General features: G+C 42.8%; 4 protein-coding genes across 5 annotated transcripts; 3 read left to right on the forward strand and 1 right to left on the reverse strand.

Moving 5' to 3' along the window:
- The first annotated feature begins 2,206 nt into the window (after positions 1-2,206).
- Positions 2,207-31,652, forward strand: LOC137915810 (zinc transporter ZIP11-like). Its single transcript, XM_068758931.1, has 7 exons — positions 2,207-2,362; positions 17,068-17,185; positions 27,228-27,395; positions 29,772-29,841; positions 31,132-31,230; positions 31,303-31,461; positions 31,545-31,652. Exons 1-7 carry the CDS (start codon positions 2,207-2,209, stop codon positions 31,621-31,623), a joined length of 849 nt encoding a protein of 282 aa, XP_068615032.1. The 3' UTR covers positions 31,624-31,652.
- Positions 31,653-32,906: 1,254 nt separating this feature from the next.
- LOC137915809 (ankyrin repeat and SOCS box protein 12-like) lies at positions 32,907-35,031 on the reverse strand. Of its 2 annotated transcripts, XM_068758929.1 has the most exons (3): positions 34,998-35,031; positions 33,785-34,555; positions 32,907-33,099 (listed from the first exon to the last, which is right to left on the reverse strand). In XM_068758929.1, exons 2-3 carry the CDS (start codon positions 34,545-34,547, stop codon positions 32,948-32,950), a joined length of 915 nt encoding a protein of 304 aa, XP_068615030.1. In that variant the 5' UTR covers positions 34,548-34,555; positions 34,998-35,031; the 3' UTR covers positions 32,907-32,947. The 2 variants fall into 2 exon arrangements, with proteins under 2 accessions (XP_068615030.1, XP_068615031.1); XM_068758930.1 differs by lacking the exon at positions 34,998-35,031 and having other exon boundaries at positions 33,785-34,562.
- A 1,754-nt stretch (positions 35,032-36,785) lies between these two features.
- LOC137915808 (polycystin-1-like) lies at positions 36,786-60,444 on the forward strand. The gene is made up of 41 exons (XM_068758928.1): positions 36,786-36,852; positions 37,782-37,962; positions 38,059-38,264; positions 38,955-39,073; positions 39,364-39,511; positions 39,595-39,860; positions 39,954-40,712; positions 41,023-41,154; positions 41,365-41,510; positions 41,652-41,788; positions 42,047-45,714; positions 46,279-46,419; positions 46,741-47,023; positions 47,169-47,271; positions 47,422-47,550; positions 47,985-48,135; positions 48,289-48,426; positions 48,538-48,682; positions 48,761-49,459; positions 49,908-50,061; positions 50,252-50,417; positions 50,559-50,754; positions 50,866-51,033; positions 51,618-51,758; positions 52,059-52,269; positions 52,453-52,576; positions 52,895-53,035; positions 53,106-53,511; positions 53,671-53,785; positions 53,863-54,056; positions 54,479-54,681; positions 55,400-55,597; positions 55,678-55,832; positions 56,418-56,618; positions 56,877-57,051; positions 57,153-57,369; positions 57,578-57,594; positions 57,895-58,021; positions 58,132-58,318; positions 58,982-59,093; positions 59,196-60,444. The coding sequence occupies exons 1-41, from the start codon at positions 36,786-36,788 to the stop codon at positions 60,078-60,080; spliced, it is 12,111 nt and encodes a 4,036-aa protein (XP_068615029.1). The 3' UTR covers positions 60,081-60,444.
- Positions 60,445-62,167: 1,723 nt separating this feature from the next.
- On the forward strand, positions 62,168-65,303 carry LOC137915813 (pepsin A-like). Its single transcript, XM_068758933.1, has 9 exons — positions 62,168-62,223; positions 62,404-62,554; positions 62,635-62,752; positions 63,340-63,458; positions 63,540-63,736; positions 63,860-63,976; positions 64,730-64,871; positions 64,971-65,069; positions 65,163-65,303. The coding sequence occupies exons 1-9, from the start codon at positions 62,168-62,170 to the stop codon at positions 65,301-65,303; spliced, it is 1,140 nt and encodes a 379-aa protein (XP_068615034.1).
- The last annotated feature ends 1,727 nt before the right edge of the window (positions 65,304-67,030 follow it).

Genomic DNA, 67,030 nt, shown 5'->3' on the forward strand with positions numbered 1-67,030 from the left:
GCTAATTGTTACTAAAACTTGAACAATCGGAAACAATCCTCTTCAATGTTGCCTTGAATTGGTGCCGTCGTCTCAGCCCTTAGCCCCGGGACCTATTCTTAATATTTGGAATTACGGGTGTATTATTTGATTTTCAAAAGAAAGATGGTTTTTCAAAAGGTTAGATCTTCAAATGACAAGGAACGAGTGACCAGAATGCATAACATGACATAACCCCAAGATCCACCGCAAGACAAACTTTAATAACAATAGTACAAAAGAAATCCTTTTGTGAGATGTATTAGACAACAAATTTAATGGAGAGATTCCAATCTGTTCCTCTCTAGAAGCGTCCAGATTAAAAGACATTTACATCCTTTAATAAAATGAGCTGAGTGCACGAGCTCCAACGTGATCAATAAGTCAGGGATCACACATTGCTTCATATTCAACAGGGAGCGCTAGGATGAATTTGCATTTTACAAGTGCCTCTGTAAAATCCAAGGCTACATTTTCATTTCTCCATTATTATTGGCTGTCACTTCATTTTATCCCACTTACGCTCACGTAAACGAAACGGCTGCCTACTCCTGCACGATGCTTGTCAACCGAATGCTTAAAATGCAATTGTTGTACCATCTCCAAAAAGACGCATCCTGTGTGCTCATTGGCCAGTTTGAAGAAGGCGATACAAAACAATGCTCCTCTATATACTGTCAACAGAGGAAGCTCTTCTACATCATCACCAATGTAATCATAACATTACCAACATTTTCTGGAAATGTCATCAAGATCCGTCTAACTTTTTGAGTTATCTTGCTAAAAGACAGACGGACAGACAAACCAACCAATTACACAACCCCCGCCTTGGTGGAGGTAATACATTAATTAGTCTGGCATGACTAACATTGGCTGTGATTGCGTATTCTCACTGAGAATACAGAGAATTTCTCAGTGACAGCTAATTCAGATTTATTTAGTAAATACGCTTCAGACTGTTCTCCATCGGAGCTGTCGGCTGCCTGTTGCTGCTTTCTGCCTGTTCCACTGCAGACTCAGCCAATCTCTGTGATTAAACTCTTTTTGATTTCAACCGTGTTCTTGTTCCTACTTTTTTTAAACTTGTATTACAGGTTTTTTCCTCGACTGTTGGTTTAGCCGACTTGATTCTGATTTGAATTTGCAGGGTTCCACAAGGAGATTCATGCATCTTAGAATGTGTTGTTCACATCATGTAAAACCGTGAAAGAAAATGCAGATTGTTTTTGATTACTAACGAGAACGCGAAATGAGTCCTCATTAGAGCCAGAGACTGGAGATGGTAAACAGGAAGGAATGATTTTGGAAAGTAATGAATAGATACATTTCTTCTCTGCCGTCTTGGTGGGAATTTGGTGCAACTTTTCAGCTCCTGGAGTTCTATTTTAGACCAAAGCATGTTGCAATCAATTTTCTATTGTTATAGACTGTCTTAATTGGTGAAGCTTGTTTTGAGCTGATGACAGCTCAGCCAAACGCATCCATTACTTTTGATTGGCAGGGCTTAAGGCATATTTGTCTTTTGAGCTTCCTGTGCTGCTGAAGCTTCGGCAGCACAGCTCTAACAGTAGCTGCAAAGACAGAAACACAATAGTAAATGGATATGCAGAGGGAGAGAATCAAATTTACTGATATGCCTGAGATTAAGTTGGTGAAATTTTCAGATTGTCAATTTAATTTTTTTTTAATTAATTGCCAAGCTTGAGGTATGCTCTGTCCTCATCTATTCCAAAACCACTTGAAATAGTTCCATGAAATTTGACGTGTTTTGATTTTTTGGGAACCCTAAAGGTTTACATTTCATGAACTTACTTCTGTTTGCTATTTTAACATCTTTAGGCAGGATGTATTGTCCAAGCACAACTATAGTTCATTTTCAGCTATTGTCAAACACATACAGTGCCAAAGAATTAGATCAGAAACACAATATATTAAAACATCTGACAATAACATGTTATGAGAGAAGCACTGGACTGGGACATACCATAAACACAGGAGTAATGACAAGATGCTGGGTGCTTATTAAGTGTCTTCCTGAAGTCCAGCTGTCCCTGACTGGACTGGACGAAATCATGAACTGCTGTAGGTGATTGTGCAGTGATCTAACTGTTAGAGCCGTTTTGTGACAAATGTCTTTGACTTGGTTTCCTCAGTGTCTTACCTTCTTCGCTATCTCCTCTCCCAGGTAATGTTGGCTGCTTCCTACTGGTCGTTGTTGGCACCAGCGATTGATATGGCGGAGGACTCTGGAAAGTATGGCTCATTTGCGTTCCTGCCGGTGGCTGTCGGATTCACGCTTGGCGCAGCATTTGTTTTCTTTGCTGACCTGGCAATGCCCCTGCTGGTAAGGACCTGAGGACGGCTAACGCAGTCCAGTTGCATACTGTTCTAAACTTGTCGACAATAGCGTGTTCCAGACTGTAAAATTACGGACATGACGTTTTAATCCAGATAATGTTACCGTCTTGTAGATGCAGACAACAGTTCCTATGTTGTTCAACCACCGAAGATCATAACAATAATTTAATGAATCAAAAATGACTCCTTACATGTGAAATCACATCGATATTGTTGCCGTCAAGCCGCTGTATTATTTCTCAAAGTGGAATCATCATTTAAAGTTGGTTATTGTTCCCTGTGCTTTTCTGATTGGGTTGAAATGACACAATCCATTCGAAGAAACTTCTGCAGAAATTACTGTCAATCAAAATATGGAGAAATCAGCACTTTGTGCACGTAGCAATTACTGAAGATAATCGGGAGAGCTGTCTGTGTAAAAAGTAGCATCTTGTGTTTGACTCTCGCATTGATGTAGAATGTATCCAGCGGGTCAACCAATCGCTGAAGGATTACCGGTACATTACATTATCAGCTTTAATCAAAGTCTTTGGCTTGAATTTAGAAGAAATAAGCTTCCATTTTTTATTTCTTTTAAATTCAGTTGGCTTTAATTTTCTCCGTCCCTACCCTCACCTGTGGTCACGAGCTTTGGGTAGTGACCGAAAGAACAAGGTCGCGGGTACAAGCGGCTGACATGAGCCTCCTCCATCGGGTGACGGTGGGAGACTCCGGAGGGAGTTCGAGACGCGCCGTCAGAGCCCGGAGAATCTCCGCTCCTCTTAGGCTGCTTCGTACTGGGTAACCGTTACCACAGTGGAACATTCATTCGCCAGGCACAGCAAAAAGTCAAGTTGTAATCTGTTTGCTGTGCTGCTCATTGTTACTGCTGTCCGTTTTGGCTAAAAGCCTCCCGAATCCTGCAGACAGTCAAACTAAACCCGATGATATACTGTATAGTGGTGCAATGCTCCCAGGCTGCCAGCACTTCCTTTGCCTCTCCTCATTATTTGTTGTTATGGCGATGGCTAATAGGAGGGTGAGAGAAGATAGCAACAGGGAAAAGGGTACTTCAGTGTGAGAGCAGACACCATGTTGTACCTTCACATATAACCCGAGTATGAGAGTTTTAAAAGCATTGGTGGAAATGGTGAAGAGGCCCCTTGTAAGTTCGTTTCTGTCTTTTCATATTCTTCTTGACTCCTACCTTCCATTTCACTCAGTTTTTCAGCTATCATGCAATAGCTTGGCACCTCATCAATTTTTCCCCTTCAACCAATGGAAAAATGAAAACCGGTAATGTAATCGCAGAACTCTGAGAAATCAGCGACTGATTTTTCCATCAGGCCTCCGAATGCTTACAGTAAAAATTTCAATCTTAACTTTGCCTGTCCCTCAATGCAAGACTCCCATTTGACACAAGTCTTCGTGATCAGTATATTTAGGGGGCAAAAACTTGCATCAGCGAAATATGCAATGCTAACTCTCACTCTACTGGAAATAATGCTGTTGGGTCTAACTTTCACTGTTGGCAGGAAAGCACTGCTAGACACTTAATTCAGTTGAGAGAAAACCTTGGAACACGACACAATTAGACATGCCAAAGGTCCTGCTTCAAAAGAAGACGAATGAGTAACAATCTAATTATTTCATGAGGAAAATGAATGTGAAACCTGGACGAACGACTTCCTTTGGATTCTTGAGGGCAACAGAAAGGTGTGAAAGCAAGATTTACACATCATCATATGGTGAAACAATTGGTTATATCTGTATTTCTAACAATCTGCTAACCTTTGTCCAGGATGAACTCTTTTCAGGTCTGATTGTGGTCTTAGCTGTTAAATGCTTCCCTGTGTTCATTGCTTGTGCTGTGCCATTTGGCACTGGGCAGGTAGTGCCGCATGACCTTTTCAAAGTGTTTTTTGCTGAAGAGAAAAACAATGGTTTAAATGTGGTGAGACTGAAAAAAAATAAACCAAAGCTTTGCCTCGCGCCGGGGAAAGTTAAAGAATAAGCTACAAACGCAGAGGAGTGGTGCAAGCCTTGTATGATTATAACGGGTCAATCAGTCAACAAATATAACTGTATAACCTGAAGTATTTTGGAGTCTGTGGCATAATGTTGGCAGAAATGTGAGTGAGGAGACGTAACAAGGTAGTAGAAGTGGCGGTGTTGGCATCGTGATGAAAAATGTGTCTCAAAGTAATACGACACATCAGGATGAAGCAAAATGGAACTGTGCTTTTAATGTACGTTTGATTTATATTACTTTACAGCACCACCAAGATATTACTTTGTCAAGTCCTTTTCCATTAAAAGCTTTTTTAGGGGGTCACCTCCAAAATACACATTAAAAAAACTGATGAACAAAGTGAATAATAATCATTTTAATTATTATCCAACTGTTGTATTTTATTATTAAGAACCTTGCATTTCTTCAGGAGCCATAACATGTTATGTATTAATGTGATGACATTCAGATTCTCTCTGTTGCCATTGGAACATTTCTTGATAACCTGTGTTCATTCCCAAACCCAGAAGCTCTTTGAGTACCCTCCTGCCCATGCTGACCTTGGTCCAACACTCCCTCTCTATCCATCTTACCCTTCCTCGATCGTTCTCCCCATTCAGTCCCAGTGTTTGTTGAGGAGCCACTAAAAGTGGCACCAGCAGCTGTCCAAACACTGATGGCTCCCTGCTGTGTTTATGCGAGAAAGACCTCTCTGGATTCACTTTTAACTGTGTGCCAGCTTTTGTCCCTGCCTGATGTCTCCCATAATGTCACCATGGCACCAAGAAAAGAAAGACAAAGGAGACAATGACAGAAACAAGGCAGGATATGTGGTGAGATGCAGAGAACCTCAGGCTAGAATAATCTGGGGAGAGAGATAAGCCGAGTGATGCTGTGGAGAATTCAAAAGAGAAAAATTACCACTCAAATATGATTGGGATGAGCGGTAAAGCTGTGTCTTATCTGAATTTTAAGCATATTCAACACCTTTTCACGTTCATGAGAACTGCTGAGAGCCTGTAAACATCAACCTACAATACATGAATAAATGCTTTTATTCTCACAAAGCAAATTAAAAAAGGCAAAGTGACATTACACACGTTTCTACAGATATAATGGAATTACTTTTTTGAAAGAAAGATGGAAGGACGAGCTATGTGTGCGTACACTGCCCAGCCACAAAAAGCCACCACTGTGGGTACACTTCAACTATGAGAGACAGAATCTAAGAATCTAAATAAATATTTGATGCAATAGAAAATATAAATTATTTCCAAATATTTGGAACAGTAATCTCTGCTTACGATTGCAGAGGTTGGCCATTTCCTGTAGTTCTTGACCAGGTTTGCACACGCTGTAGTTGGGGTTTTGGTCTGCTGTTGTTGGGCAATGCAGAGTTTCAGCTCTTTTATATTGGATTCAGATCTGAAGACAAGCTAGGCCACTCCAAGACCTTGAAATGCTTCTTACAGAATCACTCCTTAGTTGCCCTGGCTGTGGGTTTAAGGTCAAATTAGAATGTTTCCAAGATCTACTACAAAACATTGGAATGGAATGGTGGAACGTTGATTATATGCCCTTGCCTTTTTCAACTTTGGGGATTAAAAGTATTGCTGCATTGGCTAATAACAGTTCCTATTGCTGTTGGAACTCGGTCTACTTCTCTCCTGCCAATATCAAATAACTTCCAGGATATTTTACGGGCATTTATCCTTGATGGACCTGTGAAACCCTGACTCTTAAAAGCCTAAATATGTAAATGGAGGATTATCTGTCTTTGTAAACTGCAGTGAATTGAACGTCTGTCAAGTATAGTTACGTTTATAAAAGGAACTCTTATAACAGCAGAGGATCTTGTGGGAGCTTAACCTTAACCATTATTCTTACGTGTTTGGTTTCTGGCACATTTCCTCGATCGAGAGACGACTGATTAGGACAAACACAAATATTACTGGTTTCCACCCCGAAACATCCGGAACACCACCGTCCTGTGAATCCTCAGTAGACTGTGCACTCATTTGTGTTGTGATTGTCGACAGGTATCATCTTGTATGCGTGTGCTTGACTGACGTGTGAGTCACTCCTTCATATGTAAGTTGTGTCAGGATTGCTGTGACTGCAGGAGCTTAATTCAAAAGCTGTTCTCTGTTACTACGGCTCTAATGGCTGAATCCTATTTCTGTCTGTCCTAGCGCCTTCCTGTTGCACTCAGATGAGAGGGAGGTTCAGAGCTTAAATCATCAGATAATGCTGATGTGTGCAAAATGTTGATGCAACTTTCTGTCTTTAAACTTTCAAAATGACATCATTTGTTGCACAGGTTTTTATGTCATTTCATCGTGGAAATCATTTTGATCCTGTAAAGTTCAAGAGACTTAAGAGATGAAAAGCAAAACATGAAATTATGATGAACCATGCCCTACATACCCAACGTTTATAATGAAGCTGTAGCATAAAGTCCGTCAGGAAGGCTAAACATTTTCCCGGTAGGGCTATATTTACCTCCGCCGAGGCGGGAGGGGTTATGTGATCGCCAGCGTGTGTTTGTCCGTCCGTTTGCAAGATAACTCAAAAATCAATTATTTATTTTTATTTTTTAAAAGCTTGTGAGTGCAGCAGCCCGGTTTGAAATAAAAGGTTCACTGAACTTAACTTGATTGTAGTTCCCCCCCCCCTTTTTTTTTGCAATAAAATTTTCAATCCAATAGAAGGGTCTGCTCCGATCATTATACTCCTGTCATTTTATGCATCAAAGTGTTGAAGTTAATATTTATATAGTGATTGAGAGGAGAATCAGAATGTAGAGATACTGAATATGTCAATATGCTCATCTCTGCATATTGCGCGAACAATATGTGCTTATTTTGTCCTTTCCCGGTTGGTATTACAGTGGTATGGAAAATATGTCTAGTTAAACACAACATGACACAAATGTAAGTCACTCACGGTCTCATGCCGGGTTCCTCCAGCATTTGCCTCTTCACAAACTGTACAGAAGAACTGCTGAGTTTTTAATAGGTGTGTTGTCCATCCTTCCATCCCGTGTGCTGCCTCCGTGTTCTGTTGCGTGTGACAAATCCGGTAGTTATCTTCCTGCATTGCAGCAAGAGCAAGTTAGTGATTCCACAGCAGATAATCATGCAAGACTTCTCTTGAGTGCGATGCCAGCTGATTTCATAATTTGGATAGCTAGTTCAGTCTCTTTCTGCACGTGTCTCTGCCATCTGGGAAGCCTGCCTTGATAACTGCACACTGGTTGATTCATTTTCTTGCAGACACAAATTACAGGACATTGCTGAACTGATGATGGCTCAATACTTCCTCGGCCTTTTCTTGTTCTGACAGCACCTTATGACTTATTAACATCCACGTAAAAGAGCTTACCTCTCTTCATTACATTATTTTGAATAATGAAACAAAATGAAACTACATTTCTGATTGATTATGATTATTATGCACCAAATTTGGATGCCGTCAGGTCTTGTAATGGTCTTCAGAATGTTCCATTCCAAAACGTATCCTGAAACAAAATATTTTTATTATTATTGGAATATTCTCAACATTAGTTTTATTAGATTCTTCTTTTATATGTACAATGTAAGCCTTCATTGAAAGTGTTATAATATAAAAATGAGCATCAACTTTGCAGGGATATCGCTGTTGCTCTGTCCATCCATCTTTTCATTTATCCAATTATTCATGAACTTTTTTTTCTCGAATGTGTAGCCCAAAAACAGTCAGTACTGCAAAATAAGGAATATTATACTTAGATAGCAGTGAACGGGTGTTGTAAGTAAAAGTACAATGTAATGTCTTAAAGTCAAGCACTTATCTCTTGCAGTCAATTTATACAATCGGAAGAACTTCAGTGTGCGTTCCCGAATAGCTGAAGTGATGCGTATCTTCTCGACATCACCATAGCTTTGATACACAGAAGTTAGCTGATTGATCGTATCAAGTTATTCTTCGATGCGGTGCAAATATGACACAAACAGCCCCAGTGTAATCTGTAACTCCTGCAGCATCAGTGCTGTCCTACGTGCGGTGAGACGGACTGAGACAACTCTGCACCTGAAACTAGACACATTTTCTTGTATGTAATTCTGCATTTGTCCAAAATCCAAATTTGTTACTTGGAAAGAAATTGTCCCCATCTGCCCTTTTCTCTACTGGCTTCGCTTACACACATGCACCGATCCACGCCGGAACACACACACATTCATAATTCCATTAGTCAAACTAATAAATGTGAACAGTTTCGAAACAAGAACGCCTCCAATTGAAATCCTCAATGCTCCTGTTTCAGACCTGCAGCCAGTAATTTCCAATTCGTAACTCTTATGTTCTGGGCATTTGTTTTTTTAATTATTATTTTAATTTATTTTCGTGCTTTGGCTTTTTAATCAAGTTTTTGGCAGTGAATGCATTGATTATCCATGTGCTATTAAACATTAAGCTTTAGCCTTCGCTCTTTTACTCATACCTTTCACCGACCAGAAGTGCCAGCATTGTATGATTTGCATATCTGATGTTATACATATTTTTTGCCTCATAATCGTTGTAGTTTCCCAACCTCCGGCATCGAGCAAGGTGGAGTGAACCTTTCAAAAGTACGCATTTCTCGGTTTTGTTCAGTTGGTTTATATTTTTCTGTTACAGAACTTCATGTTGACCTGAGGAGTGAAGTGACGATTGATCTAAAGAGTCATGGGTCACAGAGTATTGTTTGGTATTCAAAGTTACTCTCCAATGCTGGCAAAATGCTGATTGCTGCCTTCTTGTCAGTATTTAGAGGTACAGGAAGATGCTAAATGCTCCCCAGAAGTATTTAAAACCTCAGCAAACGCACAGAGTTTTGAAGGAGTATCAGTCTGCATGTCCACCAGGAAGGTCGATGCTGATGATTGTTGTTACTGCTCAATAGAAAGAAGGTGTTGTTGTAAGGCCTCCCTGCTCCCGAGGACAAACTATGGAAATCAATCAGTTTCTAAATCATTTAAAATCAGCTGACCTCAAGCACCACCTCAGAGGAAATCAAAAGACACGTGGGACATGTTGTAGAAAATGTTTTTCCATCATTGTTGGGTAAATGTGTGCAAAAACAGCCTTGGTTAGAATCGTTTTATGAATGTTAGTTGGGATTATATATTTAATTGCTGTTTCTATGGAATGTATTCTAATTCATGAATAGGTGAGGTTAGAATTTAATCTTAAGGTGTTTATATGTGCCAGTTCAGTGGCAAAGGAAGTCATTCATCTTTATTTTTTCCAGAATTGATCTGAAAGTAGTTTATTTTTTCTCCTTTTTTTTTTTACTTCAGGTCAAGTGCAGCTTATTAATCATTTAATCCATATTTATTTTTATTTTTTTAATTGCCATTCATCATTTTCAACTCGTCTTCCACTGATATAAAACCTAATTTGAGATATAATCATGCATACGGCCCATTTAAAATATCCTTAAAGCATCAATCTGTGAAAAGGACATTGTAGTTTCATCTTAACACCAAAAACAGTTCATTTATTTTTGAGCACACAAAATACAAATTTGTGAAAATGTGATATTTACAAGTTTGTGTGAAGCTGTAAATTTGACCATGTTCTTTGCGTGGTTCTTCACTTTATAATAAGATGATGACGGCAGCCAGGCCATTTGCACTCCCGTGCGTGTGCCTTAATATCCCTGTCTATTCCAGAGTGCCGCTGTGACGGTGTGCGTCAGCAGGAGCTGATCCAGGCGATGCCTTAATATTGGCCTCTCGCCTCACATCTCGATGTGTTGGCAATTTAGAAACATTTTCCCCATTAAATGCATTTGGTGCTCTTAATGTCATGGCACTGCATCATCAGGAGAAAATCAAAGCAATTGACTGTATGACGGTATTATTAAATTATGATGTGCAGTTGTTGCATGTGTGAAGAAGCACAACAGGAGGTTCCACCTGATGTGTAACACTATTATGTGAAGTTCTATCTGGGTCTCTCAGCACAAGTGTTATTCAGATGTCAACCACACAGACTGCGTCCTGTGTTTGTTTATTGGGAAACATGTATTAGTGCGCACACATATGGGTGTGTGAGACTCTCAGCCCACTACACTGTTTATATTTATCTGTTTCTCCATGATAAATATAAAATATTGATGTTATATTTCGCCCCTGGCTCGATATGGCATTAAGTTCACATTGCATGACGAGATGGAAGAGTTATATCTGTCCTAAAGGTGTTTGATGGATGTATTCAATCTTCCATCAATACATTCCTAAAGGATGACACGATTCAATCAAAGCAAGACTCGAGAGTTCATGTTGAAATACATTCAAGGTCAGATTTCAGGTTATAGATCTGCACTTGTAACGGCAAAATGACTAGATGTTATCGCGGCATGCCTTTGGAAATGCATCTGGGTCTGGATTAGGGTCGGATAAATGTTATCTCCAGTGACCTTTCTGTAATACTTCCCACTCCTGTTATAGGAGAATGTTTTGCATAATTTCTTCTTGATAACCGAAGCAAAAACCGGCATGCATGAAACATTCACCTTACATGTGACTTTTGACTTTGATCAAATCGATCCTGGTGTGTATGTGTGTTTGTGTGTGTTTTATCCCAGCAGTTAGAGCCTGACTGACTTCACGGGTAGCAAAGATTCCGTGGAGCCCCGTGATTCATGCAGCCAGCAGCAGCAGTCTTCGCCTCATTTATTCACCACATGGACACAGAGCTCATTCCCCATGCTGAATATCGGGTGGCAAGAGGTGGTGTGTGTGTGTGTGTGTGTGTGTGTGTGTGTGTTTCCTACTGCACTGGATTCTGTCCGTATTACCTTTGAATATAAATTTTCCTTTGAAATGTCAGCCCCCAAACCCATTGGCCCCAAATCCCAGTGCAGGTGGCTGTTGATGGTGTGTGTGTGTGTGTGTGTGTGTGTGTGTGTGTGTGTGTGTGCGCGCGAGCACACGCTTATTGCAGTGTTTGAGAGATGGACGGACAGAGAGAAACCCTGCTCAGAGATAAAAACACTTGACTCAGATGTTAACGGTGCGTGTGTGTGTGTGTGTGTAAAGTTGATGCAATGTCCATAACCCTTGTTATCTGAGTTGTCTGTAGGGAACCATGTTACCATGGAAACATCATGCGGAAGCCATTTTCCACTCTGTTGTTGCCCATTTGTGCTGTAGATTGCTTGAATACTGGGGGTTGTCTCGCCCTCTGGTCGCATGTAATCATTGTTTATATTCAAAACAGGAAAACTAAGTGTGTAACTTGATACGAGTGTGGATGAAGTATTGCCGGGTTCAATCTCAAAATGTTCAGTTTATTATCAGAATGTTATTTTTTATTTCGGTTCCACAGATCTTTTCAAAGCCGATCAATCACATGATCGTCTTTGTAAGTTCTCGAACTAAATGAGGACTTTGCTCGGCAGATAAAATAGAAATAAAGTTGTCGTCAATCTAACCACGATCCCTACAGACTCCGTCTCCACGAAACTGTTCTGTCTGTTTTGTTTCCTCCAAAATGAGAGGCGGGGCACAAGCACAAGTTCCGACAGTGGCTATTTTAATTTAATTTGATGTGGAAAGGGGGGTGAATTAGTCAATGATTGGTTGATGGATCAGACTGTGGCGTGGCTCTCCTGGGAACTGAAGGACTGATGGGGTGGTTTCTTAGCAGGAGGAGGAATGAAACGCAACTAGGCAGACAAGTAACTAGCTGTTGAGCAGTGAAAGGAGAACCAGGCATTGTTGGGCTGGTTCATATGAATCACGTACTTTTCCATACAGGCAAGATTCAGATTTATTTGACTGACGTTCCATGATGACTATCGAGGGAGATTAAAATTCATTGTACGGTGGGAAATATAAAAGATGTCTGCAGAAATATCCGCTCGCTACCATTAGTTTATGAGGCTAGATTAAAAAAAGAGGCAGTGTAAACTCTGGCACCGAAATCTATAAACTCGTTTGTTATCAGAGCAGAGATCCCCAGACTGCCAGTGGCTTCAGAGCCTTTTCACTGAACTTTCAACAGGCAGAATATTGTGTTCTGACTGCGGATCAGTTCGTCACTACGCCAGTGTCGAAGTACGATATTTATAGAAGAGCTCTGCCTACTCTATCATGCGAGTCTGACTCGTTTTGTCCATCCCTTTACTGTTCATCTGATGTCAAACAGCCGACATCTTCCTTATCACCTGCGCTTCACATTGAGCTTCAGGCTTGAAATGTGTCAGGATTGACATTTCTTTCGCTCTCGCGCTATTCCTGTGAATCAGTTACCCTGTTCATACAGAACCAATTGCTTCCAGGGATTTGGAAGATTGAAACATAGTGGCTTCCTGAAAGGATTGCTATCTCGCTTGCAGTCGGCTGCTTATTCTAAGATGTGCCATTCAAGTATCAAAACTTAGCAAGCAGTGCTTTTCACGCCGCTACGTCGGTGCGACTCAACAACGGTGGAAGCCAGATTTCATTCCTGTGAGACGCCTGCACACACCGCTACAGGGCAGAGGTTCATCCGCCCAGTCTTTCTCCTCACAAGGACTCTTAGCGATGCATTGATGGAAGGTATTATCAGATCAAAGCTTCAGGGGATACTTGCTCCAAGCCGTCCTCTGAAACTCATTATCTTTAATCAGACATGTCCAGCAGGACTCAGTGGCTCAATCAATTCACCAGAGACTCACCGAGGGCTTGATGCAGGTACGAAAGATGCTATATCGAGCCAAGGCTTAGAAGGGAGCAGTGATCTCACACGCGTTGTGTTCCGTGAAGGACACATTCATGTAAAAAGACTGAAACACTCTTCTCTAGGTGTCATTAATTTGCCATCAAAGATGTAAGTCGGCTCTCTGTGCTGCCATCACGCATGCGTAGCTCCACACCGCCACGTCCTGGCGTGCCAAGTCACTTTACGGACGCCACGGTCACGTTTATCGATGTGGCGGAGTGTGGTCCACTTCATCTGTCACAGTAAACTCTGACGCGACTTTAATGTATGTGAGTTGATCCATATATTAAACTATGTAATGACTAGTTTATCATATAAAAAGATCACATGAGGTCCATGTGTAGAGAGAAATTCTATGTGTGTTTGTGGATATTTTCTCATCACTCATCTTACCCATCATGAAGTAAACAGGAGACTGATAGTGACGTTACATTACTACCATCGCATGATATCTGCCTTACAGACTGATTTGTTTGTGTCTCTCTGGCCGGGCGGACTGCCTTTTATTAATGATGCAGAATCAAATTGATCAGATAGGGAAGTGAACCAATTACAATAACTGACTTCCTGATTAAAAGAGCACGAATTAGCTTTGCTGAATTTAACAGATTAATCAGTTGTTGTCCTCAGGTTTCACCCTCGCCAAAAGGTGTTGCCAAAGCAACCATGGCATTTAAAAGATCACGATTCGTAATGATTAAGCTTCAGCTATAATTAGTATAAAATGCAACTTGAAAAGTCAGTATAAGATGTAAATCCTTGACAAAAATGTCATTAGAAATAGAATGCCTCAAGCATTGATTTGTACTTTTCGTTCAATTTGTTCTACGCTGCCTCTTTCTGCAAGTTTATTATATTATTTTCCAGAATTTTACATCAAAATATTGATCATTGGTAGCTTTTGTTCTGAAATCTCGGAGACACCTTGAACACTCTTTGTTTGCATTGATTCTTATGTGGACTCTCCAATACTTGTTGGCAGGAGTCTGCACCAGACTCTCTTCTAACTGCTGATTTAAAATAGACGCGTTTCTCAAAATGTCTTACAATTCCTTTATATCTTGGAATCGCTCCTAAATCTGGAGAAATATCCCACTCAAAAATTGATTTTGTTGCTTTCATCTTCCCTCCAAGCGTTACAGAATATCAGTTTGCTATCATTATCCCCATCCCCACTCGAATGTCAGCAGGATTCATGCCTTATTACACACGTATTGATGCGTGGTTTTCTAAGTGTGCCTTGGGTGCTGTTAATGCCAAGCTGATCCTTGAGTCTACGACAACTTAATAATTCATTAATTAGGAGCTGGGTGCAAGACCGGGGGTCATTTATGTAGCAGGATGTCAGCTCGTATGCACATCCTCATCAACACACACACACACACACACAATTTCATGTTCAGGGTTGATCAATAATTACATGCCTACTTTCAGTTGAACGGCTTCATTGGACGTGTGTGTGCTTGCGTTAACTGTATGAGCAGGAATATGAAGTGCAGCCAAAGAAGACAATCTTCTATCTTCCTGATATGAGTATTTATATTACTGTATTTTAATTGAGGCCATTTCTGCCGCGGATGTGACGTGCTCTTAAATATTTCTTCAGTATTAACAATGTCTTGAGTATTGCCTCTGAAATGAACTGGAATCCCCTCAATATGATGAAGATGAACCTCTGCCGTAATGACTCTTTGATCTGTTCTGCTCCAGTCACGTAAATCTTTGTGGATCGATACAGAGATGAGCACCGTTGGTCATTTTGATTGCAAATCTCAGCATCTGAGCTGGCATGCGGACTTAAAAAAATCATTACACATACTGCCAACCTGCTGCTGCAACCTAGTTTCTTTTTTAACTTTGATCCAGCCAGTCCAGGTTGCTAAATTATGTACCGGTACATGGAAGTTTAGTTCTGCTTGAGAAAGTTGGCCTCCGTGATCAAACAGACTGTGCCAAGTCAATAATCTAAGTTTTTGGGGGCAGTTGCCATTTTGAGTTCCCTTCTATTTCAACTTCTGACTTCCTCGCCAATCTATGGCAGGTCCACCGAGACATGTCTCATGTTGAACATCAAATAACTATAGCCCTTTCATATTCAGTCCCGGTGCTCTGTACTGTCGACATCGGCAGGTTCTTCCTTCTTCAACAAGGAGCAGGAGGATATGAGCCAATGGCAAGTGTATCTTGTGTAATACAAAGGTTATTTAGAATGTCCACCAACGAAGATGCAGAAAGAACCTCTGAGTATGCAGTTTAATAAAGATAAAAGCAGTATGATTGCCAGTTGTGCACCAGTCATGGCAGAAAGGAGTGATGGCTCATTGCTCACTCTTCATATACAGGAGGTGTTAATGCACATGAATCACAAGCAAAGGTCACAGCAGCGCGGCAGCGGAGAGATGAAGCAATGCGGCTTGTCCTCTAGTATTTAGCTCCGGTTGATCTTCATCAGTGGTACTCGATAGATTGTGTCAACTATGTGCGGTCCAAAAAAAGGGGTTGGAATGGTTTCACTGCATGCACATCGTCTGTGGTCCGAGAAACTTCTGAGTAACTTCAGTCAAAAACCCAAGAGAATATTTGTTCAGGTTCATCTGTAAAATAAGGAAGAATTTGGTTCCATCCAGTGTTAGGATGAGGGACAAATACAAGTGTACATGAAAGTACTTTGGCATAGATGTTCAGCTAACATGTGTTCTTTGTAAGTATAATTTCATGGCATAATTTACTTTACTGTATTGAACCATCACACAGATGAACTGTTAAAACACTGCAAATCAAATTTTATTGACTCCATTCTTTTGAAATAAAAGGCTTAACTTGTCGGCAGAGTGCTTCCATTATTTCTGCAAAGTAATCTCAAATTGCCTCCTCGTATTGACAAAGTTCTCATCCTCCAATCCGATGTCCTCGATTCGTTTTCTCCATTTCCAAAGTCATCTCAAACATTGGCCGTGCTGATGATTCAATTTGGACAAATTCACTGATGTTCCTCGGTCTCGCATGACAAAGCAGGCGATGAACAGCCTGATTAGGATGACTGATTGCTGTTCTATCGCTCTAATAGAAGGTGCAGATGGGCACGCCATTGTTCCTGTCCACTTACTCAGTCCTGCTCGGAGAAAAGGAAAGAGGTTGACTGAATGAGCCTCTAGTGCTGACTGAAAGTTCTATCTCCGCAAGCAATTTCAGACACACGTGTCTCTGTTTCGCACAATTAAGTGTCAATTTGCCAGTTCCCAAAAACATGTAGTGCATTACTGATTAAGTGAAAATGTAATTTATTTATTACGTTTTGATCCACCACACTTTGCTTTTGCATATTCAGAGAACTCCTAATGTTAAAACATTTCATGTAACAATTAATTCACCCTGCCACTTTAATCTACGTCTTAAGACGTATTACTTTGCAATATAAAGCTGAATCATATCACCTGAGGCAAAGACTTTCAGATGGGTCTTGATTTATTACCTGCTCTTGAGGTCGTGTATTGAAAATAATCTCGTTTGAGGCGGTGCTGATTTCACACACGGCACCAAGACGAGGCGATTTTAAGCACTGATGTGAGACTTTGGTGATGCGCTCCATCCTGGGCCATCCCAACGCTCCTGCCACTGTCCGCAGAACCTCCTCGGATTTAGAGAAAGTTGGGAATCATAAAATGACCACTGAACAGCCTTTTGGTTTTAAGCTGGCACATTAAATAATTATGTGACTGCATCCTTGGTTTCTATAAATAAACACAAAAGCGTCTAAACAATAAAGTTTACTAAAAATGAATTTCTTGTGTAAAAAAAATATTAATTTTTTTCAATTGGAAGTGACCGTTATCGGAAAAAACTAAATGAGTTAACACATATATGTTTCAAAACAAAGGAAGCTGCTTTAATCCCTATTTATACTATGATGACGTAACTGACTGCACTTGATCTTGATTTGTATTTCTGTCTTTTCCTGTCATCTGCAGGGTGTAGGTTCTGATGCCCAAGTGGCCTTGGCTTTACCCGGCGAGTATAAGCTGCCCAAAGATAAGGCAGAGGAGCCATCGTTCCAGTTCGTGGATGAGGAGATGAGCATCAGGATAGGTAGAGCAGGACCTCTTTCAGGCAAGCCTCCTTTTCATATACCCACATCAACTGATTGCTGGTCACCTAAAACCCACACAAATACAGGATAGACATGCACCGTCACTGAAGTCAGTGATAGGCCCACTATTTGGCATCTAATCCAGTGTTGCATGCATTTTTTTTGGCACAGGATCGACTGCATTGATGAGCACTCTGATGGCTTCTTTTCACTGTCCTAATTTCTTCGTCTGCTGAATCTATTTATTTACATAACGACCCTAATTTTAAATGAGTTGAGACTTCATGAATAATTACAAATGTTCATTCTGAATTTGATCAATGCAGCATGTTTCCAAAAAGTAGGGACTGGGTTACATTTACTGTTGTATTGAAGAGGTACAATTTTGAAATGACTCTTTTAACGCGTCTCAACTTTTTTTGGAATATGGGTTGTATTTTCTGGAATTCTCCGATTTATGGTTTCTGTTCCAATCTGGAAACCGGTTGAGAAACTCTCCTTAATGTTTTCTCTTGGGTTTGGGACTCTCATCTTATACAGTACATTCCACATGCAAGTCCTGCACATATTACAGTAATACCTTGATTTACAGAGGTGGTGAACAGTGCTTGTGTGTGTGTGGTGGGGGGGGGGGTCTGTATGGACACACTTGATACAGTAATTGTACCTTTCACGTACATTTACAAGAACTTAGACATAACAGTTCTGCCTTTGGAAGCCTTTGTGCTCTTGATAGCATTTCTGTAAAGTGCGCTCACTATTCTGAACTCGGCTTGCAATATTTATGAGGCTCTGTGCTGATGTTCGAGACCTAGACTGGGATATTGAGCATTTTTCTTCTTTATAAGGAGAAGAGAGATGAGAAATAAGCGGATGACAAGTTCAGAGTAATGCGAATGCACAGCTCTACTTTACTCAACTCTATTAAAAGCTCAACACCAACGCAGGGCTAGGCCTGGTGGTTTTCGATGATGTGACGTAATTATTTATAATTGGGGGGGGGGGGGGGGAGATAAACGCTTGTGGGTTGTTGGTAAAGTATTCTGACCTAGTTTGCATAAATACACTGATGAGGTTAAACTCACTAAAGTGTAAAGTGATGACAACCTTTTGAGGGGATATCATGAGAAAAGCTTGTTTTCAGGTGGCTATTTTTACTCTTGAACATAAGACATGTCTGTGGGACAGGATCTGACATGCTGCATGTATGTTGGACATCTTTCAGGCAACCAATAATTTGCTACGACCTGCTATGGCACAGGAATGTGTCGGTATGTCGCCTCCGCTGATGGCCGTCGGCATATTGCCTTAGCAAGACTTTGTTTCTCAAAATGTCGTTGAACAGCTAATGCTCAGTTTCAATTTGGTTTCCACCTTTTGCATATTACGTATAAAGGGAATGGGGGAATTCAGCTTTGACACAAACACAGATAAACATCTCTTTAATATGTGGTAAGATTACACAGCATTACACAACGCCCATTTGTCTTCCAATGTCTTTCAGCTATTTGTTTAGTTTTTGGTGCGTGGGGTTTCTCTACCTTTAATTTATGCATCATTGCTGGTTGGTCCGTTTTTTCAATCTGAAGCTTCTTTGCTCGTTTTGCTCCTGTGCTCGTCATCATTCCATTTTTCAGATGTCCTGTTGTTTCCAAAGGCTGAAAAGTCATCACAGAAAATAAACAAGCCAATAAATCCCACCCTTTGGGTTCTACAGATGTGTGGTATATGAATGTGGATGCTGCATATTGTCTTTTTTTCTAACATGTTGATCTACTAAGCCCAAAGTTAGTCTAATTTTGAGATGTGTACCTATGTTTTAAAAGCTACACGCACGCCAAGAGGAAACACTCTTTAATGTATCACTCAATTTATAACTGAAATTTTAATTACCAATTTGTAAATCAACATTTTATTCATGAGCTGTGCTACTGCAGTGTAACTTAATGAGCGATGCGTTAAAGAACATGCATGCATGTTTCTCCCACAGTCCGAAACAAGCAATAGAGACCGATTGGTGACTCTAAATTGCCCACAGGTGGGAGAGGGACTGGCAGTTTGTCTCTATTTGCTAGCGCTGGGATGAACTGGCAACCTGCCTACCCCTTGTTCAAAATGTATCAATTTTGGAGAGAGCCCCTAAAGTGTGTGCCATTAAGAAAGGCACCGCTAGCAAGCTATTGGAAGTAGCTCTTGCTTGGAAGACTGAAGCTGGTTTGTGAAGCTCACCACAGCTTTCCCACGAGACTTTCTTCTTCTTCTTCTTCTGTTGTTATTCCAACACGCTGTTCTATCTGTTCCCTTTGTTCCAAAGATCAAATGAGACCATTCGGTATCTTGGTTCCAGCGAGTGCAGCTTCAGCAGCAAACGGAACAATCAAAGGACATTTAATTTCATCTGATGTTCAGACATGCTCCTCTAATCTCTGTCCTGCGTTCTATCCCAGTTCTACTGGACCTTTTTATTGGATTTTTTTTAGAATGGACACTGTTGCCTCCTTTGCTGTTGATCTGTAGAGGATGCAGAGATGGAGAAATAATTGCCCCCCATAGAGTAAGACCCTTTGGGTTACACACAATACTGTCTGAGTGAGTGAGAGTATTTCACCAAATGTACCGCTGTCCTTTATTATTCATTTATACATTATTTATTCTATCAGGTTGTCAAACGGATTGGAAGAAACATGGAGGCTGCATTGTTTTCATTTCGGTACACGGTTTAATTTTTCTGGTATCAATCTCGTGAAGCTTGGAAGGATCAGAAACCACAGCAGGTAATTATTTGACAGAATCTCTCCCTTGTCGGAGCTTAGCCTTTCTCAGCAGGCTGTCTGACATAAGAACCCACCAGGTCCACAGAGACTTATTGCTTAAAGCATATTTGCTTATTAGATCTACTCTGCTCTCTTTCTACGGCTGCAGAGATGCATCACAACACAGTTACCTTTGATGAAGAAAATAATTAGTCTCGTAAAAGTTTCAGCAGTTTTGGTTATGGGCCAATCACCAATGAACATAATCAAGGAAAGCTGTTTGCGTAGAAGCTGCATTTATACGACATCCAGTTCGTTCCTTATTTCTGCTCACTTGAGTCGATTTGCAATTAGCAGAACAGAAAAACAATGGTTCACATTTGGGGAACCTTATATTGGTCGTTTTGTATGGTTTCTGTGATGCTAAACAATGAATACTGCAGGCAGGATTGATGAAACAAAATATAACACGAACATAATTCTTTACACGATATGGAATAATACTGGCATCATTTTTAGATTAGAAAAACATTTCTTTTTTCTATTTATTTTTAAAGCAAAGCAGTCAAACGGCATTCTCAGGCCACGTGCTAGTTAGTGTAACACAATACTTCACTTCAACATGGGTTTCGTCGTTTGGGTTCGTCGTTTTCGGGTGCAGTACACACTTTTGACTTGCTAATTAGCTGTATTTTTATTTATTTTTGCCTGCTAATTGCACGATACTGTCTTGAGTCAGGTGTTTCAATTGCTTTTATTAGTTGGCATACTGTCAGGTGTTTACATTGTAGATACAACGCAACAAAACATAGAGTATTGAGAGTAGACCTGATGACCTTGCCGTCAAACTCGCATGCATCTTTAACTATGTCATTGTATGTCGTAAAGGACATTATTCTTGGAAAGTGTTTGTTATCAGATAAGGAGTTAAGTAGCTATCGGTAAGACCAGTTGGAAACACTGATGAACATCTCTGCAGTGTGAAGGTCTATTTTATCCAGCAATGCTTCCCACTCAACTTTGACGAGCAATCAAATACCAAGTCCCGGTAGTTTTTTCTTTATAGAATAACATTCAATTTAACGGTTGATAATGACACACAGAAAAGAAAAGACAATTGCACCAAAGCTATTTATGCGAGTCTGGTTTTCTTTTCTTTTCTTTATGTTACTGACTCATATAATTTGCGTTTTGCATAATGTGCATTTTTATTTATAGTGGCTAAAAACTGAGACTAAGAGATGAGGAGGTAAACAGAAATGATGACAGGTGGGCAGGAATATACTGCAAATTACCAGAGCACTGTGGAACAATAATTCTTTTCCAATGACAAAAGGAAATGTTTTTAACAAACCTAAGATTGCTGTTTACTGCGGTGTCCAGGATTCATGGCCATAAACCTAACTGATGTGTCCCACACTGTTACGCTTCATCTGCTTTTCTCTCTGGTTTTTTACTGTGCTCGGGTCTTCAAACATCAAGTTCCTTTTCATGACCTTCATCATCTTCAGACGAAGTCGAGACATTTTCTAATGACGTGCAACAACACAAGCAGTGCATCGAGTACACATCTGAGTAGCTCAGCTTTTTGTTCAAGTTGAGAAAGGTGATTCTCAATCGGTATTTTCAACTGTACACATGTACGGTTTAAACTAAACTAACAAACTAAAACGTTTGATTTGATTTACATTCAACAAAGCATGTGCAGCATCGTCACACGCGGTTCCGTTTCAACTTTCTGCTACTGCTTTTGGACAGCGAGGAGGGTCATTTTAAAGGACAGACTATGATTTGCCAACAGTCTCAAAGATATATCATCTCGTTTCTTACCCGATCTTAAACTGCACACTTCCTCAATTTAAGTTACAATGTGTGTTTCTGGTTTTACATAACAATTAATTGTTGCAGTGTGTTCTAGTTGTAGTTCTGATATTGTACAGTGCATACTTGGACTTGTAGTTTTTAAGGATTATAGGATTAACAATCTCACGTGCATGTTGTTGTAATAGTTGTTGTAATGTAATTCTACTACTAATTCCTGGCTAATACAATTAGCCTAAACAAGAAAAGTGTCTATGCTCTTGTTATGATACAGTTAGTGTGTGTGCGTGCACGCTTTCTCACTGTCATGGTATCCCTGTCAGGGTTATATATCTGCCTGGCAACAGTAACTCTGTCTCTCATTCACATGCTGTCACTCTCTGAAACGCTGCTAGTCTGTCACACCTGCACTCTGTTTCACTTCACAATGGGCATAAATTATAGCATGTATAGAGTATAGCAGTTGAATCTTTATACAATTACCTCAACAAACTTTACATTCAAGTATTCTTCATCAAAACCATCTCCCAAGAGAGCATCCAGAAAACAGGACAAACATTTAATTGGTCATTACAGGACCATTGATCAGCTGTAAGTAATGCTTTCTTAAATTGTTGCTTTGGTGTAACGTACATGATAATGACTTAAATGCAAAGAATTAACCTCAGTGCATATCGGACCCCTTTATGGCTGTGATTTTTGGTGAGTGAACTGAATGCATTTATTACAAAATTATTATTATTTTTTGTAGAGGCTCCATTATATGTAATTGGAAATTCAGATATTTGTTATTTTCTTGTGTCCAGATGGGTATCCGGATCACTCTCAAAATTGAATGGGATCTAAAGCAAAGCTCCATCCAGCAGTTTTCCTGTAATCCTGCTAAAAAACAAAAAGACAAACCCTGTCAAAATCATAGCCTCCTTGGGAGGTAAGAAGTCTTGCGGAATTTAATGGAATTGTTGCCTCAGCCTGTGTTTTAATTGGATAAATGGGCCTCGGTCACACCCATCTCAGACCATGACTTTAATTAATGAGGTCATCAAGTCAATCGATAAGTATGCACTTTCAAATTTAAATACACAATGAATAATTTTGATTTAAATGGTTCAGGTTCAATTTGCACATGGACTTTAGGAGTTAAGATCATGGAAGATTATGATTTTATGACCAACCCACAAGTGAAGAAATTCGCAAGCCTGCGTTGATTGTATCCAGCCCAGTCTGGATGCAGCCTGTGTTCCCTGTCATTTCTGGAGCAGCTCTGTCCAGGACCTGAAATGGACTATTAGCCTCTCTGCTGCTAATAACGACAGCAATTAGTAGCACCCATCGCCTGACTAACCACAGGAAATGGGGTTTGTCAGGTGTTATTCATTAATCTCAGCCTTCATATTTTTGTTTTGCTTCTACAGTGATTAGGAGAAACACAAAGATGTTAAGCTCTTTCAATGGGTGCTCATGTTCACGTTAATTGATTGTCATTAAGACAAATCATTAGTATCACCATTATTTACTTGTTTAATTTTCTCTATTGTCTCTGATGCTGTAAGGAAACAATGAATTTAATGTATTACTTAATTTTGTTGAGCCAAATTTAAGTTGTCAAGTTAACTCCTTTCCTTTCTTTTGATTGTTCCACTGCAAAATGAAAGCGATATCTCACACAATGTTCTCTGAAGGTTTTATCTGAGGAACGCTCTTTTTTTTTAAATGAAAAATGAATTTATTGCAATGATTCTCACACATTATCTGTGTGGCTATCAATCTTTACGTGAGTCACAGCAAATTATTAATGCTGTCTGTGGCTGTTTTCTTTTTTCAAACCGTCCCATTATCCGTTTTCTTAGATGAGACGATTGTCTCGTCCCCCAGCTGCTCTTCCGCCTTGCATGTCACAGGTGTTGCTGCAGCCCGGCTCACTTAGGGGCGAGAGGCGGGGTACACCCCGAACATGTCGCCGGCGCATCATGGGGCCACACCGAGACGTGCACTCACGCGCACACCAACACACTACGGACAATTTAGGGTGCCCAATTCACCTAAATTGCATGAATTTTGAGGAGGGAGGAAAACTGAGATCCCGGAGAAAACACACGCAGACACGGGGAGAACGTACAAACTCCACACAGGTGGGGTTTGAACCCTTCTTGCCTGTTTCAGTTATATTCAAACAGCTACTTGATGTGAACAACTCTCTCTCTACAATCCTGCATAATCCCGCAATGGTCAAAGGAAGCCATGTTACAATTGTAAACGTTTGATTGGCAGCCGTACCAGTCAAAATATTACAGCTCAAAACCATGAATCCGTCACTCCTCAAATAATTCAGAGGTGAAGCATAAAGAACAATAAATGATATTTGGGGCTCTTTCCATCCTCCACCTCTGTTTTACTCTCACTATTAGCAGATTAGATCTTTTCCAAGCTGCTAAAATATGTTTGTGTGAAAATAGAGGTGAAAAGCTAACAAAGCGCTGGAGGAACCACTTCAGAAAGTGAATATTGCAAAATATTAAATTTGGTAGAAATATCATTCTCAAGAGATTTAAAATGCGTATCTGAGCTGTGAAACCTCACAGAATTCTGCTCCGAGAATCAACTTTAACCTCAATTGTGGCTGCTCAGACACAAATACCAGACTGGTCCTGTTATAGTTGGCAGCTCCCGGGTGGCTGGTAATGAATGGTCGGGGTTACTGGCGAACAGTGAGGCGCTGCCGCAACTAAAAGAAAGCAAAGAAATATGAAAAATACAGACGTGCAGCGTTTCTCCGGCATTCCTTCTGTACGTTTGTGTGTGTGTGTAATTCTGCAGCTTTTTCATGGTCATCTCTGAGATCACTGTTTCAGTTCATGTTGTCTGAATGTTGTTCAAATAGCCTGAAATGTGAATGACAAATGGTATTCGCTGCCTTTCACCAAACAGCCAGCTTGCATTCATATGGATTAGCTGGAAAGTGACTCTTTTTAGACCAGTTTAAAGAAAAAATAATCTGATTCCTGTAAAAATAACAAGAATCATCCGCCGTCATCGGCCCTCTTGAAACTGTCAGGGCACCTGAAATATTTTCACTTTTCTAATTCAGTGCTTGTTTGTTTCAGTGTTGTTCTGGTTGTCAAGGTAACTACAGCTGGTACTTTAATAGTCACTCTCTGTTAAAATGATTGTTGAGACGATGTTGCTGAGGTGATGAAAGATAACAGATTGGGATTGAGGCTCTGTGAGTTTGGTGTTAACGTTGGCATGTGTCAGTGTGAGACAGTAACACTCGCATACCTGATGCAATGCAGAATGGCAGGCAAACGCCAGGTGACATTGGACATATGAGTAGTGCAACATGTGAAAATACACAACTACAAACAGCTGCTTAATGATTGGGACATTTTACTTCACTGGAAGTATGGCGCTAAAAACAAAAATGCTGTCATATTTCACGTTGGCAAGAAAATGGGCATTAATATCATTTGACCAGGCCCCATTCATCTCCCACACAGACTCAAAACCAACATTGCTTTGTGTTTTCTCACTGTTTCTTTAACTCTAATAATTAGTATAATTATATCTTGCATTATAAGGTTTCGGTCAAGGTTGGGCTGTAGAGAGTGAAGACGGAGCTGTGTAGGTGATATGTGGCTTCGATGAAGGAGAGGAGAAGGAGTGTGATTACTGAGAGGCAGTGGAGTGTAAAGACAAATTGGTCTGTGCCACAGAGAGCTGAAGGAGTTTTACTGGGGGTCCAATCAGCATGCAGAGAAAACGGAGGTAGGTGAGTGTAGATCTGATTCCTTGGCTGTAGAGCAGAGATCAGGCGGCGCTAAAGAGACTGAGTCACCAAGTGTACGAGAAGCAGAGTGTGCGGTTTGCAGACATGAAGGTGGGTGGAACTAAATTCCAGATTTAAGACCCCACAAATGCACGCTTATTTTGTCCTAGTCTTTGATTGATTGAAATGCAGATCAATCAGCAAACAGTTTTCCCTTAGCACACATCTTATATACATACTCTCAGCTAAAAGTGGAGGCTGTGGAAAAATACAACAATAAAAACCGACTAAATAGTAAAAACATAACTAACATCCATCCATCTTCCACCGTGTATCCGGGGCCGGGTCGCGGAGGCAACAGTGTCAGCAGGGAGTTCCAGACTTCCCTCTCCCCAACACCTCCAGCTATTCCAGGGGGGGGGATCTTGAGGCGTTCCCAGGACAGCCGAGAGACATAGTCTCTCCAACGTGTCCTCGGTCTTCCCCGAGGCGCCTGGAACTCGGGCGATTGAAGAGAGCTCATGACCAGATGTCAGAGTAGGAATGTAGACAGACCGATACGACTGGAGTCTAGGCTCCATGAGGCCAACTGGACAACATCGTCCGCAAAAAGCAGAGATTAGATCAGACTTAAAGTAACAGCATGTTTATTTTTAGTGCCAATCAGGTGTGAAATCGCCTGCAACCTTCAGCGGGGGATTTGTGCTAATTATATTGTCTTGAGCCATTAAGTTTGTCTTTCTGTCATTAAAGGAGATTGCATTTCTAAGATTTGTATTGATGATGGGGCATACCCAGAGCGACTTTCATTTTCATTGATAATTGTAGCACTGAGCCGCTCCAGCTGCAAATAAAACCATCATGGACGTCGTTTTAATTAGAAATGCATAAACCTAGTTACTCCTGTAACAAACCGTTTTGTCTGTTGATTTTCTTTTTGATCCATTTAATCCAGAAAGTCTTCCTTGTGCACCTGGAACTCAGGCGATTGAAGAGAGGGTTCTCTTTGCATGAGGCTTGAACGACACGCCTTTTCAGCATTCTGTTTGAGTGACGTTCAAGCAGCAGGTCTTGATGAGCCTCATTTTTGCAGTGCTGAGTGTTTATATTTACCGGAGTCTCCTCTTGGGACTTGTTATCACCGGCCGCCCTCTTTCCCAGGACTAAAAACCTGCTGTTATCACTTCCTTCTGGCTCCATCGTTCTGCCTCACCAAACTCGCGATGCTTGTATTTTGTATGCCTTCTGGATCCAGTGCAGAACAGTGAAGATCCTTGATGCTTACATATGAGCAAGAAAGGCTCTCATTGCTGTGCATGTCCCCACGGAGGCCTGTTCGATTCACTTTTAGTTTTAGTTCATTTTTTGCTTACCGTATATAAACTATTTGGAGGGGGGAAATCATAAATGGATTGAAAAACAGAGCAGGGGAAACTGTTAAAATAACTAAAAATGATTTAATATCTACTAAGTTAACAGGACTATCTTGTAAGGGGGCAGGTCTGTTGAAGTGTCTCACCTAGTCAGATGGGAATTAAAAGCAGGAACGATGTTTGGAGAGATTTGTAACCTACAAATCCCCGGAGTTGGCATCAAGGATGGAATACTGGTGTCTAGATTTAAAGGAAATATTGATGTCTGTGTGTTTAAATGTTGACTCATTTTTGCACGTCTTTTTGTTTTTCTGTTTTATTAATTCAGATAAAGTAGAGAATGGAGATGTGTACCAGAGGAGGAAAGGGCCTCAGTCAGGGAACTCAGACGGCCAGGAAACGGGAAGTAAACAACAAACGGAGGCTGAAATGGCAGGAAGCAGCTGGCGGCGAATTCTTCTCCTCATCCTCGCGATCACCATCCACAACATCCCAGGTCTGATTGAGCCAGAGAAGTTTTTAATTGATTTTAATGTGGATTCTGGGCATGCTGATCAATCGTCAATAAAGCAAGATTCTCAACACGTCCTGAAAATGTTATCCAAAACCTTTTGAGTTATCTTGCTAACAGACAGACCGACAAACCAACGGCGGCAAAAATGCTATGACTCTGTTCTCAAATCTGATATTTGCATAGTCCACTGTATAAAATATCACGGCAGCATATTTGCAATTAAGGCTATGCCTGTTGTATATTCTAAAATTATTTCCTCATTTAGACTTGAACCATATTGACGAACTGCATTGTCTAACAGGATCTGGAGGGTGTGAGTCGCACCGTTTTCAGTCTCATCCCACCATTGAATAACACAACCATTATTGCACTTTATTATTATCTGATCTGGTTTGTATTTGAATGCTGCCTTGACGCTTCTCGGACAATATTGTAAACATCTCTAGGTATCTTCACAGAGAAGAGTTGGTTCAGGTAATCCTGACCTTCACAGGCTCACGAGGGCGACCATCCAAATCTTCAGGCCTTGTGCAGACCTGGGCATCATGAAAGCCGGTTGAATGAGCTCGTTCCTGTCAGAAGGCTGACGTGAACTGGAAAGGAGATTAAATGTTCTGAGATTATTAGCGGTAAAAGAAACTCAAGGCCCTGAAAATAAGACCATAGAATGCTGTAAAAAGAAGAAAGGAAACAAATCTATATTTGAAAAAGTATTCTGGGATTTCTGGACACTGAAGTCACATCAACTCTGTTTCCTGGCTGTGGAATGCAGCTATTCTCTCTGCTTTCCTGAACACAATAACAAGCCATGAAGATTTCATTCAGCGGCCATGAGAGGCTGCAAAGACCCTAAAACACGAGTCTCGTCAGTCAAATCTGCCAGGCGAGGGGGCTTTTAGCGCTCCCCTACGAGTTCTGGGCTCCGTTTTGGAACAAAAACCTTGAGCTAGTGGGTCGTACAAAATGCTCCACAACTCCAGCTGTGCACCGGCCGGCGTTACAGCTGAGCTGCTACTGGAATAAACGTCTTGCGCTTGATCCAAAGGGTAACATTATTTTTTTTCCTACTAGAGCACTGTACAAAAATCAGTGTGAGATACCACACTTGGAGCGTGTTGTTGTTGTGGCCTCGTATCTTTTATGTCAGCTAAGTGCTGAACTCCTCGTCTGCCCTGCGCCCCTTACTATCAGCACCAACCAATGGAACGCTCTCATCTTATGTTTTATTCAAAATCAGCCCGCGGGTTTTTTCACTGCTGACATTCCAGCGTTTCAGATGGTTTCCAGTGGCCTGTAATGAAAAGATCAAATGGGCCCACACTTTGACTTATTAATATACTGAAATGTATTCTAGAGTGTATTGTGTTGTATTCCTTCTTGTGCTTGGTTTTGTTTCCGGAATACTGTGCCTCACTTTCCGTCATTGGCCCTTCGGAGTCGTGCGTCTTGATCTCAGCTCTGCAGCCTTGCGTTCGTGATTGAATGTGATACCAAACCTGCGTTCAAATCGGGAGAAAGTAAACCAAACCATAACGTGCACCTCATTCGGGAAACTTTGAGATCATTTCTTCTGATGTTTCCGGGTTTGTTCCGTGGGTTCAGCGCTCTGGTCAGCCATCAGGAGCAACGCTTTAGATTAGCATGGTTTAGCGGAGTAGCGCGCTGTGGTTGTTCGGTACTCACCGTGAAGTGTCTCTGCCTCCGTTGTACAAAATGCAAAACGGTAAACTGATCTGCACGCAAACACATTCACACTGATACATCAAGCAGTGTCCTTTTCTTCTTCAATTTAAATTGTGTTTACTCTAAATGCACACGGCAGCTATTTCAATTCAGGCAAATGGGACAACAGAGGCGAGGGATGCTGCTGGGGGGTGTGCAGGGAATGCAGATAGGACTGGGAGAAGCGGCCACAACTGTGGAAAGACATCCTCTCGTTGGACTGCAGTAGAACCCTCCACCTTTAACTCCATTATCCATCAGCAGTTGTGTAAATGTTAAAATAATAAGGCAATGAAGCCTCAACAATTTCATCAGAGAAAATATTTTGAAGATAAGACACCAAAGCAGTCCCTCCTCGAGAGTCGCCCTCGTGGACCGTTAGTAGATCGCTGCGTTCTTTCTGAGAGAACGCTCTGCGCTAAACCACAGGCTCATAGCGGGGTTTTCTTTTATTATGTCTCCCCACTTGATGTTTCCAATCATTTACCTACTATTTGTTAACCCTTGATGTTCCGTCTTGTCCAGATCTCTGAATCTTTCTTTTTCAGAGTGCTTTAAATTCAGAAACACATGATGCACTAACAAGTATTATCCGTCTGTTTTGTTGTTGTTGTTGTTGTTTGTTTTTATCCTCAGAGGGCTTGGCTGTGGGCGTTGGATTCGGGGCCGTAGGAAAGACTTCATCTGCGACTTTTGAAAGCGCCAGGTAAGAATGGTCTCAAGGCAAACATAGATATATTTTACATACACTGAATATCATTTATCCAGACTGCAACCTTTATATGCAGAGAAGTAGGGAAGAAAGGGGCTAATCGCTAATAAAGTATTCCATTTCGTTATTAAATATGGGAAAATGCAGACATTCTCTGCAGCATCACAGCTGGATATAAAATTATAAGTCCCAGCAGGATGATTTTGACGTAGTTGAAGTAGCAGAATGCATCGGTCCGGTGTTGTGTACTCCTGACATCTACTGTCTGCAGTGTGACTAGAGACCGCGACGTGATTGGTGGCAGCTCTTTAGTCAGAACAAAGCAGCTGTTATCTGCATCTCGAGGGAACAAGCTTTATTATTTGTTTTCTAAATTGGCGGCGGGGGGGGGGGAATAAAACAGTGCCATGAAACGGTGCCATATAGCCTCAGGAGCAAGAATCCATTCTGCTAAATCTGACAAGTTTGCCACTTCCATGGCAACAGGGCTGTCCATTTGGGGGTGGGGGGGTCACAACAGTGGACTTTCTCCAGGGTACTGCTCTGCTGTGACATCTAGTGGATAGATTATGCCACTGCACACAGAGAGAGGCGTAGTTGGGGCATTTCGATTGTCCTGCTAACTGAGAAAAATCATGGAACACAGCTTTGTAGCACTGATGCAAAAATCCAACAACTTAAACATTTCCATGAAGAAGTCTTCACTGATTTGCACCACGGCCCAAAATGTTGAATAAGTGCACAATATATAATAAGGGGGAAAAAGAGCACTACTTCGTGTGTCACCTGACCTGTCTTTGTGATGAGTTTTAACTTCAACATATTGATTATCCAATATCTTTGCAGTGTAAATCTATGACATCATTCAGTTGTGCTCTGTGTATTTTAGTGGCATCTTTAAAACTAGAACTAACTAGTTAGATAGTTACCGATAGTTAAGTCATGGTTTCTAATTCAATTCAGTTTTCCCTCTGGCGATCAATGAAGGTTTATCTTATTTTATATTAACATGCTCAATTTAAATCACCACGTCAGCCTTTTTGTGCATGATAATGTTCAGACGTTTCATGTTCAGCTCAAACACCTATTATAGCTGAATATGTTTTCTTTAACTTTTAACATTCTACTGATTTCTGAATTGCATGTCTTGTTATATTTTCGATGATACGTAAAAGCAGACGCATCTCGTAACGGTAAACCGCTGCAATCTGTCAATATGGAGAAGAAACAACAAAACAAAATGTGATGTGGGCTCACACATTTTGTGCTTTTGTTCCCTCTCAGAAATCTGGCCATCGGTATCGGGATCCAGAATTTCCCAGAAGGTTTGGCAGTGAGCCTGCCGCTCCGAGGTTCAGGGCTGTCGGCGTGGACGGCCTTCTGGTGAGGGCGTGCGTCAGGCAGCCCGGTAGATGCACGCCTTTTAGCAGATCTTCTCACCGTGCGTTCCCTTAGGTACGGCCAGCTGAGCGGCATGGTAGAACCGGTTGCTGGGCTGCTCGGCGCCTCTGCCGTCGTCTTGGCGGAACCTCTTTTGCCGTACGCGTTGGCGTTCGCTGCCGGGGCGATGGTCTACGTGGTTGTGGATGACATCATACCTGAGGCTCAAGTCAGGTGAGAACGAAGAGGGCAGATCTTTATTACAGACGTATTAAGGAGTGAAACGGGAGTCCATCGTGTGTCTCTGTGTCCACCAGTGGGAACGGGAAGCTGGCCTCCTGGACGGCCATCCTGGGCTTCATTGTGATGATGTCACTCGATGTAGGGCTGGGCTGAGGTCACCGCAGCAGCAGAACCAGCAGCGGTGATGTCATCCAGTGCTTTTAAAAAGGGGACCAAATGAAATGGGCTTTTCTTTATTTTAAACTGAAACACTGTTTATTAATTTTTGTTTGAAATGTTGCTACTTGAATTTCGCAAATAAAACGCAGAACCTTTTTTTGCAGAATGCTTTGTGAGAATGAATGAAGCTGAGGAGTTGTTCGTTGTCCTTTATTTTCATGCTTGAAGTCCCCCCCCCTTCATTTTATTACTTAATGAAGTAAATCCTTGACAGGATTTAGATTTTCTTTATTTTTACAAAAACATTTCTGACTTTTGCACCGTCTCACATCATGCTACAATTACAGTGACGAATCTACAAATGTTGCTTTTGTTAGATCCACTCATTCCAGGCATATTTTTCTTGTTAATCTTCTTCAAAAAGAAATCTGTCCAAGTGATTGTCCAGACAGATTTAGTGCCTTCGTGTTGTTAGGGCAGAAACTGGAAGAATGTTGTTGACTTTGTCGAATGATTGAAATGCAGATAAGATTCAAGCTGTATAATGTCGAGTATTTATATAATTAAACAACCAAATGATCCTCAGTTGTATTTATGTTGTGATTTATAAAGTGGGCATCGTTTTTTATCAGCTAAGAGTATTTACTTACAGATGTTAAACAAACATCTCTGATGTTTCTTGATACTTTTAGTAGTACTTTTAATAGTCCCCAGTGGATGAACCCGACTGGCTTGTGCCTGATGTGCTGTTACCTTTTTAACATTGTTAGATTTGTCCTGGTTAGCATTTGGCTAAAATGAAAGCTCTTAAGCATCACAGAACGGCTTCTCCGGCTGTAGGCACACAATGAAAAGCACTCGGAGAGCACAAACCTCCACCAAGCAGCTCACTCGCATCATAATTGGATTTACTGGACCATCACCAGAAGGTTCTAAATTGTTCTTGGTATCTTTATACACCAATCATGACATGTGAAATGAAATTAGAGTTGATTTTTAACTGATTTTTGAATCCATAAATTGGTTTTAATGTTAAAATGTAATATTTGTAGACATTTCAGACCGTTCTTTGTCTGGAGCTTCATGTGTTCTGGTTCTGATCCACTAATCTGTAAGCAACAGAAGACTAAAGTGTTTCCCTCACAGACAGCCCTCGGTTAAGTACTAACAATAAAACACAGGTCCACACCACTTCAACACATTTACTGCTTTCGCTGAATGGACAGTCTTAGAACAGCACATACACAGACAGTCATTAAACCCTGAAGGTAGCCTGTCTGTCAATCAGACTCGCTGTAGTTCATATAACATGTGGGAGCTACAGGACGGGGAGTTCCACAGGCTTGTGCTGTAGGAAGTTAAGGAGGCGCGTTGGCATTTCCAGCTGGTCGATACAATGGATCCTGTTGATCTTTCTGAAGTGCTTTCGGACAGCGAGTCGGCACTGGGAAGTCAAGGCCTTTGGGTTTCCTGAAGATGATAGGAACAGTTTCATTATTGCCATTTTGATCGTTCAAAATAATGAAAGAGCCGATTCTAATTTCGGTTCAGATGCAGATTACTGATTGGATTTAACAGAAGGAAATATCTCCAAAGCGGTCATTGGAGAATTTAACATGTTCACAAAATGCAGTCCTAAACAGCAGGGCAGAGAGACGTCAGAGAATTCCTGCAGGAGGGGATTTCTTTGGTGTTTATCAATACAAATGTCAAACATTTGATTGTGTCAACTGTAATTCAATGATCGATTCGAGCCATCTAGAAAAGCAGCCATCGTGTCCGGTAAGTAGCAGCGCACAAAGCTAAACGCATTCTCGATCCGGCTCATCACAAGCTGATTTTTATTTTTTATTCACTTGCAGAAGAGACGCTTAGGCTTTTCTGTCTGACCATCCAGAGGAAGGAGGGAAACCTTGCGAGAATGTCAGAATATGGTCTTTTGGAAATGAGACACGGCTCCATACAAAAGGTTCCCGGGTATAATCACATCATTTGGTACCAAATATGTGAAAAATACGAGTTAAATTTGATTTGATGCTATTAATTCATTTTTATAAATACTTTTCTACATTTGTATCTATATGTAACTTTATTTGTTATGCACGGTCGCTTGTTATCCAGCTTGAGGACAACACGTGGCTAACGGGCTCCATACCTCGCTCCTCCAGAAGCAGCTCCACGGCCTCGTTCTGCTTGGTGGACTTCTCGATGATCAGCGTGGGGAGGTAGACGTTTGCGCCGAAGTCGATCAGAAGCTGGACGTACTCCACGCCGCAGCCGTGCCTGAGGCACATTTCAAGTACGGTTTTGGGCTGCTTGATGTTACTCAGGAGCTTCGCCTCGGTGCAGTTGTAATCCGGGTCTGCCCCGTGGAGAAGCAGCAGCTTGAAACACTCTATGTGTCCGTAAACGGCAGCCAGGTAAAGCGGCCCGCTGGACACCCTCGCGCTGGACGTCCAGAGCAAGACTTTGGAGCGGGAGTTCACTTCTGCGCCGTGTTGAAGCAGCTCCTCTAATATCTCCACGTCACCCTCCCTTGCAGCGGTGAGAACGGGGGAGCAGTTATTGGACGAGCTCCCGTCGGGGTTAGCGCCGACTCTAAGTAGCGCTAAGACACATTCCAGGTATTTCCCACGAACGGCTATGAATAGAGGCGTCTGGGCTTTGACATCCACACAGTCCACCAGCGCTCCGTGGGCTAGCAGGACCTGGAGGCAGCTGAGATGGCCGGTGGACACCGCAGCGTGGAGAGACGTCCCTGCGTTGCCCCAGCCGCTTCGGCAGTTTATGACCTTCTTGTAGATTTCTTGACGAAGCATCTCATTAAGGAGTCTGTCATCGTTTTGTAGCGCCGCCTGTCTGAGCTGGGAGATTTCAAAACTCCTTTGTTCTTCTTCCGAGGTTCTTAGCTGGATCATGGAGTTCACTGAAAGGTGAACAAAGAGAGCAAAAAAATTATAAATAAGCAAACGTCCAATAACTGACTATTGTTAATAAGACATGTATAACAGCCGCCTCTGCAGCTGGGAAATCTTTCATGCAAACGTGACGACACTGAACATTTTTGCTAAGTGCAATATAAGTCACTAAATAAAACTGGGGGGGGGGGGGGGGGGGGTAAAGTACATTCAACACTTGCATGTTAATGAACGCTAAACTGGAGCTGGGCTGCAGAGATTGTGTTCTGTGCCGTTCTGATGTAAACATTAGCTGCTAGCCGCTACTGTACTGTGTAACGTCACAAAATCCAGCAATATTCACTCCTTTGGCATATTTATCATTACTCAATTTTCTTGGTTTTAAAGTGACGTCGGGCGTAAAAAAACAAAATGTTTGAATTGTAATGTCAAAGTGAGCTCAGGCATTACCTCGAAACTGTCACAATCACTGCCCGCTTCCGTTTCTTCTTCTTCTTTATTATTTCCGGCAGTATGGACTGCTCGCTTCCGTTTGTTCTTCTTCGTGCTGTTTTTAGGGCTCATTCGCTGCACTGCTGCCACCTAGTGTTCTTGGCTGTAAAGATAATTTATCAGAGGCTAAACAATTAACACACTCCTATAGGGTAGGTTTAACTATTTTGATGATGTATTTTCCTTTTTATAGTAATAATTTTGGTTTGATTTTCTTGTATTTACTTTATAAAATAGTTAAATTAAACCGAGGCCCATCCTCCCATCAAGTTTCATGCAAATCAGTTTATTAGTTTTTGCATAATCCCACCAAACAAAGAGACTTGGATGAATATAAAATCTATAGGTAAAAAAAAACAACTAAAAACACACAAATTGTTGCTTAAGAGAAAACTAAAATTGTGGATGATTTATGTACGAAGGACTTTCAACGGAAACAAGACCGCAAGGGCTTTTTTGAAATGCTCCTCTTAGACAGGATGTTTGACTTGTACTGTACTGTACTGTAATACATGCTTCTGTGTGACTGTACTTGTACTCTAACATTCTATCTAATAAGTATATTCATTCATTCATTAAATCTAGCCCAGGCATGGGCAAACCCAGGCCCGGGGGCCATATGCGGCCCGTTGGTCTTTTTAATCCGGCCCGCCAAACTTGTCCAAATTATATCATTAAATAAAATTGTATTATAATTAAACCTCATTCATTTGACCTAATCCCTGTAATGCTACCTTTAAAAGGCCAAATCCTTTAATGCAATAGCTTTCATGTGTCATTTATATTAGCTCACACAAATACTTCGTCCATCTGTTCTCGGTCCGGCCCCTCTGTCAAATTTTAAAACCTATTGTGGCCCGCGAGTCAAAATGATTGCCCACCCCTGATCTAGCCAAACCATTATTCATGGACACAGAGGAATAGCTGCTGAGGACATGGAGGCAATCTTTATGTGATAACTCCAGACTAAACTCAGCCCTGCCTTTTTGTCTGACATAGCTAGGAACATGGCTGCAGACTCATAAGTATATTTTACTATGAAATATAACAAACATATAATGTGGCATTGAAAAGTCCCAACCAGCTGCCTCACAGTGATGCTTGAGTTGCTGCAGCTGCTGTGTCTCAGCCCCTGGCTTTATCTGTTGCCTCGCTAGGCAACCCAGGTGGCATCCGTTCTCTTCAAACTAGCTCTGTGTCCATTGGTTGTGCGTCACAGAGCCATTGTTTGGTTGCTGATGAGGTCTTGGTGTTCAGTCAACAGGTCTTGGGCACAATGCAGCAGGAACTACTCGGATTGAAACATCTTCCCACTTTGATTAAAAAAAGGGGATTTGGCATGAAAACCCAATAAAATCTGAGAAGACATTTAAATCTTAGAACATACAAAGAGAAAGCTCTTGTTGCCGAACAACGTTGACATGGCACTGCCTCTGGGGTCTCCGTGGATCTCCTCCTGTTTTGTGCCAGGGGTTTTACAGCATGGTCATGAGCAGCGCTGGCCTTCTCTGTCCACTCTGCTTCCATGGCTGTTGCTGAGAAACAAAGTAGAAGTCATCCCGGGGCTCAGAGAGAGGAGAAGGAGCTTTTAGAACAGCAACAGCACCATAACTCATTGTGTGTCCAAAAGACAAGCGGCTGGGGGTCGTTCAGTGGAGGGTAGTCAGTGTGTGTGCGTGCACAGAGTTGCTTGTAAGGAAGAAAGTATTGCCCGAGCCTGGAGGAAGATGTGATGCTCCCTACATGATGGCACAAGAGTCACAAGATCACAAGCTATGGATTCTTTATGCAGTTTTGATCTCTGTAGCTGGAGGTGAGAGGTTTGATTTTTGATTTTTAGATCATATCAATGCTTTATTTTGGGACAATCTGTTTGTTGCTTCTCTTTCCGAGAGGCGAGGTTTCAGGGTTAACCGCAGCAGCTCTGGAGGGAGAGTCAACAATTTGCGTGAAAAATTGTATCCATCAAATTATACATACACTTTTTATATCTAGAGTTGAGTTCTACATTAGTTGAGTCCACCTCTTATCGTAAGGTCAGTGAGGACTGTGAACGTTCTCAGTCGTCCAGGTCTTTGTAGATCTCTGTTCCTTTCGAGGATGAGAGACGAGTTTTCTTGATACTTTTTTTCTTAGCTCCGGTTGACTTTATTCAACAGGAAGACCAATCGGGACTTAAGTGCGATATAATATGTTGGTTTTCTTTCTTTCTTGGGTTCATAATTTACAGATTCTTCAGCTATAAGCTATAAATTACAGTTTATATGTCTTTAACTGCTTTAGCAGAATTGCTATGACAGAAAGAAGCGGCAATCTTAAATGATGCTAGGAGTTAAGAGCGAATTTATGTTTGCAGCAGACACACAATCCCAAGAAGCAGAATGCACTTTGGCTTTCAACCCATTAATTAAAAGATGGGGACATTTTCATATATGATATGACTTTGCAAATAACCAGTAACACAAATACAAGTACATTTACTCAAGTCTAAAATAAAAGAATTAACCACGCACAAACCATTTGCTTATTAAATCTCTATATATCTTAGTATTATATTAATGCACAGTAAATAATATCTGCGCTGTGGTAAGCTGTTCCTTTTTTTAATAAAGATTTTTGCAAAGATCATAACAGTTTTATAGCTGCTCCAATGCATCCGTAGGAATCATCCAATAGCAGTAACACAAATCTTTATTTGGAAATAAAAAAGAGCTTTTAGCTGAAAATTGTTCTGTTTATCAGAGGATATTCGGTGTCCAAAAGGCGGTCAGATCCACCTGGGCAGCTGGCGATGCTATTGGCTCTCTGAAAAGACATCATCATGGCCTGAGGCAGAAGATTTATGCAGAGAAACTCCAGGAGGAGAGCTCGCATCTTCAGATAGCGAGGAGCTACAAAGTTTCATCCACTACTCCTTTCCAGCGTGAGTTTAGACAGCAGTCTTTAAAACGTATCCTTCAGTTTTGCTTTGCATGCTAACATCTATTAATACGCCTTTCCTCTTTTCATGTTGATTTAGAAAGAACACTGCGTGGGTGTGGCTGAAGGGGTCAAAGGATGGAGGAGGGTCTGACCCGGTTGGGGAACCAGTACGGCCTGAATGGGGGGCCGAAAGCCACGAGGGTCTGGGGGTTTGCACACAGATGGAACTGGGGACGCTGGGACGCTGGAGGAAGGCTCATTGTGCTGGACGTCACATCTTCCTCTGTGAAAAAGAGGTTTCTGGTGAGACAGGAAGGCAGTGGCCACATGAATATTAAACATTCCTCACAGTTTTGACAGACCAGGAGCCTCATGTATCAAGAAAAAAAATCCAAACCATGGTATGCACAAATCGAAGCACTTTTCCTTCATACATCCCAATCAACGTGGGATCGAGCGCACATGTTGGACGCCAAGTCACTAACTTTAACCTGACAAGTAGTGATGCTGTGAAGACGGGACAGTGTTTGGGGGCGCGACACGGTACCAACTTGAATGAATGAATATCTTGACGCTCCGATGACATTAGGAACACACACTCTCTTCTCATTGGACCATTTACAATGTCTTCCAGTAGAACCACGGCGGCCATTGTTGGTCTGTGTTTTCAGCTCCACTTTGCTTTTCTATCCTCTCCTGTAGCTGCAGACAGCTGGGTGCGTTCATTGCTCCTCGGTGTTCATTGTTCATGTTTCTCTGATGTGTATTTGACATTTATTTAATAGAACAGTTCCCAGCATCACCTCTAAGTGTCGCCAAAGAGCCAACAGCTGTAGGAACGTGCGTACGCCAGCCATGAAGTTGGCGTGAGGCAGCGCACATTTTCACGGTCATTTCACTCTTGATCCATCTGAACTTTGACGTGAGAACGTTCGTACGCCAGGTTTTTGTGCATTGATACATGAGGCCTCTGGTAAACATCTCTTCATGCAGAGTCTTTACCAACTCTGGAGTTTTACCTGACCGGACTGGCTCTCTTGACTGGTGTCTACGCTCAGACCCAGATTCACCCCAGTCCCAAGATCCCAGACATCGGACAACTCAGAGTGGAGGTCAGTCAGGTGTTGTGTTAAAATAGTCAATAATAATGACAAGCATTTCTGTTTCTTTAAGCCTTTAACATCAATTATGGATGGTTGCGTCTCCCTTAGTCGTTATGTTCACCGGCGTTCATTAGTTTGATAGTAAAATCTCAAAAACACTCTTTATTCATGGACAAGTTCGGCAGGCCAGATTAAAAAGCCCAGCGGGCCGTAGTTTGCCCGTTCCTGCTTAAGTGGTAAAGAGTGATTAGAGTGAGATCAGAATTGGTGACACATTCTGATCCTCTTTTGACACACAGATGCTGCTGTTCCCTGGAATGTGGTTCAGTCATGCAGGTCAGTTGGTATCAGTAGAACTGGTGGTCCAGCCCAGCGCAGTGTCCTCTCTGGCCCGTGTCCAAATCCTCCGACCCTACTGCAGCCCCGACCACCACCTCATACCTCCAGGTACACTGCAAAGGTTGCTGTGAAAGCTTTCTGAAATCTCTTGTTGGTTCCGCACAGGAGGAAACAATCTCTTTGCTCCCCAGGTTGCAGTTCTCTGATCAATCCATTCAGCTGCTGCTCGGCAGTCCCTCTGTGTAACACCACAGGGGGCTGCAGACTGGGACAGTACTGGTGCCCCTTACTGGAGGCCTGTGTCCACAACAGCAGCCCCTGCAGCCCCTACGACTCTGCAGCAGCAGGCCGCGGCTTTGCTTTACCTCCCAGATACAAGGCAGTTCCACCCTTCTACCACCTGGTGGCAGATTTGCCTATGAGCATAAACCCAGGCTCAGAGCTTGAAACTATAAGTGTAGGTTGACCATTGTTTCATGTTCCCTGCATCCATTATGAAGCTGGAATGCAAATCAATTTAAAGTAAGTCTTCTGTGTTTCCTTTTGATAGCTGCTTCTTCCGGATCGAGCCATCACGGTGTTCCCTGACGACATAGTGGCTTTACAGCACACTCGCAAATCTGGAACGTTCCTGCATTGTCTGACCGGTGAAGCCGTTATAAATTCCCCTTGGCAGCAGAGTTACCTGTCCCTCATGGGGGCAGAGTGGGGAGGCTGGTGGGAGGGAGGCCTCACCTTTGTGCCCCAGGATGGCCAGTGGGTGGATGAGGTGGTGTGTGATCTGAAAATGCTGTATATGGACAATCAAAGAGGTACAGCGTATGATGGAAACTTTGGCTTCACCCCACAAGAGACAACCACCCCTCCAGATAGCCTGCCCCTGACAAATGACCCTGCTGGTCTACAAACGACATCTGGGCTTGACGTCATCCACCCCATGCCAGATGAAAAGAACCAGATTCATGTACAAATCAATGTCGCGACACTCATTGTCACCAGGGTCCTGTCTGGCCAGAAAGCCAGGAGCTTTTGGTCTGGCCCGGTTCGTCAGAGAGAGGTTCCCTTCTTTCCTTTTTGCCCTGACGAGGTGACTCATTCTTGGCCAGGCTGTGAGAGAGACTCCCATGAGTACTGGTTCTCCTCTGTAACTCTGGTGATGCCTTCAGTGGGGTCAGAAATGCTGAACATCAGTGTGACGGATGCAGTGAGGTTTCAGAGCACGATTCTGAGGGTTTTTGGCTATGAGGCAGTGACGGAGCTTCGTGTCGAGCCTCATGGGTGCCCAAGGATGCTCGTAGAAACTCCGCAGGTGAGAATTCAGACATTATGTCGTCATAATGTCTGAATATAGAACACAAGCACCGCTTATTTGGACAAATGTTTTTTAGATACCACGATAACACTGTGGCCAATACTTGCTTTATAAATAAAACCATTGGTGTGAGACTTCATTGAGGTAAATACACAACATATGAATGTTGACTTTTTTGTTATTGTGAGCACAAATTGTTCAGAGCCCTATATAATCACTTCCAGTGCTAACAGTCTCAGAATTAATGAATTTACTTTTTATTTCTATTACTTCAGTGGTATCCTGTTGATTTATTTTTACCTTGAAGTCTTTTACAGCCAAAGTGGAGCGTGGGTCGTCTGTAAAATTCACATGGGCAATTGACAACCTGGACAAGTTTTACCATGAAGGGGAATCTTACACCATCGTTTTCAAGAGGCCTGCTGAGTATAAGCTCAAGGTATGTATATTTGAGTCTTTTATTTTTATTTAGCATCTCTTAAATTATTACTGCTCATAGAAATAGAAATTAAGTTCAATGATTCCATCGAGGAAACACTCAACCAGCGTGATCAGTCATGTGGCTTCATCGCTCAGTCAGAGAACCATATCTGTCATTATCTCGTTAACCTTGTTCTAGGTAACGGCTTCCAACCCTGTGAGCTCCCAGAGCCAGCAGATCCTCCTGACGGCTGCTGAAATGACCCCAATGACTGAGCCAGACTTCCTGTTGGTCAGGAATGTTGTAGCAATAGATGCTGCACACCTCTATACCATCAAGGTCAAAGTGGACATCTCCCTGCCGTTGACCTTCAGGTAAAAGCCAAAGTCCTCAGAAAACCAAATCATCACATTGGCATACAATACCCTTCAATTGTGCCTAATTATTGAGATTTACTTTTATGCTTTTTTATTATTGTAACGATATTATATTTCCATGTGGCATATGTTGTGTAGATGGGATTTTGGGGATGGCAGTAGCCAAGTGGTCCACACTCAGTCTGCCCCATGTCAGGCGATGGAATGGTTAATGGAGGCAGAAGAAAAGCGGATTTACGTCCAGGACTCAGTGAATTACATGTATTCCATTCCAGGTAAGCAAAAACTCCCAAACTTATTGGTGCTCTAAAATGTATTTGCATTTTTTACAATGGCTCAAATGTTTTGTTGAAGTGAGAACACTTTACTTCCCCAAGTTTGTTCACATCTTTGAACTGTTTTGGTTTCACGACCTTCTTTGTTGTTTTTTACGTCCTTACAGTTTATTTTATTTTATAAAAGAGAATGCTGTCACCCAATATTATACAATGTATAAACCGGTTTCTATTTACTTGTGTGTTTTTTTTATGCAGATGACTATACACTTCATGTCCAAGTCTCCAACCAATACAACAACACTGGCTCTTCCATTAAGATAAGGGTTCGCCCTGAATTACATCACCTCCGTGTTTCCTCTTCCCCTCCTACGCCCCTTGTCAATCACACACTACTCCTAGAAGCTTTCACAGAACCTTCTAACTATGTTATCCACACATGGGACTTCGGTGATGGCTCCGAAGTTATCCGAGACACCCTCGGTAAAGTCGGCCATGCTTTTGGATCTGCTGGTACTTATAATATCACAGTTTGTGCAAACAATACCCTCACAGTTCTGACCACATGGATCATGGTGGAAGTTATCGAGAAGATATCTGGAATAACAGTTCACTGCAGTGGACCCGTTGAGCTACACTCGGCTGCAGTTTTCAGTGCTGCTGTGACCACCGGGAATAATCTTGTTTGGAATTTTGACTTTGGTGATGGATGCCTGCAGGAAAACCTCACAGATGGTTCAATCACTCATATCTATAAGTCACCAGGGAATTATACAGTAGACGTAACTGCCTGGAATTCTGCCAGCCAAGCTCATCAGTCTATCAGTGTGGAAGTCTACAGATTGACTGTGAGCGCAGTTCTTCCGACAGGATGCGTCACGAGTGGAAGAGACGTGGAGCTTACTGCTTTGGTGAATGGAAACGTATCAACTCTGGATTTCCATTGGTTGCTGGGCGATGGCTCTCCTCTGACTTTGGCGAGGGGACAAGCCACAGCCATGCACAAATTTAAAAGCCCTGGAACCTTTCATCTTAGTTTGACTGTGTTTAGTTCTCCTACATATGTCTTATTTAACACAAGCATCTGTGTCGAAACAGCAATAATAAACCTGACAGTGCGTGCATCCCAGGAAGTGGTGGCGGTGGGAGACGAGGTATGCCTCAGCGCGATAGTTTCCCCCAGACACATGACGGGTTACGAGTTGGAGTGGATTAGTAGCTGTTGTAGTTTTACGACCAGAACAGAAAATCGTCCAAAGTGCTTTGTCTTTAAGAATGAAGGAATTGAAGAGGTGTCCGTAACAGCAAGTAACAATGTCAGCAGCCAAACAGCCAGAGTTAGAATCGGCATTCAAACCCCAGTCAGTAAGCTTTCTGTGGGCTATGGTAGTCAAAGTGACACACTGATGCTAAACACACTAGCAACATTTTGGGTTGCCAGTTGCGTTGGCAGCAATGTGACAGTGCTGTGGGACTTTGGAGATGGTTCTCCGGTGGAGCAGAAGCAAAATGTTTCGCACATCTTTACCTCCGCGGGCCAGTTCACAGTCACCGCCACAGCGGCTAATGCCATTAGCCGTGGCTCTGTGACCCTTAAGGTGAATATTTTATCTCCTGTTTCAGATCTCTTACTTCACACCAATCAGCCATATTCTGCAGTCGGAGAAGAAACTCTTATCTCAGCAAGCAGCAGTGCTATCAGCAACACCACTTACTACTGGACTGCAGATGGTGCTGCCTCAACCAAACAAGGGACTGCACAGTTCAGGTTTACCTTTCTCAATCCAGGAATACATCAAGTGAGGGTTGTAACGCAGACCTTTGCTGGCAAAAAGGAGGCAGCTGTTTTAATTGAGGTCTTTGAAAGATTGGAGGGTCTTCAGATTGAAAGTCAGAGCGTCACTAACATGAAATACGTACCGACCCAAGAAGAGTTGCGGTTTGTCGCATCGCTTGTTAAGGGTTCCAATGCCACGTATCATTGGCTCGCTATAAAGAGTGGCACAAACCAACAAATTACAGGTGAGGGTGAGATTTTTAGTTTGCTTGCTGAAATTCCTGGTGGGATTTCTGTTCATCTGACAGCATCGAACAAGTTGGGTGAGACTACCAGCAGAGCGTCTTTAGTCGCAGTTCAGCGAGTAACCAGTGCAAACATAACAACACAATCAAACACTGTGGAATTGGGCCGAGCAGTAAATATTTCTGTTTCTGTTATTGCTGGGACAGACCTACACTACTTTTGGTATGTCAAAGCTGACCTTTCACCCCTGCAGACAAATGAGCCCTTTCTTCGCCACACTTTTACAAGTTTGGGACATTGTCTTGTTAGAGTTTCAGTTCAGAATGTCCTCGGCCACAGCAATGTCACTAAAGACTTTAATGTACAGGAGAAGGTTCAAGGGGTGGACTTCCAAATTGAGGGGAAGACCCATCCATTTTACATTGCCACAGGTGATGTTGTTCCACTCCATGGGATCATTTCGAAGGGTAGCGACCTGAAATGGTTCTGGAAAATAAGCGGAATTGAAGCTAAACCTTTTAAGGTCACAGAGCAAAACATGATCTACTCCTTTCCATATGCAGGCATCTATCAGGTGTCTCTGAATGTCTCTAATGGGTTAAACTGGCAGATGGTTTCACACAGTGTTGCAGTCCAGGATGCAATCAGGGATCTAACGCTGACTATCTCTAAGCACTCTCTATGCACAGGGGAACAGGTCAGTTTTAGTCCAACAATCTCAAGTGGAAGCAACGGAAGCTTTGTAATAGTATTTAGAAACAAGGACTGGGTTTATAGTCAGGCTCTTCTTGATGGACATTTCAGTACAGCAAACCTTCTAACAGGGACACACCTCGTCACACTGAAAGCGTGGAACCAGGTTAGCACTGCAGAGATCTCTTCAACGGTTGTCGTGTCTGAGAAGATTCAAGGTTTGCAGCTTGTAAACTGCTGTTCTGCTGCTCTCGAGGCTCTGAAAGAAGTCAAGTTCAAGGCGGAAATTCAAAATGGACTTCCCGTAAACTACACCTGGATCATCCATGCGGAGGAGTTTGAGCCCACAAGGCTCCTGGGACAAGAAGTCGTCTATGTGCCACCACGGAGCGGTCAATTGTCCGTTAGTGTGACAGCCACAAACGGAGTCTGCTCCGAGACACAAAACGGTTCTGTGACGGTCGAATGGCCTGTCAAGAGGGTCAAGCTTGTCTGTCACTCTGAAAGAACATTTGTTGGACATGCTGTCATGTTTTCTGCTCAAGTAAATGGAGGAAGTAACCTCGGACTCTTCTGGGACTTTGGGGACTCCACTGAAGTACTAATGACGGACTTAAGCACAATCAGTCATACTTATAATTTCCCTGGGAAATACAGACTTATGGTGAAAGTTCTCAACAGTGTCAGCCACGTGTCTACCCAGCTGTACTTGGATGTGGAGGAGCTCCAGTGTTCCAGTCCTCAAGCTTTCCTAATCCAGAGCCCGTCTACTATCTTCAGGTCTCGACCCAGTTTCTTCGAAACAAACATTGACAATAATTGCTCTGCTTACAAAACCGTGTATTTATGGGAAATACTGAAAGAACCCAGTTGTACTAATGCCAACTCCAGGTTCTTGGCCAATAAAGTCAGTCTTAGAAGTCAGGTTGATGTAGCTTCACCTTATCTCTTAATCCCAAAGCATTCCCTCGACATCGGACGGTACTGCCTGGTATTCACTGTATTCCTGCGGGGGACCCCGCTGCTTGTCCAGCAAAAGACAACCTTCACTGTTGTCCACTCGCAGCTGGTAGCTTTCATCAGAGGAGGCTCCCACAGAACGTGGCCAAGCTTTACCAACCTCATCCTGGATGGATCTGCCTCCCACGATCCAGATATGGATCCAGGAACGGAAGATGCACTGCAGTACCACTGGGCCCTAACGACACCGGTAAAGGTTTCCCGCAAATTATATCAATTCTAATTGGTCTGATGGCTCAATTTGAGATGAAAAGCAAACAAACAAGTCAAATATTTGGTTAGAATCCATTCATTCTATAATGTATCCACTCTATTCCATTAGATTTATGTTTCCGTTATTACGTTTTCACCAGTGTCTGGGCGTTTGCGTTTTCAGAACTCCACCAGGAATGATATTGTGGATCAGCCCGTTGGTGATAACCGCAGTAGACTGGCTATCCTCGGCACAAGGCTGCAGCCTGACACCGTCTATGTTTTCACTCTCACTGTCCACAAAGCAAGGAGGACGCCTGTCTCTGTCAGCCAGACTGTGAGTATTACTGCTAATATCACTCCATCTCACACGTTAGCAAGTTTTAAATCTTCAAAATGGATTTTCACAGCCTTTTTATTTTGCCAGCTCTTCGTTAAAAATATATAAATGAATATACGCAGTAGCTTTGCCAGTAAATTGTTTTAGATTATCACAGGGGACGTTTATAACAGGCACATTAATGCAATTTCTTATCACACATACTTTTGCCTCTTATTTTAGGTGACCATGTGTGAAGCTACTCTGCTTCCTGTGACTGTGGAATGTGTGTCCTGCACCACCCTGTCGTCCCCTCACGCCGTGAGTTACGGCGCCCCCATCGTCCTCGCCGGACAATGCGAGCATTGTGACAGCCATGCTCAGGTAACAACTTCGATATTAACACTCACCTTGCACACAACTGTCATAACTGTTTTGTGAGAAAGTGTGCAAAATAGTGGTTTCAAAAAGAAGCTGCAAATATTGAAGGTATAGAGTCATAGAATAAAGCAAAACCTTTCTTTAAGCAACTATTAATTTGTGATTGGACAGTGTGATCTATTTTCAATTCCAGCAAAGCTTATTTAACTACATAAATACAATGATTTATTATTTGCCACAAACTATATATGATATTAATTTACACACAAACAATGGGACAATCGGTAAAATTACCGTATGTTTCATCTATATGGCTTCTCATAGTACAAATGGGGTGCTGAGGACCAGGACGGCATAGGCCTCGACCTTAACGGGGCCCCCATCTCCGCAGGGAGCAACTCGCCACGCCTTATTGTCCATCCAGGTGTCCTACAGGCCGGCCAGAGTCACACCTTCACTCTCAATGTGTCCCGGCATGATGGAAAGCAGTGGGGCAGCGCCAGTCTGGCAATACGACCTATCAGTCGGCCACAAGGAGGCGTGTGCGATCTCAGTGCACAGTCAGATACACATCTGCTTAATTCAGTCGTCACCTACAACTGCTCGGGTAATGCTGTGGCGTTTGTCGAAATCGTATGAAATCTTATTTGAATGTAGGATTAGAAATACATTATACGTATATTTCGACGGCGGGAATGTGGCAAGTCCTTTTCTTTGATGAGCCAAAAGAGCCGATGTGTTTTCTTTTTCAGGCTGGCAAGATGGTGAAGACGGGACGTCTCAGTTGATCTACACCCTACAGGTAGCACCATGCCACGCTGTTGGCGTGACGTGCCCCCTGCTCACTCTGTATAGGTAAATACAGGACTCGACGTACAAATACTAACAGATAAAGAAGTGCTGTCGTGCCCTTTGTGTAAAAAAAACATGAATGAAAAACTACGAACTGAATTTCCTTTCTGTCAAAATGGCAGTTGTGCTTTAATTCTTCATTTATGTCCTTAGGGGTGCTCGTTCAACATTTGGCAGCCTGGTTCCATTGGGGAGTCCCGGTCAGGACAGAAATATGACAGTTATCACCATTATATTGTTGGTTGAAAACCATCCTGAGGCAAAGGTCGTTGCTTTGAACAGGTAACGGTGGGCATGATGGACTGTTTGCTTATTTCTACCCCCTTGAAAACTGACTAGGCAATCATATTGAAATATTGCATTTTTTTGGGCCGGTTTTGTGAAAATAAATCTCCAGTATCTCCCTTTAATGCATTTATAGACTTTAGATTGTTCCATCTGTGTCTTTTTCAAACACTTTATATTTTTTGCATACATTTTGGTCCTATTTCTTTGGGGAATGCAGATGGTTGTAGAATGGGCTCCATATTCAGGGCTTGGCTTTGAGCTATTTTTATTTCTTGAAATAACTTGAGCCCAATTATATGCTTTCACATACCTTTATGTTTCAATGAAACGTAAGATAAATAATTCAGGCTATGATATGGTCAGCTCAAATGTCTTGTTTGTTGTTGCATGATAGTACTGACATGAGTCTTGTTTTCTTCTGCCTGCAGAACATTACCAGTTAAAAGTCCTGTGAGGGATGAAGTTACCAGTCAGTGGCTCAGAGAAAAGACCCAGACTGAGTTGTGGACTTTAGTCCAACATGGCAACCCTCAAGAGATTGTCCCTTATTCCATTGCCCTCACCAGCCATCTGAATCAGGTAGTATACGCGCATTGTATCTCATTTGCTAGTGTGTAAAATGACACTTTACACTAAATACAACGAATTTAATTTTGAGCATAGTGCATGTGTCAAACTGGATAGGTGGGATTTGTCGAGAATGTGGACTCATGAGTTTGAGCCTGTCTGCAGATGGAGCTGGAACAGACAGCCGAGGAGCTCAAGGACAGAAGAGAGATCCGGAAGAAGGTGACCGAAGCGCTCGTCTCTCTGCCTGTGTCCTCCATGGTGGACGTTGAGCAGATTAGCTCGGCATTGTTGCAGTCTACTGTAAGTAGTCATCTAGTTTCAGGGAACATAACTTCCTACTTCTCACGTCATCTTTGACCTTTAAACAAACAAACAAACAAATCTAATAATAGCCCTATCTGCTTTCCTAAGGCTGTTCCGAGGGAACTGCTATGTGAACACTGCCAGGACAAGGTTTTGGAAACGGTGGGGAAGATGATCCATGTCATGGAGGAACAGCTGAGTCCTGGTGCTTTGCTGGCTGTCGAAACAGGAAGGAACATTCTGAACATCATAGGTGCTGGTCGACCACCGGCTCATATTTACCGTGAACTTTACATAACAGGTGAATGAATAATGACATTTGTGTTTCCAGGCAGCATTCTGGCTGCTGTGTCAGAGACCCTCAGTGCTTCCAGGTCTCACCCAGCCTCCTCAAGCACGACGCAGTCAGATTCCACAACTGCTGTGTCAGCCCTGGGCCACACGGGGGCCCTGGTGCGCTGTCTGATAAGAGCTCATGTTCCCAGCGAGGTGCCGCTTTCGCTGTCTACTCCTTACATTAATACTGTGGGTTTCCATGGAGACCCCTCCAACCTCCTCTGCACTCATCAGTCCAACCAAAACCATCAGGCCTCATCAGCAGGTGAATCAGAGAGGTCTCACCCGTGTCACTTTCTTATCCCCGCTTCCCTGACCAGTCGTCTGAAGAGTCAGAGGTCCGAGGTCCTGCAGGTGCTATTTGATATGGATGCAGATTTGGGAGGCCACCCTCTGCTGATGGCAGCTGACCCACCAATTTCCACCGCTCTAGTTGCCATGGAGCTCACTACACCTCAGGGGGAACCCATACACATCCAGAACCTAGATCACGAGCAGGCCGTAGAGGTCAACCTGCCCATCAAGCACCCAGTGGGGCTGGACGATGAGAGTGGAGATGGATTAAGTGGGAGCAGCACCTGTCTTACGGTAACTCTGCCCAGTGACGGACGGTTGAACTTCACAGTCAAACCGGTGGATGGACTTGATAAAGAGGCGGGCTTATACATCTCCTTCAACTTCAGCCTGGACTCAGGTAGAGTAGATCTTATTAACTTACTCTGTACCTGTCCTGCTTTTTAGTGATCTAAAACACTGAGATTATGCTAATAACAATATTTATTTTTATTTATGCATTATGCACTTGCTGTTCTAATTTCACCATGGTAACAACACGATCCCATTTATCTGTATGTACTCTCTGTCTTATCCTGTAATGTAATAATTGTAATACAATTCAAAGGAAGGTGTTCTTGTTGTTGTGCCTCAGTAGCTACAGTGCCTTTAAACATTTACATACATTTTTTTGTATGTAAGACACAGTGATGGTGAGAGCTGTGGAAGGTTTGAAAGCTATCAGAGTGATAGTTAGTTTACCATGCAGCGTTTGTATAGCTATGAATTAGTCTCACTGTATATCTGTGAGTTTCTGCACGACTTCTAAATGCAAAGTGCTGCTCTCAAGCTGCGTCCTGCATACCTAGGAGCTCCTCCAAAGAGTCTTGGACATGTCAAGATAGAAGTGAGCTCTGCAGCGCCACAGGCTAATGCCTCCACGGATTCCCTCGTGAAAGAGTGGGCTCTCAGCCTCTCAGCTCGGAACACCTCCACGATGGATGCCATCTTCCTGTCACCACTGTGAGTTGCAGCTGTGTTCCATACGTCCGCGTTTTATTCAATTTATCATTCTGACGAATAAAGAAATGCTTCAAAATCTGTTTGTTCCTCTCCATACCAGCTTAAACGGGACCGACCGGCCTCTCGCTGTCAGCTTGTCCTCGTGTCTGGTCGATGGTGGCCCAGTCCATGTGTCGGTGTGCGTGTTCAGCTCTCTGTGCCGGTACTTCAGCGTGAAAGAGGCTTGCTGGAGCAGTGAGGGTCTGCAGCCACTGGAGGGCAGCACGCTCCACGGAGCCCGCTGCCTCACTCGGCACCTCACCCTGTTTGGAGCCAGCATGTTTGTTCATCCTGGGGCTGTGCTTCTGCTGCCACCAGTACATAACAAATGAGCACATTTATACATATTATTTTATATGAATAATGCATCTATATCTGAATGATTTTTCAAGAACATGTTCTGCGATTAGAAAATAAGGACATTCATCAATGCCTCCATGCTTCTGTTCTCTTCTCAGTCAGCCGGTCCTGTGCGTAATATGGTGGTGGCAATCGTGTGTGCCGTGTTTGCTCTGATCCACCTGCTGCTGGGGCTTATCGCATGTAAACTGGACCACTTGGACGGCCTGAGACTGAGCCAGGTTCCCCTGTGTGGACGACCGGGGCTGTATCACTACAGAGTGCTGGTGAAAACGGGCCGGAGGCAAGGAGCAGGTCGGCCAAGGATAAGACAAGAGTGTAGACATAAAAAATGAAGAAAGGATTTATTTATTTATGAAACCTCCAGCTGTAAATGATGATCAATGTTTCGGTGTATCCTACCAGGCACCACAGCACATGTTGGCATGAGTCTGTATGGCGTGAACAAGAGCGGGTCTCGTCATCTGCAGAGGGACGGAGCCTTTCAGCGAGGCAACCTGGACCAGTTTCACGTGGAGACGGCCGGCAACCTGGGAGAGATTTGGAAAATTCGCATCTGGCACAATAACACAGGTTCAAGAACGCTGTATGAAATCTTTCAAGTACAAATGTATATAAAAAGCAATATTTGGGTTGAAGCCATTTGTTACACAGACTTGTTGCCAACTTTAATTTGTTTTGCTTTCCACAACTGATTCAATGATCAAGAGTCTGTTTAATATCACATTCAAAAACACGAACCTTGAGGAACTCAAACATTTGGGTATTTCTATTATAGTTGTCATTCCAAGATTGTTTTGGTGGGTTAGCAGAAATCATTTGAAGTGAGAATTTACATAATGACAGATTTTCCCATTTCATATGATCGCATCACACTAGCTTATAAATTTAGTAAGCCAGAACCCTTCAAACACTGTCGTATTGGTCTCCGCAAGTAAAGTGGAAGTAACCTCAACTTGTCACAAGCTCCTGTGGGATAGGACATTTTAAATAATACTAACTCGTGTCATTTAGATTAACATTAAAATCCTTCAGATAAAACATTTAGTTTCATTGTCCTAATTAAATAAACCAATTTTAGGGCCTTTAAGAGTTAAAGAAAAACAAAAACAGCATATCTGCTCTCTATATTTCTAAGCATCCTTATGTGTATGTAGGTCTGGACCCGTCCTGGTACGTTCAGCACGTGGTGGTTTGGGACCAGCAGACGGACCACATGTTCTTTTTCCTGCTGGAGGACTGGCTTTCCGTGGAGAATCCAAAGAACGGCACAGTGGAAAAGGAAGTTCTTGCTTCATGTAAACTCATAAGTAACATAAGTGACACAGAAAGGACACGTTTACGTCTCCATACCTCTACATTTAACGTTCAAAAAGAACGAGCTGTTGCATTTTTCTTAAAAAGTGAACGTAAACTTATACAATTTTGCATTGTCTTTTCAAGCTTAATTTTTTTTTCATTTCTCAAGGTTAGAGAACAAAGTTATTCCATTTTCGTGGTTTAAATAATTCATCAAACATGGCCGAATCTCAAATACGTGAACTCGGGACGTTTTTTCCTGATGATTTCGTCCAAACGTTCATCTCTCTCCTCGCCAGGTCCTGATGAGCTTTGTCAGTTCCGTCGCGTCTTCGCTTCTCAGCTGATGTTTGGTTTAGTTGAGCACCACCTGTGGGTGTCGCTGTGGGAGCGCCCTGCCCACAGTCGCTTCACCAGGGGCCAGCGAGTGATGTGCAGTGCCCTCACTTTAAACCTCTACCTTGCCCTGGGAGCTCTGTGGTATGGGGCTATTGGCATGGAGGGCCAGAGGTGGGATGATTTTAGGCTTCAGCATAATATCCAAAATAATAATAATTTGTCCTTCTGGTCATTAAAAAAAATCAAACTTCCATCATTTTAGTCAACACATATTTTTTTCTTGATTTTCTATAAATAAATCTTGTAGTAAATTATCCAGCGTTCACAATCTGACACTGATTCGTCTCCCATCAGTGGAGCCGTATCGGCCTGGATGCTGGTTAACCTGGAGACAGTTGCCGTGGGAATGACTCTTGCAGCGCTGGTGTTTCCTCTCCAGTGTTTCCTCTGCTTCCTCTTTCGGAAAGCTAACAGTCAGGTAAACCGAGACGGTGTGAAGCCCCTTTAGTGAAACATGTCACTGGCCAAAAACCAGATGCTCGTGTTGAGTCATTTAGATACGACTTCCTTTAGATAGGCTACCGTGGCTATTTCCACAAGGTGGATAGTTCGCTGTGGCTTGTTCTATCGTGCCTTCGGTGTTTTGCTGATTAGATGTCATTAGAGTGATGTGTTGGACGCACGTCCAATCTTTGCTTGTCAAACAGTCTTATCTCGGTACGGGAACAAGTGAGTGTTTCCATTTCCTTCTAATTGCTCAGGCGGCAGGTGTGTGTTTCTGTGTGTTCACACACAGGTGGCTGTGGACGTTCCGGCTCCTCCTCCTGTTTGCCACTCCGTGGAGATGGATGTGTGTGTTGGCCAATCGGAGCGCTCTGGCAATCATTCCCTGTCCCTGTCGGACTCCTCCAGCTCAGTCCGGGACAGTCCTTCTTCTGTGAGAGCACACACGACATAAATCACTCCTATTGCTCCTGTCTGCCTAAGTTAACTTCTGTTCTCTGCAGCGACTAGAAAGCAAAGCGATTGACTCCAGTATTCTGGATTTTTGGGCTGCGTCTGGATTGGCTCCTCATGCAGATGTCGCATGTCAAGAGGAGGGTGTGAGGGTATGGCCGTCCTGTGACAGCCTCATCAATCTTTCGGGAGGTCAATGCCTCATCAACGCAGCCCCAGTCCCTAATTCATGCAAGTCCGGCCCTGCTCCGGGCCCAGTGCGCCAACTGAGGAGAAAAAAAGCCTTGTTGCAGCTTTGTCTGGCCTCACCCTCCTCAACAGGCTCCCCTAGCGCACTCCTCTCTCCCTGTCGCATGCAGGCTGCTTCAAAAAACGCTTCCAGTCGTCACCAGAACCGTGTTAGGCAAGACCACAAGGGCCACAAGCACAACCTGACAACAATCCTGACTCTGTCCGGTGAGAAAATGTTCAGCTCAACGTGGAAATTCAAATACACTACCTGAAATATTCTCAGCCCTCGGTGAAAGGAAATTACAGTACATTACACCGTGATGCTCAAAATGTTGGATGCATATGATGCGTTTCTGCACTGACGGTGAATTTTTGGCTCTCCAGAGGAGGATCTGCTCATGTCTATAGCAGCAGCGAAAGAGGACGCACCGGACACTACCAGCGGCAACTCGGACAGCGGTCGAGATTCTGCTAAAGCCAGCTCCTCGCTCTCAAGCAGGTGAGCTTCTGTGAAACATTCTAAATTGTTTGCAATGCGTGACTGTGCTGCTTTGAATGATCCCCTGTGATTCTCAGCAGAAGCACCTCCTGCAGCAGCTGGACGGAGCAGAGCGACGAGAAGTCCCTGGAGGAGCTACGGTCCCGCACCCAGCCCGATGAGGCAAGACTCAGCAAGTGTCCCTCTGTGCTATCCGTAGACTCGGTGGCCAGCACCTTCCTGCCATGCCCTTCCTTTGACTCCAGCCGCTCCTCCTCAGCCACACGTATAGGTACTAGACCCCCCCCCCCCCCCCCCCATATTACAGTTGCAATGAAGCTACAATAAAAACATTTAAGCTATTCACCCATCACTTTAAAAATAACAATTAATACACTTTAGATGTTTTTTTAAGATATGAAATTAATCTGTGATGAACTGGCGGCTTGTCCAGGGTGTGCCCCACTTCTTGTCCGTAGATTACTTATACAAACAACTTTTTAAACCAAGACTTAGTGCTGCAGCTTCGATATGTGGATGCATTGAAATTGTAATCTGAATATTTATTACTGTACTTGTACTTGAGCTCCTGTAAACCCCATTGTAATAACCCCAGGCTACATTTACATTCACTCTACTAAACCATGGGGTAAAAACATGGAGTAAATACTGAGTAGCTTTCTCTTGTATTTGGTGTCTTCCTCTCAACGTTAGGAGTCGCCCGGAGTCAGCCTGGCCGGCAGCTCCCTCCCTGGACCGTGCGTGTGATCTACCCACTGGCGGCCGTGTTGCTGGGAGCCTGTCTGACTGTAGTCGGACTCTACGGGAGCTTCCTCCCCAGAGCGGCGGTCCTCATGCTGCTGATATCGTCTCTCTCTGCCTTTCTCACCTCCACTCTGCTGCTGGAGCCTCTCAAGGTTGACTGAGACAATGAGTCATTTTTTAAAATTTAGTCTTTTATTTAGTCTATTAATGCGATTACTTGTCCAAAAGATATATACAAGAAATAGTCATCAGACAACACAATGACAGCTAATAAAGATTTAAATATCTCCTCATATATACAGTTACTAAAGGATATTAAGAACAAGCATAAAAATCAATGAAATCGATGAGGTATAGAGAAATATATTGTTTTGTTACTGCTTTAAAAATGACTTCATGCATTGAGTGGACAATAAACCTCCACTAAGACCCAACGGTTCCTTTTAAATCAGTTTAAGCCTTAGCCAAAATCAAAGTCAGAACTGTAAGCATAATTAATTGATTGCTCATCTGATGGATCTGGATTTTAATTCAGATCTGAATGCTCTCACTCATAGATACCAACCCAATTAATATGCCCAATTATTTCCATTATGCTTGGTCCTTTATGGCCATAAAGAAATGTTAAAATGTTTTAATGTGAAAAAAGGTCCTGAATCTCGATATTTGATCCTCGCCAAAATGTACCGTAATGGTGCCTATTCTGGCCCGAGACCCAAATGCAGGTTTGTTTTGTGCTTTTTAGTTTTTTTTTTCACAATAAGAGCTCTGCCTTCCTAAATTTATAAATCGCATTTAAAAATGTTGCATCTCCATGTTTGCATAGTTGAGTGTTCTCCTGTGGTACTTACTTGTATTTGTCTCCTTCAGGTGTTTGTGCAGGCCTTAATATGCACAGCACTATGGAGGCCTGTGGACCCAGAGGTGGACGACCAGCTGGCCCAGGACGCGACTGTCGTGAGGACATTTGGCGAGCAAGGCAAAAATGTCCGTCCACCATGTGGCTACGGGCTGCTGCAGGCTGTAGTGGAGGCCCGCAAAGTCCGGGCTCTGCGTTCGCTTATGAGGGTGAGAATAACAACATCAACTTCTGTCAGTTTCCTTGATGTATTTTCCTGTGTGGAATGACTTCTCCGTGTTTTCTGCAGCACTGCGTGTGCCAGCTGTTATTCGTACTGCTGCTGCTGATGGTAAACTATCACGACAGTGTCGAGCAGAGTCAAGGCAGGCTGCTGCACTCTGCTGTCAAACAGCGCCTTCACACGGCGCCCATGGGGGTCCAAAACCTCACCTCGCTCAGAGAGTAAGGACACCACTCATCCTCCTTCGTGCCCGAACAGCCCAGTGTAACTAAAGCAGACTCTGGAGAGAAATCCCGAAGCATTAATCCCGCTTGTTCCACCACACACATGTTGTTACCTCCGCCGAGGAGGTTATGTAATCACCGGCGTTTGTCTCTCTGTCTGATAGCAAGATATCTCAAAAAGGTTCTGGATAGATCTGGATGAAATCTGATGATCCAGGAGAGATCCTGGATTCTGGATCAGTTTGAAATTTTCATTAACGTTGCAGTCAATGGAGCGTCGAAATTTGTTCCTCAATATCTCGGTTGATTATTGGCCGATGTTTATGGAATTTGACCCAGTCATGTAGGGTGGGGGTCCATGAATATGTGGAATTATAACATCATGGAGCAGTTATGGTGCAGCAAACATATTTTAAAATAATGCAAAAAGGAAGAGAAAAATAGTAACCATATTAAAGTATAAGCATGGAAACAAACCTAACAAAATGTAATGACTGCAACATCTGTGCATCAATCTGATTGGTTAAAGCCTTACATAGAAACACATTTACATTCAATAAGGAATTTATCTCCCTCGTCCAGCTGGTCCGATGCAGAGCAGTGGCTCAGCCGTGTCTTGGTACCACACCTGCACCAAAGCCCAACATTAGGCCTTGTTGGACTCCCCCGGCTGCGTTACACACAAACTGTCCGACCTGAGACGAGCATCTTCCTGGGAGACGGCGCTGCAGCGACACACCAGCGCCTGACTGACCTGCACATGGCAGACTGGAGCAAACAGCAGTAAGTGACTGTGTGTTAGACGCCTCCATTCTTCCTTGTTGATCGGAAGGCAGGAAATAATGAGGTGTCTTGCACGGGCGAATTGTTCTACAATAAAGACTAAGATATCGAGGTGATATATTGAATTTTAGAAATTACAAATTCAGTTTATATTCTTTCTGAAACAGAATGCTGCAGTGCTTTACGAACATTCCTTTTTAATTCGATGCCTCGTTTCATTTTTTTCCATATGTGTTTTTAATTCCATTTATATCCCAGGTTTCAAACTATTTCTATTGACTTCACACACTACCACGGAGAGTCTGCTTTATTCTTGTGCGTGTCCGTGCAACTGCGGTGGGTCCAGACAGAGAGAGTCACCCCCTTTCTCTCCATGCTTCCCCTTCACATCCCTTCGTCCTTCCCGGGACTGGATCTGCAGGTGGCGCTGACGGTAACAACCACGAATCCTTTGAACAGTAGCAGTTAATATGCTTTCTCAAGCAAAGAATGTGATTCGTTGAAATGTTAAAATCTACTCTCTTTACGCGATAGATCCTTCTTTTCATCTCTGTTCTCCTGATCGTGTTTGGAGAATTGTGGTCAATGGCGACTGAGCGCTCCCAGTATCTTGGTCAATTCCGACATTGGTTCCAGCTTCTCCTGGCCTTCTTGACTCTGGCAACGGTTATTCTGCAGATCTGCTTTCTGTCCCAGGCCGCAGCTTGTGTTTCCATGGTAAGAAAAAAAAATAACACTGGCTTAATGTTAGGTGGGTTTAAATCTGCCAGGGGCTTTTATGTAGGGAGTTTGCGTGGTCTCCCAGCGTCTCCGTGAATTCTCTCCAGGTTCTCTAGCTTCCTCCCACCACGCAAAAAAAAGTAACATGGAGTATTTAGTGACTTTAAATTGCACATAAGCACGAATGTGAGTGTGCCGGGTTATTTTTCTTTCATGTGACCCTGTGCTAAACATACCAGGATGCACCCTAGCAGGCGTTCTGATTGTCTTAGTACCTTAGTCTTCAGTACCTACTGCAGTTTGTTTGTGTCTGTGCCATTCAGCTCCGATCCCACCCAGACACCAGTGCCCACTTCCACAGAGCGGCCCTCCTGGCACAGAGGAGCTCCCAGTGTGCAGCCGTTCTGCTCACTCTGCTGGCTCTAAAGGTCAATTCAAGCTCTGGTTCATAATAAACAGATTTTAATTTTTAATTTTTTTAAACGTGAGCTGATTTCATTCGCGCGCACGTGTGTGTGTGTGTGTGTATGTGTGTGTGTGTGTTTCAGTTGCTGAGAACCTTCAACTTAGTTCGCAGGTGGGTCGTTTTAGGTCGAGTGCTGCAGAGAGCTTGGAGGGAGCTGGCGGCCCTGACTGCAATGCTGCTGCTGCTGCTGCTGCTCTGCACTCACCTTGGAAACATGGTATGAGGAGAAAGATCAGACGTATAGAACAATCCTACTATTGTGTATGTATTGATGTAAAAACGTATTTGATAAGGCTTTGCCTTTGTTCCAGCTCTTCTCTCGCTCAGTGGAAGGTTTCCTGTCGTTACGCCAGACAGGTGTCTCAGTGATGTCGATGCTGAGTGGTCGAACCGCCCTCCGAAGACTGTGCAGGGTCCATCCTTACCTGGGCCCTTTCTATGGGCTACTTCTGACGGGGGGATGTGTTTGGCTCTTGGCCAGGCTCTGTGGCGCTGTTCTTATCCATGCATACAGGTACACCATGTGCATGCATGCGTGTGTTACCAGTTTTGTTGCATTGGTATATATTCATATAAGTTTCATGTAACCTGTACTTCAATCGCTGGGTGATGGGATACGTTTCTTCTTTCGGTTGGCACAGTAGCTCTGCTAACCTGATGATCTGGAAAAAGTCAAATCAAGTTTGACAAAGCAGAAAATCTTCTCAAAATGAATGCACAGATACTAATACACAAATAGTGCATCAGTGAAGATGAAGGAAACTTCACAGTGCTCATAAATCTGTAACTGCTTATCCTGTGTGGGTTTGTGAAGCTGGGGGTCACACTCACATGCACACCTTCAGTTGAGAGTAGCAATTCAGCAATATATTGCATGCGTTGGTGGTGGGTGCAAGCTGGAGAGCCTGGAGGGAGCCCCTGCAAACACACGGAGAACGGGCAAACCCTCCACAAAAGGTCCCAGGTCCACAGGTGAATTTGAATCCTGGATCCGCTCGCTGTGAGGCAGCAGCGCTATCCACCTTAGCACCCGCTCACATTTCAACCGGACGAGTGAACACTTCTAAGTTGGGGTACTATATGAAATAAGGGTGCAACCAAAATGAGAGCATGAACTGACCAAACATTTTCATTTGAATGAAGTTAGTTTCATCCCAACTACTGCCATGTTTTAAAGGGCGGAGCAAACTGAGCTGCACCGTCCAGCCACTGAACCTCAAGACTATGAGATGGTGAAATTCTTTATCAAGAGACTCAAACTGTGGATGGGACTCACCAAAGCTAAAGAGGTACATACTGCATGTGTAGTGCTGCATGCCATTGGAAGACCAAAGCCAATGAGACAATTCCAAGTCAATCCTGGCTGCTGATTTCACACCTTTCCTTTCTAGTTCAGACACAGGGTGAAGTTTGAAGGAATGGACATCCCCCCTTCTTGGTCTTCACAGGAATCCTTCCTCTCCACTTTTCCTTCCCACTCTTCCGCAGTTTCATCTCCTCGCCCTCTGTCCTCGATGCTGTCTGTGAAATCTGAGGACTCATCGGTGTCTGAGTCCGGCTTTGATGTCCAGCCCTCCCTGGACCGTCTTCTTCCGTGTGTCACCGCGCTGCTATCTCATTTTGATCAAGTCAATCAGATTATCGAGGGGATTTACACTCTGGAAATAAAGCTGGAAGAGGCTCAGACAAGACGAAAGGAGAGGCGGCTCAGCAACAAGGATAAAGATGCAACAAGCTTAGGGGAGCCAACAAAGCCAAAGGAACGGGAAGGAGAAGAAAGGGAATCAAAAGATGTTAGAAACAGGAAAACAAACCTTCTTTACCCAAAGCCACGAGTCTCCCTTCCGTCATCATTTACTGTCACTCCTACCACGCTTTACTGCTCTCCTACATCAATTTGCATCGCTCCTCGTTCACGTCGCCCCCACTCAGAGTCAGAATCAGCACCATTCCTGCGACAGGCATCCAGCCACAATAATGCTTGTGTGAAGCTTGTGTCTGGAATTCATGGTTTAAATCCTGCAGGATCTCCTGCAGGCGGAAGGTTCCCCAGGAGACGAGCTTGGCATTCTGGGAGCTCGCATTCGGCTGATGCAGCTCAGAGGATCTCATTGACTCAAGGCGGACTTGCTGCTTCTGGTAACGCCAGCGAAAGTATTGCATTCGTTAACACCAGACCGATGAGTGTAGAAGGGGTAAGAAGGCATGTTAGCGGTGGCGTCCCTGTGAAGAGGAAGGCTTGGATCGCTGAAGGATCCGAGACCGAGCAAGACTAACCATGTATTTGTACATGGTTCCAAAGTCTATGAAAACAGACTGTGGAAGCCTGAATAGTGTTTTGTACATGGCAACAACGGCTGATAATATTTTGATGAAAATGTACTTTGTCTTTGCTGTAATATGATATCAGGGGCTTGCGTCCACTCCTGACAATAACATCAGAAAATGGTTGGAAAGAACTGGAAAATGCATCTTATAGCAACAACACTGTTTTGTTTTTTAATGTGTGTGTACTTCAGATAGCACAGGATTACACGTTCCTGTATTTTAGTGGATATCTAAAAAGACCTTGATTTAAGAGTAAACATGTGATATTAGAATCAAACACTTTAATCACCAAGGCACCGCAAAGGTGACTGATTAGGATTCCGTTTAATATTAAATACTTTTACATGTGTGATATGTTTGTCTTTAATATAAATGGAAAATATATCGAAATGTCAAAGACAGACTCTGTTTACATTACTTCCAGTAAATAATGATGATTGTCTGTTCATCATGAATGATGCTGATAAGATGTTTGGGACAACTTATCACTGGCATATCAATCTACGGCCTCTTTGTCAAATGGAGTGAGTTGTGTTCTACCGGTATGGCAAACTAGAGGTTTCTCTCATGCAAAATGTCCGACACCTGCATCGGATGCAACGCCTAAAATGAAATTTGTGCGTAAATGATGAATAGCTGACAGTTAGTTAGAATTAGAGTGTAGTAGTGAAAGTATTATGAAAAAGCAGTCAGGGCAATGATTTATGGCTTTTAGTGAATGGAAATAAAAGGTTATAAAATAAACCCCAAAGTTCTTTCTTTCAAACAAAACACGTTTATTATTATATCTGTCGTTTGTTCAGTAAAACAACATTAAGTGGTTCTAGTGGATGTTTTTTTCTGCGTAAGGAAATAAATCGTAGAGTGAACCCTCCATATTTTGACAAATTACGATACAGTACTTCATTCATTTGTCTTTTGTTAATTTCAGATCCATTATTTATAATTTCAATAATGTAAACATCCTGTTCAAAATCTGATAAAGACATTTGTTATACAGCGATTCTTCGGTCCATACTGCAGAAGTATGGAATAATAATATCCTGTCTGATTGGTAGTTGTTTTTGTATTTGTGTTTTTTATTTGCATTATCCCCCAAACCTTTCCAAAGTCCAGATAAAAAATATGATATAAAATACAAGAACGTTTATTTCCTCTGAAATAATAAAAAAAATACATGCGTCACTTTCTCCTTCACATGATTCACATTTTCCTCTCTCTATTTATTGACAGGCTGCAAACAATTGCTATAAAACTGAAGACTCCAATTCCAAGTCAATGAAAATTAAATTAAAATGTAATTTAAAAAAAAACTACTACTTTATAAATGTGCAATCCTAATTACAGGATATCATGTCCATAACACTATCATACCAGTATAATATGTTAAATATAACACTATTACATGTAATATGGCAAATTGACAAAAGCTAAATCGCAAATATTTGATAATAAAGCAGTAGTAGAGTGTGTTGTGCAGTGCATATCAGATAACCGCAGCCTTACACTGAGGCATTGTGGGGAAAAAAGCATAAATTGGCAGATTTATTTGTCCTGGAGTGTGAATTGTTATTCAACATTAATTCAAGTCACCTTTTGACTTTGCAGCAAGAACCTTCATGAATGCTGTTACTGGTCAGTCCCTTCAACAGGAACGCAAATACAATTCCACTCTGCAGTTAAGCAAACTTGTTTCACAAGTGTGTTCCCCTTCTTTCAATCACATAATTGACATTGCAGTATAAGGTCAGTGATTATTTTGTCCATTACTTATCTTATCGCTGAAATGTGTGTGTGTTAGCTTATCTTTGAGTAACGGTTGAAATGTCAGCCCACCCGTATAAAAGAGGATGCCTGACTGTCCGTGGGCACTCGGGTTTCGGAGTCTACAGGTGAGTACACAACGGAACCGCGACAATAACATATTCCTGACACTGTCGTTCAGAATGTTTCTGTGAACCGACTAACCAAAGTTCCAAAAGATTCTTCCAGACTGAAATGTTTTCCTTCCACAGGTGACGGTTCAGCAGAGACAATGAAGTGGGCCTTTGTTTTGTGTGCTATGGTGGCGCTGTCTGAGTGCCTCGTCCAGTAAGTCAACTTAAGTCTAGTTCAGTTTTCATTACCCCTCTGCAGACACTCTAACCTCAAGATGTCTGCCTGTACTGTGCCCTCTCGCTGCGCAGTAAGCCACATGCGCATCGCGTTATTTAAAAGTTGAAATAAGACCGAAGGAAGAAAAAAGTACGTTGCTCCTTTTGCAAATCCTAGGATCCCTCTGGAGAAGGGTAAGACTGCTAGGGAGCTCCTGGAGGAGAAGGGTCTGTGGGAGGAGTACAGGCTCAAGTACCCATACAACCCCATAGCCAAGTATGATGCCCGCTTCGCCGTGGGTGAGCAGCCAATGACCAACGATGCTGATGTGAGTAGGGACTGTGAAGACTGATGAAGGGCCCATTGAGAAATGATTCATTATTTATTATGTCTCTTTTTTGTCTCCAGTTGGCCTACTATGGAGTCATCTCCATTGGAACTCCTCCTCAGTCCTTCAGGGTCATCTTTGACACCGGCTCATCCAACCTCTGGGTGCCCTCTGTCTACTGTGCAAGTCCCGCTTGCTGTATGTAACCCTCTAGTCCAGGGGTGGGCAAACTTTTTGACTCGCGGGCCACAATAGGTTCTAAAATTTGACAGAGGGGCCGGACCAAGAACAGATGGATGGAGTATTTGTGTGAGCTAAATGACTAAATGACACATGAAAGCTATTGCATGAAAGGATTTGGCCTTTTACAGGTAGCATTACAGGGAAAAGGTCAAAAAATGAGGTTTAATTATAATACAATTATATTTAATGATATAATTTGGACAAGTTCGGCGGGCCGGATTAAAAAGACCAAGGGGCCGCATATGGCCCCCGGGCCTGGGTTTGCCCATGTCTGCTCTAGTCTTTCAACAGTTCTTAGATGGTTGAAGACGGTGCAATATATCCTCTGTGAGGGAACACAATCCTTGAGAGCTTTTGGTGCAAAGGTTGGCCTGCGAAAAGCAAGAACGTGAACATTGTTGGAGGCCATGTCTTTCATGTCTTTGCGTTTACTCTTTTGACTTCCAGTTGCATAGATTCCCACCCTTTTTTATGTTGTAAAAAAAAAAAATCTATATAATTATCTCAAGTCTGCAAACTTTATTTTACGTGTATTTTCCCAGACAACCATGACAGATTCAACCCAGGCACGAGCAGCACCTACAAAAACAATGGCAGTCCCCTCAGCATCCAGTACGGCACTGGAAGCATGACGGGATTCCTTGGATATGACACTGTGACGGTGGGAAATATAACTAGACAGTGCTTATATATTAATGCTTATTGATTATTGCTCAGCCACACCTTTGCGTTTGTCCAACAGGTGGGTGGGCTTGCTGTAAAAAACCAGATCTTCGGCCTGAGCCAAACTGAGGCTACCTTCATGCAGTACATGGAAGCTGATGGTATTCTGGGCCTGGCATACCCTCGCCTGTCCGCTTCTGGTGCTACACCTGTCTTTGACAACATGATGACCGAGGGCCTGGTCAATCAGAATATCTTCTCTGTCTACCTGAGCTCGTAAGGATAATCTAAGATTTGTCATATTCTGCCTAGATAAAAAAAAAAAGATCTATGTGAAGACATTAAACAATCGGCAGCATTTTAACATGTTTAGGCCTAAGTTCTTGCTTACTTCTGTAGTGACACAGCGCAAGGCAGTGTGGTGACCTTCGGTGGCATGGATCCCAACCACTACGTCGACCCCATCGCCTGGATTCCCCTGTCCAATGAGTTGTACTGGCAGATCACATTGGACAGGTAAGGACAGACACGCTGCATCACAGGTTAGGATTTCGCATGGGGAATCTCATGAGACCATGGTGTCTGGACCTCAAACCCCGTAAGGGATTCTAATGGCCATGGAATGCCTGAAGACATTTCTGAATAAGCTCGCAAAGTTTGAGATAATTAAAAAATAGAGTGGGTCATAAAGGTAACAAAATATATATACAAAAAAAAGGTTTTTTTAATAACCCTCCGCTGCCTGGTAATCAATGTTCAATAGATGAAAAAATATATATAAACACCATATAAATCAGTTCACCTTGCCTTGACCCAGATGTTTAACTAAACAGAGTGATGGAGAATGTGCAAAGGAAGTGAACATACATGGAGGTAGTGAGGGAGGACATGAGAGTGTCTGGTGTTGGGGAGGACGATTCAAAGGACAGGGTGAAGTGGAGAAAGATGATTTGCTGTGGCGACACCTGACAGGACAGGACAAAAGTACAGTAGTAGTCGCTCCGAGAGAGAAACGGGAAAACAAGAAACAGAGGCTGGACAGCAGGCAAGCTAGCAGACTGTTCCAACTACTATGATTAAGCAACTACTCGAAACACTACAGACTATAACACCAGCGGATTATTGTGCTATCATGTGAAGCCATGTTGGTTACTTATGGAACAGAAACTCATTTAAGTCGAACAGTGCCTGTCCTCTGAAATGCATCCAAGCCAGAATGAACAGTGGAGGCAAACGTGTCATGCATGCTGTACTGTGCCTCCCTTTCAGTGTCACTGTGAATGGCCAAGTTGTGGCTTGCAGTGATGGGTGCCAGGCTATTGTGGACACCGGCACCTCTCTCATCATTGGACCTGTGGGAAGCATCAGCAGCATCAATGGTGCAGTTGGAGCTCAAAGCCAGAATGGAGATGTGAGTACCAAACACATCCGGTTTAAAATATTTGAGTTGAAAATGGAGAGGTAGAACAGAATTCTGTATATTAGTGATCTTTGATCCCTCTGCTCTCAGGCTGTTGTCCACTGTAGCCAGATTGCAAACATGCCTGCTGTGACCTTCCACATTCATGGACAGGAATTCACAATCCCAGCTTCTGCTTACGTCAGTCAGGTATGCTTTTACTTTCACTACTTGATTTTGTATTTTCTCATCTTAACATGAGCTCCCTTTATCTGAAAATGTTCTCTTAAATCCCTACAATAGTCTCAGTACTATGGCTGCCGTACTGGCTTCGGCAGTGGTGGCGGCGACACCCTGTGGATCCTGGGCGATGTCTTCATCAGACAGTATTATTCCATCTTCAACAGGGCAAAGAATATGGTGGGCCTGGCCAAAGCTAAATAATCAACCTGCGAGGCAACCTTTTGCAAAAGCATTGCAACAATAATATATATTAGTAAACATTAGAATTTCATTATGACTACGATGGAATATGACTGACACTCTAATCCTTTCCTTTCCAAGTAAATTAAATCCAATAAAAGCTGTTGAATCAATTTGACAGTTGTTTTATGAATTTCTATTAGATCAGGGGTGGGCAAACTTTTTGTCACGCGGGCCACAATAGGTTCTAAAATTTGACAGAGGGGCCGGACCAAGAACAGATGGATGGAGTATTTGTGTGAGCTAATATAAATGACACATGAAAGCTATTGCATGAAAGGATTTGGCCTTTTACAGGTAGCATTACGGGGAAAAGGTCAAATGAATGAAGTTTAATTACAATAAAATTTTATTTAATGATATAATTTGGACAAGTTCGGCGGGCCGGATTAAAAAGACCAACGGGCCGCATATGGCCCCCGGGCCTGGGTTTGCCCATACCTGTATTAGATACACATGATGCTCAACATTAAACTGCAAAAAGACTCATTTATTCATTCCTTCATCTTCTGCTCCTCTTCCTCTTTGCGGGAGATGCTGGAGCCTATCCCAGCCTGCTATGGGCGCGAGGCGGGGTACACCCAGAATGCATTGCCAGTGCAGTGCGGGGCCACACATAGACAGATAATTCAATTCAATTCATTTTTATTTCTATAGAACCAGATCATAACAGAAAGTTATCTCAAGGCACTAGGACTAGTAGGCAGTAGGCACCCTAGGTACTGATACTGATAAAATACTACTGATACTTTCCTCCACCCGTTCCAGCCTGCCTGCACATGATTCTTCACCTCCTTTCCACATTCTCTCCATCACTCTGCTCTGTTAACCCGAGGTACCTGAAGTCCTCTACCTTCTTTACGTCTATTCCTTGTAACCTCACTGTTCCTCCTGGGACCTTCTCATTTACACACATGTACTCTGTTTTACTCCTGCTCACCTTCATTCCTCTCTTTTTGAGGGCAGACCTCCACTTCTCTAGATTCTCCTCTACCTGCTTCCTGCTCTCACTGCAGATCACAATGTCATCTGCAAACATCATATTCCAAGGGGCTTCCTGTCGCACCCCATCCGTCAGTTGAGTTATGCAGCACGCTCACAATACACAGGTTGCACAAACACTCTTCGTTTCTTTATCTCTCCATACTTTGTGGTAAAAATCACACACATAGATTAATCACATATAAATCACATGGTTAACTGATACATGGTGGGAATAAGTAACTTCTCCTTCCAGGAGAGGGGTGTTTTCACGCCCACTATAAAGATCACTGCCGTAGAACATTCGGGACTCTTCTACAGAGTCCCGCTCCCGCGTCTGTGGGAGAGTCCAGCGCTGTATCCTTACCAGCTTTGTAATTACTGAAAACCTTCAGTAAACTTGATTCATTTCATAATCCTGACTCTTTATTGAATAAACACCTCCAACACGAGATATAATAAAAGAACCGAGGAAAAAGGAGAAGCCCAACATCTCCATTCTTCTTGGAAATGGGCACCAGCACACTTCTCCATTCCTCTAGTCTAGCACCTCCTTTCCTTCTAGGATTTTATTAAACAACTCAGTTAAAAACTCTATGCAGATCCCTCTCCGAGACACTTCCATACTTCCACATCAGTGAGGTTTGTGGCTGGTGAGGCACTGGCTCTGTCAGTCAGATTTATAAAGGTTTATGTTCCAATAATCC

This window comes from Brachionichthys hirsutus, unplaced genomic scaffold (genome assembly GCF_040956055.1).
Source record: "Brachionichthys hirsutus isolate HB-005 unplaced genomic scaffold, CSIRO-AGI_Bhir_v1 contig_876, whole genome shotgun sequence".
NCBI lineage: Eukaryota > Metazoa > Chordata > Actinopteri > Lophiiformes > Brachionichthyidae > Brachionichthys > Brachionichthys hirsutus.

Coding starts and splice junctions, on each gene's coding strand:
- LOC137915810 (XM_068758931.1), top strand. CDS start 2,207: ATGTTGGCTGCTTCCTACTGGTCGTTGTTGGCACCAGCGATTGATATG. Junction 2,363..17,067: donor ACCTGGCAATGCCCCTGCTG/GTAAGGACCTGA, acceptor TGTCATCTGCAG/GGTGTAGGTTCTGATGCCCA. Junction 31,462..31,544: donor ATACCTGAGGCTCAAGTCAG/GTGAGAACGAAG, acceptor TGTGTCCACCAG/TGGGAACGGGAAGCTGGCCT.
- LOC137915809 (XM_068758929.1), bottom strand. CDS start 34,547: ATGATCCAGCTAAGAACCTCGGAAGAAGAACAAAGGAGTTTTGAAATC. Junction 33,100..33,784: donor GCTGCTTCTGGAGGAGCGAG/GTATGGAGCCCG, acceptor TATCATCTTCAG/GAAACCCAAAGGCCTTGACT.
- LOC137915808 (XM_068758928.1), top strand. CDS start 36,786: ATGGCACAAGAGTCACAAGATCACAAGCTATGGATTCTTTATGCAGTT. Junction 40,713..41,022: donor TGCTCGTAGAAACTCCGCAG/GTGAGAATTCAG, acceptor TTTACCTTGAAG/TCTTTTACAGCCAAAGTGGA. Junction 47,551..47,984: donor AAGGTCGTTGCTTTGAACAG/GTAACGGTGGGC, acceptor TTCTGCCTGCAG/AACATTACCAGTTAAAAGTC.
- LOC137915813 (XM_068758933.1), top strand. CDS start 62,168: ATGAAGTGGGCCTTTGTTTTGTGTGCTATGGTGGCGCTGTCTGAGTGC. Junction 63,737..63,859: donor TTCTCTGTCTACCTGAGCTC/GTAAGGATAATC, acceptor TTACTTCTGTAG/TGACACAGCGCAAGGCAGTG. Junction 63,977..64,729: donor TGGCAGATCACATTGGACAG/GTAAGGACAGAC, acceptor CCTCCCTTTCAG/TGTCACTGTGAATGGCCAAG.